A 72,089-nucleotide genomic window follows, 5' to 3' on the forward strand; every position below is an offset into this window, starting at 1 on the left:
TCCCCTGCAGACTAACCCTAACCTCCCCCTGCATTTCAGCCCTAACCACCCCCCTGCAGCCTAGCCCTAACCTCCCCCCTGCAGACTAACCCTAACCTCCCCCCTGCAGCCTAGCCCTAACATCTCCCCCCGCAGACTAACCCTAACCTCCTCCTGCAGCCTAGCAATAACCTCTCCCCCCTGCAGACTAACCCTAACCTCCTCCTGCAGCCTAGCAATAACCTCTCCCCCCGCAGACTAACCCTAACCTCCCCCCTGCAGCCTAGCCCTATCATCTCCCCCCGCAGACTAACCCTAACCTCCTCCTGCAGCCTAGCCATAACCTCTCCCCCCACAGACTAACCCTAACCTCCTCCTGCAGCCTAGCCATAACCTCTCCCCCTGCAGACTAACCCTAACATCCCCCCATGGCCTAACCCTAACCTCCCCCTGCAGCCTAGCCCTAACTCTGCTGCTCACAGCCTTTCCCCTTACATCCCCCCATGGCCTAACCCTAATCCCCCCCACACCGTAACCCTAACACCCCCACAGCCTATCCCTAACCTCCCCCTGCAGCCTAACCCTAAACTCCCCCCTACATCGTAACCCTAAACTCTTTCTGCAGCCTAACTTCTTCTCTTCTCCCCTACACCTTGACAAAGGAACGTATTGGTGTGGTGACTGCTGACCGTTCTTGACTGCTTGGATTGGGTGTACATCTGGAGTATCCAGTTTGCTTTTCTCCACTTCCCAGGTGTGAGAAAAGTGCTGGTACTGGATCATTATCCAGCCCTATTTGGGTATTTGATTTAGATCAAAAGCCATTTCAGGATACTTTCCATGGATGTGCATTGTCTGTTATGTAAGTGTGTGGTGCATATTTGTGAGCACCTTAATACATTTTATGGTAATGCACTATTGCTGTGCTTATCTATTCTATCTATTGAGGTATATCCGACAACAGGAGTTATCTTTTTGATTTCTGCTCTGGAGTGCAGTGTACTAGATTTGTGAATCTGAAGACTTTTTCGAGGGATCGTCCCCTGATTATAAAATGGAGAGCTGAACTTTGAAACTGTATCAGATTTCCTACCAATATAATTTACCAGAATGTAATGGTTGCACTTGAACATCTGAATTTGCATAAGTATAGCGCTATCTGGACCCCCCTATTTTGTTTGCTGTAGCTCCTTCATTCATTTCTATCACAGAACCACTAGCAGTAAGTATTCTTTCTCTCTCTCTCTCATTTTCAGGCTATAGCATGGGTGCAGCTGGTTACTTATACTAGGGAGAGCACTTTCTTTTAAATGTATTCTATTTTCTAAACAGAAAGGATGTCGGCTAAAAATGTCATCATAATCAGCTCGTTTCTTTACACCAGATCGTTATACCAAGCCTCCCAAATGGTTTGTCTGAATATGTACCCTAGTGTACTTTTCCAGGGTGTGTGCTCTATTTACACCTACACACACCCCGTTCCATTTCTTTAGACCGCAAATACAAATGATGTTTAACTTAAAATCCATCCGCATTTAACTATGCAATGGGGAGATGTACCAAGCAATGGGGAGATATACCAAGCAATGGGGAGATGTACCAAGCCTTGGAGAGAGATAAAGTGAAGAAATTACACAAAGCAACCAATCCGCTTCTGAATGTCATCTATCTAGCACAATCTTTGAAATTACAGTTAGAAGCTGATTGGTTGCTCTGGGCAACTACTCCTCTTTATCTCTCTCCAAGGCTTGATACATCACTCCAAATAGACTGTAAAGCATATTACGTATGTAGTGTTCCTTCTAGCTCCGGCGGGAGGCAGGGCGCCGGAGCTAGAGAGGGCATGCACGCGCGCGCGACCAAGAAGGGGGCGTGGTCATCGGGAAAGGGGGCGTGTCTATAAGATGCGTCCCCTTTTCGTCACTCTTGGGGGCGTGCCCGGCACTTACGGACACGCCGGGCAGCCCCCAAGCCCTGCAGACAGGGAGAATAGAGGCCGGGCGCATGCGCCCGGCCTCTATTCTCCGGCGGTGACAGGGTCACCGCATGTTTCTCCACCCGCGGGACACTGCGTCCCGCGGGTGAGAACGGCTCCCGCAGGCTGTGAGGGCAGGGCGCTTTTTGCCCTCCTCCTGGAGGGCAGGGTGCTTTTTGCCCTCCAGAAGGAGGGCAGGGCGCCGCGCCGCGCTAAAACAGCCTAGCGGGAACGCTACGCATGCTGCAGTTAGCTGATACAAATCAAGCCCTTAATGTGCATAATACTATAATTAAATGAAATGATAGTGGTAGTTACAGTGCAGGATTGATCTACACATTATTGAATGGGTTAAGGTTACATTATCCGTAAGGGACTGGGAGGCCCCGGGTGTTTCTGCTGATCATTCACTTTCCCTGCTATAGGAACCTGCCCAACAGGAAGCTACGTGCAGCTGGCGACTCTATCCAGCTTCTGGCCAGCACATTATTACCTTGGCAGCCGCATCTCCGGCTCAGGTGTCTTCCTGGACTGCTTGGCCTGGTGGCCTATGACTGTGGCACCACCAGAATGGGTTGGGTTAGTTTCCTTTGATATCATTAAGATATTTTAATATTTCCTTAGGCAGCCAGATTATGGTTAGGAAAATTAGAACATGGTAGCACTGTGATTAAACTGTACTATTAACAACATAATAATCAAACTGCCTAGCAGTGTCTGTACTATATACTCTTATATATGCTCAGTGATTTATTATTACCAGTTATTTATATAGCGCACAAATATTCCGCAGAGCTTTACAGAGAATATTTGCCCATTCACATCAGTCCCTGCCCCAGTGGAGCTTACAATCTATATTCCCTACCACATGCTTGTTGGGAGCCAATTAGCCTTCCAGTATGTTTTTGGAGTGTGGGAGGAAACTGGAGTACCCAGAGGAAACCCACGCAAGCACAGGGAGAATATACAAACTCCACACAGTTTAGGGTCGAGGTGGGAATTGAACCCATAACCTCAGTTGTTGTGAGGCAGTAATGCTAACCATTACACTGTCTGTGCTGACTTAATAAGTAATGATTCTATTTTGCAGGGGGGGGGGAATAAAGGTGACAGAATAAGTTAAAAATAAACTCAATGGAGAGAAATGGAATATTTATTGCTGATAGATGAGAATTAGTTACTATCACCCACCATTGATCTGATTTGACTCTTATGCACAGTCATTAGTTAATCATATACCAAAAATACAGTATATGTTATTGACATTTTGATGTCTATATCTATTTCGACGGGATACAGTCAAAATGCCAATGGCCGGGAGGCCGTCTGTCTAAATCCCGGCGTCTAAATACCGACGCCGGACTAAAGACAGGCGGCAAAATCCCAACGCCCGTCTAAATCCCAACGCCTAAATCTAGACAGACGGCTTCCCGAATGAAGGTAAGCCGGGCAGTGTTAGCGCTTATCCGCAGGGGGTGAGGATTAGGTTTAGGGACCCCCGGGGGGACCTAGGGTTAGGCACCACCCCATTAGGGTTAGAGTGTGAAGAACGGGGGTTAGGTTTAGGCACCCCAAGGGGAGTTTTGGGTTAGGCACCACCCCGGGAGGGTTAGGGTGCGGAGAAGGGGGGTTAGGTTTAGGCACCCCAAGGGGAGGTTAGGGTTAGGCACCACCCCGGGAGGGTTAGGTTTAGGGTGCGGGGAGGGGGGGTTAGGTTTAGGCACCACAGGGGGGAGGTTAGGGTTAGGGGGGGAGAGGGGAGGGTTAGGGTACTTACCAGCCACAGTCAGGATTTTCAGCGTTCGGGCTTGCGGCGTCAGGATTTTGTCAGACGGCTTCCGGCCATTGTCATTTCATACCCAAGCCATTTCAACATGCTTGGCATGTTGACATTGACCACGTTGACATTCATTTCATCATGCCGACACTAATGCAATGAAGACATGATTAGAATGTTGACAAAACATCCCTGGTGGTGACTTACCTGGTACGGCAGCGACGTTCTGATGACTTCTGGTGTATCTTGCTGCTCTTCTTGAAGGTAAGTATGACTATCCTCTAATCATAGCCCTCCCCCTAGTGCTTAACGTCCCCTACTGTGGCCCAACTCTCCCCTCCTGTAGCCTAACCCTAACCACCCTTCCACAGCCTAACCCTAACACTCCCCATAGTGCCTGACCCCAACCTCCCCTCCCATAGTCTAAGGCTGGGTACACACTGGAGCGATATTGGCCTGATATGTCACTTCCAGCCAAATCGGAACGACATATCGGCTGGATCGTTCCTGCATGCTCCTGTGGTCATTAGCGATATCTTTCGGTCAGCTATGCTGTACGTCCAACCAGATGATATCGCATGTGTTGCTGTGCAAGGTAATGAAGGACGAAATTAGGGATCGTTATGATGTATACAGCAGATACGATATGTCGGCCTGTCAGCTGCCATATCGCTCAGGTACACATCGTCTACTGTGTACCCAGCATAACCCTCCCCTTCAGTAGCCTAACTCTTATACTCCAGTGCCTGTCCATGCAGAACGTTGGCATCTCACATGTCGATATTTCACATGTCGACACTGCGAACATGTCTATATTTTGCAGATGCCGACATGCTCAATGTCAACATCGTAATTGTCAGGAATGCGGTGCTGACATTATGAATGTTGACATTTTAAATGTCGACATTACGACTACATCACCAAACATAAATTACATTATAAATCTGCCCCACCTGCAGTGGAACATGGTTGCCAAGGTACAAGGTTGCTTGCAAATTTTTTGCTTTGCTCCCAACTGAATCTGCCCTATTCCCTTTAAAATGAATTTCTCTCTTATCTGTCCTATCTGTAGCCCTCTGATTAGTAACTCCATATCAGCAAATACCGTCTCCCTCAGTAGCTTTTCCAGGCATTTTTTTTTTCTGGCCTGTGAACTGAGAATATCATTGCATCTTTTGCTCATCCCTCTTCTTATCTCTCCCTTCATTTTGTCTAAGGGAATCTGTCTGCAAACATGGGATTATCTGATGGTAACTAAACTCCCACTCGTCTTATCACAGCCACTAAATCATTCCCAATACAGTTGCTGTAATAGGACCCTGGGAATCTTGCTTATTAATGGTAAAACTAAGATCGCTGTTGTATAGAATAAGGTCAGGAAACTAATTGTTTTACAGTATATTTAAGTTCCATTTGGAAAATGTGGGGTTAATGGAGCATTGTCCATTAACTGACTTTAGAGTTCCTTCCTCAACCCTCTTCCTGTAGGACGGCCGCTTTCCCTGTGAAAACAAGTAACTCATAACTTTCTGTCACATCACTCCTCCCAAAGTTATTGTGCATTTCTATTCTTCCCTGGAAACCTACACAATCTTTCGGCTGGTCACACTGAAGGGTGTAAATGCCAGTAGCGCTGTCAACTCTTATAGACCTATTTTGTGCTACAGGCACCATGCATTGGAGATCAATGCAGCCTTAACAAGCATACCAATGTAGCAGGATAAAGAAAGGTTTGTGGACAGCCTCACTACTCTTTTTTTTGTGGGGACAAAGTTTCAAATAATCTGTTTGCTGTGTGTTGGACTACATGTGAGGAGCCATGGATAGGATTCCTAAGGTGTTCAGCCAATTCTATACTCTTCTACTTACTTGTTCAATCTACAGAAGTCATTGCCAAAATTCAGCATCCTTAATGGTGAGGTTCCGCATTCAAGAGGAAGTACCCGTTGGTACACTCATTGGGCACATATCTGATGTACCTGGCTGGACAGAGGATGTAAATGAGGAATACCAGCTCATAAAGGAGTCCAACTTACTTCCAGTTCAAGTGGGTTCAAGAAATGGATCTATAACAGCTACAGGACGTCTGGACAGAGAAAAGCTATGTAAGATTCATGGACATTGCATTCTGTCTTTCAATGTCCTGGCAACCAAGGTCTTGTCCTTAGTCCATGTGGAAATAGAGGTTCTGGACATCAATGACAATGAACCAATGTTTCCGAAACTTGAACAAGAACTAGAGATTTCAGAGAGTGCTTCTCTAGGCACAAGGATCCCCCTGGATAGAGCTTGGGATTCTGATAGTGGCAGCAATGGAGTGAAGCTATATACCCTCTCTCCCAATGAGCACTTCACTTTGGATATTACCTCTGGTTCTGATGGTATCAAACATCCAGAACTGGTTGTGGTAAAGGAACTGGATAGAGAATTGCAATCTTCTTTCCATCTAGTCTTAACAGCATTGGATGGCGGTATTCCACAAAAATCAAGTACCACCCAGGTTAGGATTAATGTTTTGGACTCTAATGACAATAGCCCAACATTTGGAGAAAGTTCTGTTATTCTAGAAGTCTCTGAAGACACTTCACCAGGTACACTTCTTATAAATCTGACAGCCACTGACCCAGATCAAGGTCCAAATGGAGAAATAGAATTTTCATTCAGTAAACACACTCCACATCATGTACTCAGCATGTTCAGTCTTGACCCAAAATTAGGTGGGATCATTCTGAGACAGTCACTTGACCATGAAGATAGGAGCTCTTATGAATTGGATGTGCAAGCAAAGGATTTAGGTCCTAATCCTATCCCTACTCACTGCAAGGTAGTCATTAAGGTTCTAGACATTAATGACAATGCACCTGATATCAAAGTCACCTGGGCTTCTCAAGATTCTCCAGAGATTGTGGTTTCCGAAGCTGTTCCATTGGGCAGTTTTGTAGCTCTGGTTATGGCCAATGATCCTGATTCAGGTACAAATGGACAGGTACATTGTCATTTAATTCAAGACCATGGACATTTTAGGTTACAGAAGGCTAATGGCAATAGCTACATTTTGATAACCAATGCCATACTAGACAGGGAGAAGTTGGAGCAATACGACTTAACCATCCAAGCTAAAGATCAAGGTGAGCCTTCTTTCTCAGTTAAAAAATCATTGAAAATTCGTGTCAGTGATGCCAATGACAATCCACCCATTTTTGAAAAGCTAAACTATGATGTCTCCTTATTGGAAAACAGTGGTCCTCTTAGTCATCTCCTTACTGTAAGTGCTCAAGATGTTGATCTAGGAGACAATGCTGAAGTCACATATAGAATTATTGACTCTATCATCTCAGGAACACCAATATCAACATTTGTATCTATCAATGCCAGGACTGGTGAGATTGTTGTACTTAAAACCATAGATTATGAGGAAATTAAAGAAATTACATTTTTGGTCCAAGCAGAAGACAATGGTGATCCTAGGCTTAGTAGTAATACTTCAGTCAAGGTACTTGTGAAGGACCAAAATGACAACAGTCCATTAATTGTGCAACCACAACTTAAAAGAGGTTGTGCAAGTATTACTGTCCTAGTGAATGCAGAGACTGGTTACTTTCTTTCAACCATGGAAGTTACCCATTCAGAAGCTTTGGGATATACGTCAGATGAGATATTATCAGAGACTGCAAAACTTAACAAACACCCAATATTTCAAATGGTAGCGACTGATGCAGACTCAGGTGACAATGCCAAACTTCTCTACCACTTGACAGATGACCATCTGGGTTTATTTGCTATGGATGAACATCTTGGGCATATATACATAAATGCTAGCAATGCCAGCTATCTTATTGGTACTACACTGGACTTGAAGGTAACTGTTGGAGATGGTGGAATACCTCATCGGGAATCAAAGGCTCTTCTTCAAGTTATGTTCAGTAGCCACTTGGACCACCTAAGAAATTCAGCAAGTGAAACAAATGGAAAGCTTAGCTTGTCCATGGTAATTGTTATCTGTCTGGCCACTCTTCTGGCTGTATGTCTTTTAATTTTGGCACTTATTATGTCTTTTTGTCGAGTGGATAGGAAGGAAAACAGAGCTTATAACTGTAGGGAGGAGGAATCATCTTATAGAAAGCAGCCTAGGAGGCCTCAAAGGCAAATCCAAAAGGCAGATATCCATGTGGTCCCTGTACTTAGAGGTCGGCTTCAACAACCGGCAACACCAGTTGAAGAGGCCAAGCCATTTCCTGTGCCAGCTGAAGGCCAAGAGACATTAGAGGACACATCTCTCCATACTCCTTTCCATCTTACACCGACTCTTTATCGCACACTAAGGAACCAGCATAATCATGAAGCATTTCTTGATGATATTTCAGATTTAGAGCAACCTTTCTCTCTACCCTCCTCTGTTTGCCGAACTTTGCAGTACCAGAGACAGAGAAGTTGCTCAAGAGAAAATCTCCAAGACCCATATGGAACTCTTCTTGCAAGTAATAAAACATTAAAGAATCCCGGAAGCCCTCAAATAAGAGTCCCAGATGATATCACCATTTCATCTGAACCTATGATCTACAACGGAGAAGATTTCTCACCAGCCACTTCCCCAACATTGAGACGTCAAAGGAATATAGAGCAGTCTTCCAAAGAGCAGATCCTTAGAAGTCTGGTGCGTTTATCTATGGTAGCACTGGCGGAGAAGGAAGCAGTGGAACTCACCATGCAGTCACCACACGTACAGGTAGAGTATAGTTATTAACATTATCATTTGGTTTTAGTCTCCGTTGAAAAATTTTTCTTTTTACCTTTAATTTCTTTATCTCATCATATTATTATTTGCTTCATTTTTAATTCGAATGGGTAACCATTGTATGTAGCATTACTCCTTTACTCTTTATCATGTAGTGTGTGTGTGTGTGTGTGTATATATATATATATATATATATATATATATGTATATATATGTATATATACGGTATTGTGCAAAAGTTTTAGGCAGGTGAGGAAAAAATGCTGCAAAGTAAGAATTCTTCCAAAAATAGAAGTGCTCATAGTTTATTTTTATCAATTAACAAAGTGCACAGTGTATGAACAGTAAATAAATCTAAATCAAATCAATATTTGGTGTGACCACCTTTTGCCTTCAAAACAGCATCAATTCTTCTAGGTACACTTGCACACAGTCAGGGATTTTGTTAACCAATCATACCAAACCGGTATGGATGGAATTTACCATATTTTTTAATATATAGATTGTATAAAATAGAATTGAATTAAGAATGTTCTACAATGATGCAATATGAAAGCATTGTGGTCCTGTTGTCAGGTAAGACCCCAAAACTAGCTATATGCAGACTGTGAGTGTGATGTGTATCTATGCAACTGCCATGTAGTAAAGCATCCCTGTAAATAGATTTGTTATGTTGGCATGTATTATGAGTTATGTTATGCACTGGTTTTTTTAAATAGTTAATGTTAATTGCATTTTGGTTTTATCTAGAGGTTATCAAGTTGCAGATCTCCAGATATCATGGCACAAACCAGTTCTAGCAATCCCTATGATGATTCTCAGTTGCACTACAAATCCCATCATGACCCACTTACATTGGCATTGTCCGCTGAGACTCGTAGTGCCAGTTAAACGTGTTGTCTCAGCCTGCTTATTGTTCTGTGGACCAGTGTTGTTAGATCATTAGCAGACTAGAATGAAAGGGATATAGGCAGCATGTCTGGTTTACTGGTTAGCATTTCTGCCTCAAAGTATTAAATCCAGAGTATGATCCCCAGTACAGCATTGTGTGGAGTTTGTATATTCTTCCTATGCTTACATGGGTTTCCTCTGGTTTCCCCACACAATCCAAAATATGCTGGTAGGTTAAATGGCTCCTGACAAAATGAACCCTAGTGTGCATGTGTGTGTGCTTGTGGTAGGGAATATTGGGCCTGATTCAGACCCGGTCGCAAGCGCTGAGCGCTCCCAAACAAGTCGATGGTGGCCCACAGCACATGCACACAACGGAGCCGTCTCCATCATGCGCATGCGCGAGACCCGGCTAGCGACGGGCACTCCATCGCTCCGGGTCTTGCACCAAAGGGGGCGAGCTGTCGATGTTGAGTGTCAGCTCGCCCCCTTTGGTGGGTGGGTCGGGGAGGTGGCTGCCCAAACAGAGGCGTTCCCGAGGGAAAGCTTGCCGTTTGGGGGCGGCCCCACTGACATCACGAGTGATGTCAGTGGAGAGAGGGGCCTGATTCAGAGCCGGGCGTTTTTTTTTTGGATCGGCCTCTTGGCCGCTCGCATAGCTGAGGGTGACCACCCACAGCTATTGCGAGCGGCCATGATGATCGTCATCACTCGTGATGTCAGTGGGGCTGCCCCCAAACGGCAGGCATTCTCATGGGAACGCCTCCGTTTTGGCAGCCACCCCCCCAGCCCGCCCACCAAAGGGGGCGAGCTGTCACTCAACATCGACAGCTCACCCCCTTTGGTGCGAGACCCGGAGCAACGGATTGCCCGTCGCTAGCCAGGTCTCGCGCATGCGCTGTGGGCCACCATCGACCCGGTTGCGAGCGCTCATCGCTTGCGACCGGGTCTGAATCAGGCCCAGATTCCGGCTCTGTTAGAGCCGAAATCTCTCTGGGACTTGCGGCCACGAGACCCTACCACAAGGGTCTCATCGCAAGCCCGATGTTCACGATGGTCTTGACTATCGCGACCATCATCATGGGCGCTCGCAATAGCTGTGGGTGGTCACCCACAGCTATGCAAGCGGCCCAGAGGCCTATCCAAAAAAAAAAAAAAGCCTGGCCCTGATTCAGAGCGGCTCTGAATCAGGCCCATAGATTGTAAGCTCCACTGGTATCATGATGTGACTGGTGACTGATGTGAATAAGCAAATATCCTCTGCGGAATATGGCCCTCATTCAGAGCCACTCGCTAGCGGCAGTACGCTCGTTCCGAGCGATGTTCGCACATCTGCGGTTTTTAGTACGCATGCGCGAACCAGTCAGTGCGGCTGAAAATCGTTTGTACGCAATATAGCGAGTGCCTGCTATTTTGAGTGACAGAATGAGGCGTATGTGGGTGGTAACAGGGGAAGGTGCTTGAAAACGGGGAGTGGAGATCCGAACGCAGGCGTGCTTGAAGGTCAAAATGGGCGTTTTATGGGTGTGCATAATTAATCCAGCAGCGTCATTGACCACGTCACTTGTTTTTTTTTAAATCAGAACTGCTCGCAAAATAGCGGTTGAAAAAACCAACCACAAGAATAGCGAGCAGTTCATACCCTGTTCGATGTACTCGATTAATCTAATAAATAGCGGACATGACGTATGGTGCGAGCGGCCAGGGGGCGTTTTTAACAAATAAACGAGCGTATGTTTTGCTCGCTCGTTCAGACTTAGAGGTGTGAACAGACTGCAATGTGCGAACGGATCATTTGAATAGCCACCCCTTGTTTTTGAACGAACGACCGCAAATAGCGAACGACTCTGAATGAGGGCCAATGTGTGCACTATGGAAATATCTGGTAATAATAGGAGAAACCTGCTGTATTCTAGAGTGCAAATATTAAATCAAAGCAAAAAGAACCATACAGTCAGGGAAATCTCATGCATATTAAATACAGATAATACATATATAATATATATGCATCTGCCTAATTGCTGTCATATTGAGGCGTATTGGAATATGTGGAACGTCCACAATGGCTGTACTTGTATTATATGTAGCAGGTGCCAAGCATCTCTTATATTCAGTTCTAGAGCACCAGTGACAGCCATAGTTGCATTTCGGAAGTCAATGCTTAATCTGTAATAACAAACTCTGTGGTTACCATCTGTAGCAAAATACAAAAAAAAAATAGTCATTCAGTTATCATTGGCTAGTGACTGATGTAACACCTGCTGGGGATACTTGTATTACTTGGAGCCCATTCACATCCTGCCATACAATGTCTGCTTCCAGGTGCCGAGGCTGATTCCATATTATATCCAGACATATCACACATTTCCTAATGGTATCTGTCCCACCTTCTACCACAGAGTTTGTTTAATTATTTATCATTTTACTGTGACTATGCTGCTGTGGTCTTTGCTATAGAACATAGGGGGTGATTCAGTAGTGGACGGAATTGCAAAGCAGCACACAAGCACTGTGCAATTCCATCCTTGCAATTATGTTAATACAGCAGGAGGCGACGTACCAACCTCCTTCATGCATTCATGATGCGAGCTGTGTCCATGGACACACCATCGGATCATTTGTATGATCCCTGGCTGGCTGAGTGACCATGGGGTCATGTTGACCGACCATCGCAGACAAGCAAAAGAGTCCAGGAAACGTTCGTCAGCCGATGGAGATCCTGGTCTCTTCCCACCCAATGGCGGCCACATGCCTCCGATTTTTGAAACGGAGGCCGTCACCTCCGCCCCTAAACGGCAGCAGACTGCTCTGTGTGCAATCACACAGGGCCCTTACTGCACATGCACAATATAGGTCAGACACCTTCACGATTATCGTGCATTGCTGTATGAGGCCCATAATGAGGCTGATACTGAGCATACACTAGTCTGCAGTGTGCTGATGTCCTAATGCAGGTCTGCAATGTGCCAACTACCGCACGCAGGTTTGCCATGTGCCAACTACCGCAAGCAGGTCTGCCATGTGCCAACTACCGCAAGCAGGTCTGCCATGTGCCGACGTCCATACGCAGGTCTGCAGCGTGCCTACGGTCATAGGCAGGTCTGCAAAGTGGCTATATCTGTACGCAGGTGTGCAATGTGCCAACATCAATATGCAAGTCTGAAGTGTGCCGACATCCATACGCAGGTCTGCAATGTGGCTTCTGTAACCAGTTGTGCAATGTGCCGACTCCCTGTCATGCGCAGAGTTTTGATATAAAAACTGTGTTTTTATACATGAGTGCCCCCCCAGCCATTGGCCTTACCGCATGTGACTGATCTGTACTCAGGTGTGCAATGTGTGAAGTTTGTATACAAGTCTTATACTTGAACCTCCTTACATAAAAGGGGAGGGAAGGGGCGGGCACTGGCAGTCGGAGTATAGTAAAAAAGTGCTTGCGTAATTGTGACTGAGGCAGACCCACACACTGATGCAGATACGCTTGTCAGTAGCCATATTACTTGCGGATGACCAAGGGCCGGTTTGACTAGAGGTGTGCTAGGATCGCTGCTGCTGTTCCGCCTGGAGTTTTCTTTGGATGCTCCAGGCAGACACCCTGCAGTCTGTTAAACAGAAACAACTAATGATTTTAATTAGCACCAACTCAGACCAGGGGCTTGTAATAAACAGAAACAGGTCTGCAGCAATCCTAAAAAGGGTTTCTGTGACACCCTCAGTTAAGAGTCTAGATAGAATAAAAGGTATAGATTGCGCTGACCTGTCTCTGTACAGGAATGGGTATGTAATACCGGCAGTCCGGATGCCTCCTGTCAAAATACTAGGTGGCTTACTGATAGTATCCCGACAGGGGTCAAGTAAGTATACTTACCCTCCCCCCTTCTCCCCCTAAACCTCCTTTTCTTCTTCAGGGTCCATATGGCTCCACAGGAGAGACAATGGGGGTGTGGGTGGGACTTGGAGGACCGGACACCAACAGCAAAGCTTTTCAATCCCAGGATGCTCCGGTCCTTCACCCTATACCCCGACCACAGGGCAACTCAGTTTCGTTGGTGTCCGGCAGTTTCTGGATCACCATTTTAACAGTGGGGCTGCTGTTAAGCCCATGCTTGATTTACTTTTACTTTAATTTATTTTATTACTGAGCAGCAGCGCGAGACAGTCCTTTGGACGTCTGTACAGCTGCTCCATCACCCCTCCGCAGCGCCGTGATACCAGCCCTCGGCTAGGTACTCCCAGCAGGGCTCTGAGGGGACCTAGCTAGCAAGGCTCCCTGGACCCTAGACTGCAGCCTGGACTCAAGGGGACAGGTAAAGTGGATCTCTGCTGGCGGGGACCCACTTCTATGCGCAGTCTTGCCTCCGGTCTCAGGAGCCGGCCCTGATCTATCCATACTGCAACCTATTTGAGGGAGACTACGGATAAAAGGATGTAAGCTTGTCTAAAATCTATATACTCTCTTAAGCCGTGTACACACTACACGATGTGTGTATGCAGCAATATTGTACTCGGTGGGCCAGGCAGGGGGTGCCGGCATCGGCAAGTTTATACAAACTTGCCAATGCCGACCAGCAATGGACGATGGCGGGGGGGGGCGATTGGGGCCTTGCGTTATTCAGCAGCATGGCATCGCCCATGATAACCCCAGATTTGGCTGCATGTACAGCCAACTGGGGTTATCATAAATGACCAATTGGAGCGCAAATCGCTGGTCGTTTTTAGAATAAACACTAGCCGATATTTTGAATGATTAAACGATGACAATATCATTATCGCTCAATCATTCAAAATATCGGCTAGTTTGTACGTGGCTTAACAGGAGCTATTACTCGTCCTACTAGGGCTACAGTCTGGGTGGCAAAAGCCATTGAGAGTTGGGCAGAGGCCCTAGAAGAGACATTTCCCTCTGATGCTTCGAGGGAACAGCTGTCCTACATATCTCACATTAGCGATTCAGCCTCCTATTTTGGTGAAGCAGCTATGGATATGGCTCTCCTAGCCTCCAGGGCATCTGCCACTTCTGTAGTAGCCCGCTGTATTGTTTGGCACTGCTAATGGAAGGCAGATTCAGACTCTAAAAAGGCTTTGGAGTCTCTACCTTATTCTGGGAATATCCTGTTTGGCGCACTACCTTGGCAGCTTACAAGACCGCGTTCCTGCCCTCTGCATATAATGCGAAGCCTCGGATGTCATCCTTTCGTCCTCAAGGAACAACTAAAGGTAGGTCCTTTCCAAGGCATCAGGCATCAACTAAAGGCCTCGAAGCCTAGGAGCAAACAGACCTGGGCTACTTGATGTCCACCTACCAAATCTCCCAGGTTGGAAGGCTGACTTCTTCAATTCGCCCCAGTTCTAGCATGAGACCACATCAGACGCCTAGCTAAGAGAAGTGGTCTCCCATGGATATGCTCTATTTTTCCTGAGGTGACCCCCCCAGCAATTCTTTTGCACAGGACCTTCATCGGACCCAAGCAAGACCCTGCTGCTGCAAAAGGCCATTCATAATAATTCCGGTCCCCTCCTCACAGCAATGAAAGGGCTATTATTCTACCCTTTTCTTAGTTCAGAAGCCCAACGGGTCTCACTGGCCTATCCTCAACCTCAAGTCTCTGAACAAGTTTATCAGGATGCCCAGGTTTCGTATGGAAATCCTCCACTCTATTATCCTTGCTATGGAGCCTAGGGACTTTATGGTGTCTCTGAACATTCAGGACGCTTACCTACATGTACTTATAGCGCCTTCTCATCAACAATATCTCCGGTTTGCTATATTACAGCAACATTACCGATTTCAGACTCTGCCTTTTGGCCTTTCAACGGCTCCTCAGGTCTTTACCAAGATCATGGCAGTTATGGCGGCCCTATCTTCATTGTCAAGGGATCAGACTGCTCCCATACTTAGATGATCTCTTGCTGTTGGTCAGCACCCCAGAAATTCTTCACCGCCATCTACAGGTAACCATTGCCTTTCTACAAACACATGGTTGGCTGATCAACTGGAAAAAGTCTTCCTTGACACCTTTTCAAAGAATGGTACGTCTGGGAGCCCTCCTGGACTCTCAGGTGCAGAGAATCTTCCTAACCGCAGACAAAATCTTGGTATTAGAGCACCGGGTGCGCAGACTACTACACAGTCACCGAGTGTTAATTCACTCTGAAATGCAGACCCTGGGATTCATGGTGTCCACCTTCGACATGGTGGAGTTTGCTCAGTTTCACTCCAGACCCCTACAACACCTGATCCTCTCCAGGTGGAACAGGCTGCCCCATCTGCTCAGATCCCAGACGATGTGCCTCTCCCCGGAGGTTCGCCTGTCCATAGCCTGGTGGCTACAGACATCTCACTTAGACAAGGGACGCCCCTTTTGGATCCCGGACTGGGCACTCTTCACCACAGATGCCAGCCTCTGCGGGTGGGGCGCAGTGACCGGCCAGCACTCCTTCCAAGGTCCTCTGTGGACCCTATGGACTTTGAAGAGGGTAAGTTTAACATAACTCTCCTTTTTTTGTAGCCGAACCCTTACCCTCCCCTCCTCATCCCGCACCATAACCCTCCCCATTAGTGCCTAAACCTAAGTTCCTCCCCCTTTGTGCCTAAACCTAACCCTCCCCCTTAGTGCCTAACCCTATCCCCCCCAGTGGTGCCTAACACTAACTCTCCCTAGGGGTGCCTCACCCTAACCCCCCCCACCAAAACCTAAAGCTAACCCCACTGTGCTGCCTAAACCTAACACTCTCCCCCCCCCCCCTTTAGCTAACAGCTAAGACGCTCCCGACTAAACTCATTCAGGCTGGCGTCTGTCTGTATTCTGGTGTCAGGATTAAGATAGGTGTTGGTATTTCAACGCTTATCTTAAGTCCCGTGTCAGGCTTCCACCATCAGGGTTCAGACTGGTGGCATGCCATCCACCGGTCTGCTAACTACATCCCCTCTGTACAGAGTTATGAGTCAAGATTCAAGAGCATACAATGAATACAATAAGATAAACATTTATTATTCCAAACAAATGAATATGAAGCATATAATATCCACATAAAAAGCATATGCTACCACTGTAGTGGACAAACTTGACACAATGTAACTATAAGCACTCCTCATGAGACAAAATAGTAAAAATGTATCGCCTTGTGTACAATAACAAGCACAGACAGGTATATTTATACCTATTTCAGATCACAATTGGCGTCTCGCACTCGGGATTTGTGCACGCATCCATCCCGGGTGCCAGTGGCGTCACAACGGGGGTGCGGCCAGCACCTGGGTGTCACCCGCCGAGGGGAGACACCAAGGTGCAGGCTCCCCCTCAGTGACAGGAGCCAGGTGCTGCACTTTAGTATTAAGTGCAGCACTCGGCTTCTGACATTGTGAGGGAGCCGGCACTTCCCCTCCTGCACACCCGACTTCCCCCACCGGTAAGAAGAACAGGACCACGGGGGTTTGGCCGTGAGGCCATGTCCCTGTCCCATGAGGCCACATGAGGCCACACCACTTTTACAGCGTCCTGCCCCGGGTGTCACCACAGGGAGGGATGCCACTGCCGGGTGAGACCCCTTTCAGACTTGTGGCCCAACCTAGCATTACCGCCCTCGCTTGTGAGCCAGTGCTTTGAAATTAGATCATCTCCAAGCGATGGCTCTCCGTATGAAGTAAACAGGACATGGGTCGCCTCGACCCGTTACCCATTCACACCGTACTGCGAACCAGGTTGAACTCGTGTTCAACCCTGCTCGTTACCCAGGTTGAAATGCCGGGTAATTCGAACCGGGTTGTTTTCAACTGGGCCCTTTCACACTGCGAAGTAACCTGGGTTGCTGCGCGTTCATGTGCAAATTATTTGATGGCAGTGTGAAAGGGGTAGTTACTAAGATGCAGGGTTTAAGAAGTGGAGATGTTACCCATAGCATCCAATTAGATTCTACCTATTATCTTCTAGAAGGTGCTAGATACATGTTAAGTAGAATCTTAGTAAATATAACCCAGAGTCTTTGAAACCATGTAGCTCTCCTGTTGTTAATTGTTAATGAGGGACTTCATTGAAACGTTAGTATCCAGTTAACAGTACCAAGGCTGTCACTTAGCATATAATAGAATTGGTTACGGATAGTCATCCACAGAAAGCATGTAGCTGGCATGTAAATTCAAGGACATTCATTCAGCAGACCTTTTCACTTATTTCATGTGTCCGTCGGTTGTCCGGACAACATAAATACCTCCCGGCTTTTTAACGGTCTGCAGAACACCTTCACGTCACTCACAAGTTACCCGTTCGTTGCACAATGGAAGTAGCGGTGATGATCAGTGTGAGCAGTGCTATTATATTCCAGGCGCTGGGTAGGAGGTCTTCTCAAACTACCTCTAAGAGCAGCTGTGTGAGTTCCAATACATATACTCCCCACTGGTCACCAGATAATGGGGGAGATGTATTATAGTGTAACTTACCATGCCGATATAACGCTTCCTGCTTCGCCTCTTTACTGAGGAGAAGCAGAAAGCACTAACGATGAGATGCAAGAACATCTCATCGGCCGGAGCGGGGGAGCGTTAAATCCCCCCTCCGGCGATCCCCGCTAGAGACCACAGCGCATCAGCCTAGTCCGGGCCGGCTCCACTGAGCATGCTCAGGATCTCGCAAGTATCGCAAGATCCCACCACCAGATAATGGGGGAGATGTATTATAGCGGCACATTAAGTGCCACTATATCGCTTCCTGCTTCGCCTCTTTACCGAGTACACAGCGCATCAGCCTCATGTTCATGCGCTGTGTCTTAAGTCCCAGCCGGCTCCACTGAGCATGTGCGGGATCTTGCGTGCAGCCCTGGAGCCTGCAGTCACCACAGCAGGGACAGCAGTGGGATGCAGCTGATGCCAACATATTGGGTGGTCAGGCACCGGATCATGTAATGTGTACCAGCCGCCTGATATGTTGCCCCTTTACCCATTCAGTCCTCCGTGGCATCACTGGGTACACACATCGTTTAGTGTGTACCCCAGTTGAAGGTTTATTTATTTACTAATTTGCAAACAAATCAACATTACAAATAAAATGATTGCTGGAAATAAGAAAACTGAAAAGTAAAAGAACAAAAATATATACATTTTAATAAAATTGTACATCACCTAAAGCAGCATTTCTCACACTCAGGCCCTGATTCAGAGCCGGACGCTCTGACAGAGTACTCGCTCTGAATCAGGGCCATCCCTCCTACCTTTTGGAGTGGCCTCCTGGCTGCTCGCATAGCTGTGGGTGACCATCCACAGCTATAGCGAGCGGCCAAAATGATGGTCGCGATGGCCAAGACCATCGCGACCATCGGGCTTGCGGCGAGACCCTTGCGGTTGGGTCTCGCTGCCGCAAGCCCTGGAGTGCTTTTGGCTCTATCAGAGCCAAAAGCACTCCCACTGACATCACTAGTGATGTCAGTGGGGCTGGCCCCAGATGGTAGGCGTTCCCATAGGAACGCCTCTGTCTGGGCAGCCATGCCCACCAAAGGGGGCGTGCTGTCAATCACCATCGACAGCACGCCCCCTTTGGTGCGAGACCCATAACGACGGCTTGGCCATCGTTATTCGGGTCTCGCGCATGCGCACGGTGGAGCCGCCTCCGTCGTGCGTATGCGCACTTGGGCAACATCGACCCACTTGCGAACACTCAGCGCTCGCGAGCGGGTCTGAATTAGGCCCTCAGTCCTCATGGAACCCTAATAGTGCATGTTTTAATGGTATCATAGAGAATAATAAGTAGCACCTATAGATCTATAGTGTTCGTCAATTAACACACCCTTGCTCCAGCTAGATGACCTGGAAAACATGCACTGTTAGGGTTCCATGAGGAGTGGGTTTGAGAAATACTGGCCGAAAGGCACATGGGGCACATCAGATTAAACGGGTCAAGGGAGCCCGTAAGATATGAGGCCCTCACTTATTACAATCAGATGGTGAAATTAGAGGCAGCCATTTTCAGCTGTTGCCCCAGATACACGAGATGATAGATTTTCTCTTGACGGTTAATGTGCAAAATCACACTAAGGGCCTGATTCAGACCCACTCGCGAGCGGCTGTCCGCTCGCAAGTGGGTCGATGTTCTGGACTGAGCATGCGCACGACGGAGGGAGCTCCATCGTGCGCATGCGCCAGACGCGACGAGCGAAGGAAAGTCCTTCGCTCGTTGTGTCTGATCAAAGGGGGCGTGCTGTCGATGTTGATTGACAGCACGCCCCCTTTGGTAGGCGTGCCGGGGGCGTACCACCATGACGGGGGCGTTCCCACGGGAACGCCTCCCGTCAGAAGCCGGCCCACTGACATCACTAGTGATGTCAGTGGGAGTGATTTTGGCTCTGATAGAGCCAAAATCACTCCGGAGCTTGCGGTTGAAAACCTCAACCGCAGGCTCCGGCTGCAAGTTTCGATGGTCGCGATGGTCACGACCATCGCGGCCATCAAAATGCACGCTCGTATAGGCTGTGGGTGGTGACCCACAGCTATACGAGCGTCCAGGAGGACGCTCCATTTTCATGGAGGCAGGCCCTCATTCAGAGCGTGCGCTCTGCTCAGAGCGTACGGCTCTGAATGAGGGCCTAAAGCTGGGTACACACCTGGCCGGACCGCCAAACTATCTAAAGATTGGTAAGTGCATATACACTTACCAATTGTTCGTGCGATATACCTTTCTGCAGAGCTATATGAATATAACCGCCCACTGGTGACGTCATATTCAATGTCTTCTGCTGCAGACCTAATGGGCTGTCAGCGGGTCAGCCATACAGACAGCCAGATGAAACGACATATCTGCTAGATATATTGTCATCGGCTGTGCTGCAGGGCCAATCAGATATGTCTGTGAACGACGTCAATCACAGACATAGCGGGTGTACCCACCCGCAGTTGCACTACAGATATATTGCCTGTTCAATGGAAATGTAGCTTTGTTACCAGACAGAGACATTGGGCTGGTTATTATCTTACTCCCTGCAGATCTAAGGGGCTTATTTATTTCTTGTTTTGTCTTTACAGCAAATTTCACAGCTTCTATCTCTGCTTCACCAAGGCCAGGTTCATCCTAAGACACTACACAGAGGGAACAAGTACTCGTCTAAGGCTGGCAGGTAACACAATGTAATTAACCATTGAATAGAAGAAGTAATTTGCTTCCAATTAGAAGACAGCGCCATGTTCTCTTATGCTCCTCCTCAGAGAATTTCTGGACTCCGGGCCATTCAGAGGTGGACGTTAGTGGCAGTGACGCTGCGTCTTTGTACCCAGCATCTGTGCGAAAATATGTAAAAGCCGCAGGTGGCGTTGTTGTGTAAAAAGAGGCCAAATGCCGGCTTCTCTGACCTGAAGCAGCAGCCGAAGCTTTGGATCAACTGCGTGAACATCGCTGGGCCATCGGGAATCTGAGGAACCCTCAGGTTACTCAGGATGTCCTGCTAAACTAAGCTGCCTGGGCCAGAGAAACTGTCCAAGGATGCAGCCATTGCCTTCGTCATGCCCAAAAAATGGTGCCGCCACGCCACCATTTCCTGAAATGCTCCCAGTCGCTGCCCCCAAATGCCAATCATACTGTGGCTGTCGGAGCACTGTGACAGACATTGCAGGGTCAGATTTTCACATACGCAGGGCGGCTCCTGCGCATACACAGATCCAAAACCATCGGAGAATAGCAAGTTAATCAAAGTAGCCCCCATTACCCAGACACTCGCAGGTACCTTCTGAGACTGTTTAGAGGGAACGTTTTTGGAAGATTGACACTTTCATTAAAACAGTAAAACATCACGACTTCAGACCTTTACTAATTTTCATTGTTATAGTCGACTTAAACTGTAAGCCATAGTTGCTTATTCCCAGTGAAATCCAGGAGTCTACGGGGGAGGGGCGGGGGCGTGGTTCTGAGATTTGCATAATCATAGCCCTCATTGTGATGTAATGCAGGGAAGGCCTTCGGTGGGCTGTCCATTGATGGTTCCATTGGTGATTATCATCAATGGCACTAAACACCATGAATGGTTTGCACCACTCGACAGCCACTGCTGCTAGGGGGCACGGAGGGCCGCGAGGCAATCAAAATTGAGGGCAGGGCTGAGCAGCCGCTGGGGACAAGGCTAAGCTCTGTGGCGACGAAAAAATAAAACCATTGTACCTCTGCCATCAATGGCAAACCATCGTCCATCGGTAGTTAACCATCAATGTTTGATAACTATCTATGGTTGATGGCCACCTTTACTTGCTCCATTGCAAGATACTAGCTTTGGACCCCTTTTCGCCTCTCCATTTGTTATAAATCCCCAAACAAAAAGAATGTTATCCAGGCCACTCAGTGCTTACAGGGTCTTATGTGGCAGATTATGTTATATATATATATATATATATATATATATATATATATATTGCACTAAATATGATCATAATCATAGTATTTTCCAGAGTACACTCTGTCTGAGCAAATGATCACATCTTTGAGAGTGTGCACGAACGTTCCTTAAATATATAAACTGATGTTTTGCTTGTTTCCTTATTTAGATCTGCTGGGCAGGACATGGACTGGCAGAGCACAAAGGACAGCGGGCATGGTGAGAGTGAGGCAGGGGACCTGGACTCAGAGTCAGGAGGCGACCTCACTGCCAGCCACCAGCTACTGGAGGACAATCTGGAGTCTATCCTGGGACCCTGTGTGGGTGAGTGACAGTCATTCAGCAGAAAACACACAGGGCCTGATCCAGAGGTGGGCGCTATTGCAGATGCAACTGCGGCTTTTTGTGCTGCGCAACTGCGTCTTTATGCTAATGCGGCAGTCATTGGGCTTCCTACTGAGATTCCCACGTTTTGTGTACAAAGAATCACCATCGAGCGAATATTGGTCACACCATCGGATGCAGCAGCCCCTATGGAGGTGTATGAGGTCCATCAGAACATGGCCACCTGTACCAGTGCAACTGAGGCAAAAGCCACAGTCGCTGGTGGTGACATGCCCGCATCTGGCTAGCCACCCCTGTTGCCTTCCAGGAACATCAACCAAAATTGCCTCTCTCTGCATCCCAATTCTTTCCTCATCCCCCGGCGGTAACCATTGGAACGCATGCACCGACTTAACGCATTGGCCACTTGCATCCAACATCCACACTGTGCCCACCTCTGTATCAGGTCCATAATAGTTCTCCAAGAAAATGCAAAAGATAACTCCTATCTCCTAGCACCATGACTGGATCTGCATATTTTAGCACATTAAGTAACGGATACATACAAATGCAAACAAGGAATGATTTGGTTCTGCATGACATTATCTCTGATTAGTTAGTATAATTCTGGGCACATATGCTGCGATATCGCTGCAGATTATGGCCCAATGTCACTTACATAAGTATTAAACTGTCGGCCTGCAATTTAGGTGCAGACTGATTGTACCGGTGCAGATCCTGAAGCTGGAATGTGAACCTTGGTTTCTCTATGCATAAGGTACACAATTTGGTGCGATCGCACAAAATTAAATTATCTGTACCCCCCACAAGGTTTGCAGCTCGAATATGACCTTTTATGGGTGATAAATGTAACAGTTTTTTTAAAATGATGTAAATAGTTTAATAAATCCAAGTTAATGTACCGTAGATCTCTACACAATGTTTATTTATGTAAATATTTTTATTGAAACACCATTACATTATAGGGAGACACAAGGTGTCAAATGATAAATAAATGAATAGATAAACAAATAAGGTTAGAATGAAACAGCCATTAATCATATTCAGGATTGTATATAGTGTAAAACAACAAACAGAATTATAAAAGTTTTTTTTTTTTTTTTATGCCAGGTATAGAGACCAACCGCTTTAGTGACTTAGACCCAGGATGGATAGCTCGTCTCTCTTTGCCTTTAGCCAACAGCTACAAGGAGAACATCTTTACTCCAAACACGCAAATCGCACCGGAGCCCCCGTTAAGAGCAGCGGAGAAAGATGATCTTAGAACCTTCCTAACGTTTGGCAAGGCTTCTGAAGGCTCTCAAGAGAACAGACTGGCCAGCACCTTCCTTTCCGAAATGAGTTCTCTCTTTGAGATGCTGTTGACGCAGAAAGCCGAGTCTCATGGGAATACAGCTTCTGAGGTCCTCATGAGGCTTTCTGCCTGCAGCAAGAGTTTGGGAATGGATAGTAAAAAAAGTGATGGCACCAGGAACTAACCAAATGACTGGAAATGAGCGTCAACATAGACAATTGGCCAAGCAGTCCCAGTGTTGACCATCCATTATATTGTATAAATAGGACAGTTAGAAACATTATATTATAGAATGAGGAGATGCGAAGTGGGTGGAGGGATGAGGGGGACAGGATGATACAGAGTCATCACAAGGCCCTTATCCAAATTATGCTATGGGATCCAGCAAAAGTGACAAGAACATGTAAGAGCATGTGATTCCGCTATTGAATTTAGATAATTAGTCATTTTTTGCGAGTGCTCGTTAAGAGTAACTGGAAACTTAGAACTTTTCATTATGCAAATGACAATAGAACTTTGCGATAATTCTTTTCTGTTGGTGCTAATTGTGCATAACTAATCTGCACTACCTACCTACAACTGTATGTATATTTTTTGTTCTGTATGTAATGAGACTAGGAGACAGATGTACTACCCCATAGTTTGTCAAAGCCACCAATGATTGGTGGCTTTGATTGATGGATTTAAAGCAGATTGATTTAAAGCTAGCCTGATCAGTGGTGCCTTTGACAAACTGATGTTTAGTAAATATACCCTTAAGAGTGGCAGGTGGATCAGGCAGCAGACCGGAGGGCCCTGCCAATGTCCTTTCTGCAGAGATTGAAATGGATCATTCCATCATACTGGTAGGTAGTTGCTGGAATGGACAAAGTGCCAATACATTGCTTATATACTATAAACATGTTTATGGGGGTAGAATGGATACTACCAGGTCGGTGTTTTGCTGAGAGGACGGCTACTTCTACACTGATGCTTTTATCTGATGTGCAGGCAGTGCTGGGGCATTAGGAATACAAACAATGATGCAAATATCATTATTCATGTTCCTATCTGCTCCGAGCTGTAGCACATCCATGAGAATAGTGTATGATGGAATTTACCTTTTCAGTTGCCATCCCATAAAGCATCTCATTGACACCCGCCAGTGGCGGAACTTCCAGGGGGTTTGGCTGCTATATTAGTGTAGGTTGCCTAGATAAGAGGGGTCCTGGCAATGCCCTATCACGTGGATGTAACTCTTTGCACACACGTGTATACATGTACCTGTATACGTACGTGCCATCACTGACTTTGCTAGTGAATTACAGTGCGCCATCACAGGTGCGTTCCACAGCATATTTTGGAAAGTTCATGAAGAAATTATGGTCATAGGTGCCATCCAGTAAGGTCCCTTCTTTAGCAATCATATTTCTGTAATAAGTACAAGCAGATGAGATATATATACAGTATATAAATATTATATGTCATTATCTAACATCAACCCAACACATCTCACTAATAATACATCAGCAGCCTCTGTGTATATTTGCCGCTTACTAAATATCCATTTTCTAGACATCCTTAACTCTGTTTTGCAGGAAATGTACAGGATTCCTTTGTCACCCAGAGGAGGGTTCATTGTACTAAGACTGCGTCACCTGACATGTTTACATTTTATGGGCAGTCAACAATTTTCAGTAGGTGCTAAGGAGAAGCATTTCTGCACTAGGGTTAGCCATCGGAAACAGATGTTTAGTGACCATTGATATCTCCAATCCGATTGAGAGGTTTCCTGCTTCTGATGCTGGAATTTCGATGGCTGCCACCATTACAATTCTGATGCTGGTTTCCAATGGCTGCTTTCTGTAGGCTGACACCAGAAAGGGTCTGATTCACTACCGTACTTGTGCAATAGCGACTACCGTATTTGTGCAATAGCGATTACGCACGCAGTTCAACTGCGATAGTATGCGATACATTGCGATCGCTAAGCCCTCGCAGCACTGCACAAGGACGCCCACTTTACGCAGCACACATACGTACGGTTTAGCAAGACTGCGGAACCATCGGTACAATCGAGTACCATCGCAGCCTCACGCACACTTGCATTCACAACAGAGCGCAGCCTCGTCCCACTAGTGCTGGGGCATGAAAATCCTTCCACCACCCCTGATTTTTGTAGTGGAGAAGTTGCCCATAGCAACCAATCAGCATCTATGTATCATTTTATAGAATGTAAATGATAGCTAGATGCTGATTGGTTGTTATGGGAACTTCTCCACTTCCCCTCTTTAGAAGGTTTGGCACATCTCCACCAGTTTTTCTATATGATTTTAGTGATTATATTCTCACAAACAAGCTTGCTACATGACCACAGCTGCCCTCACAGGATGTTTAGCACCGTACTGCCATTTTGTATGCTTAAACATTATCCATGAGAATGCAGCGGATTTTCTATGACATATCTGAGGCCAGTGTTCTATTAGATGTCATAAAACACATGTTTAAGGTGGGATACAGTCGTATCCCGGTGGTCTCGATGCCAGCCCTAATATTACCGGCGCCTCTCACAATACTGATGCCGGCATCCTGACCACCGGGTTACCGAAGTTAAATAGTGGGGTGGGGGGTTAGGTATAGGGGTTAGGCACTTGGGGGAGGGTTAGGGTTAGGCACTAAGGGGGGAGGGTTAGGTTTAGGGTGCAGGGAGGGGGAGGGGGAGGTTAGAGTCAGGCACTAGGGTGGGAGTTTAGGGTTAGTCACCAAACAGGGAGGGTTAGGGTAGGGAGAGGTGGAGGATTAGCATACCGAACAACAAGTGTCGGCATGCTAGCCCTGTCGAGATGCAAGTGTCGGGGTTCTGACTGCCGGCATTCCATATCCAACCGGATTAGGCTGTAGGAGACATTTACCACAAGGAGCACTTACTGTAGTGTAATTGGAAACACCGCATTGCACATTTTAAATTATAAACTATGTGCAGCAGAATCTAACCACAGCACAATTTCACATTTAAACACTTTCGGCTTGTAGAAAATGGTGACTAAAAAGATTCACACAGAGCTGACTCACTAGAGTCCCTAAACCTGCAAGGTCCGCCAATATACATTTAATTAATCTGGTAGTTTTCTACCAAATTGGGTCAACATTGTGGTCCCACTAACCACTACGTGATGGCACAGACCACTATATTCGGCAGTAGGTGGTGGGGCATGATAACACAAATCACGGTGCCATACTCCATGGCACCCTTTCACACACACCCTAAATACCTTGGTATTTGCCGGTGCACATGCATCAACCCGGATCTAGACTGTGTGAAAGGGGCCTACCTTGGTCGCAGTCCCGGATCCATGACCCTGCTCTTTACCATGGTTGGGGTGAGAGACCCTGGAATTTTCCAGGTTGATAGACCCGAGAAATTGTCTTAAGTCTGAAAGGGATAGAGTTTGTTTGAGGTTAAAAATGGAGAAGGGAGTACTATACCCTTTCTCTCCAGTAGTTTGGACTGACCCCGAAAACAACAGATAGTGGGGGATCAGGCTTGCCGTGGAGAAGTAACCACGGCCGAAACCAAGATGGAATAACTAAATTACCTTTGGCATGCATAGCATTATGCAAATATTAAACAATGAGGTAAATCTTGCCTTTAGCAACACATCTGTTTTATGGCCATTAATCACGGGTCATTAGACTACTTTCCATTACTTAAGATGTAATTTTGCATTTGTCCTGATAAGTCATTCTATATCTCTAGCTCTTTCAGAACTACTGATAACCAGGTCATGACGAGGGTTGGCTGTTTGCTATATAGGCTTGTTATATAAACATTCTGTTGATCAGAATTCATCATTCCAGAATGGGCGGCTTGCTGGGTTCAAAAACTATGTATAAGTTGTAACATACTTCTTTATTTATGTTATTTATCATTTTATAACTGTTTCTGAGTTGGCTATTTTATTTGCGGTTTTCAATGTGTTGTCTAAAGTGCATTGGGTTCAATTAAATAAAAATGATAAAACTATATTGCACTGGGAATTCTTGCAGTACTGTGACACAACAAGATCACAGACATCTAGGTAGGGCATGGAAAAGCAATGCAGTTTTATATAGCATATACAGTCAGGTGCATAAATATTGGGACATTGACAGAATTTTCATATTTTGGCCTCTATTCACCACCACAATGGCTTTAAAATGAAACAAACAAGATGTGCTTTAACTGCAGACTTTCAGATTTAATTTGAGGGTAATTACATCCAAATCAGGTGAACGGTGTAGGAATTACAACGGTTTCTATATGTGCCTCCCACTTTTTAAGGGGCCAAAAGTAATGGGACTATCAACTCAAAAGCTATTTCATGGACAGGTGAGGGCTATTCCCTCGTTATTTCATTATCAATTAAGCAGGTAAAAGGTCTGGAGTTGATTCTAGATGTGACATTTGCATTTGGAATCAGTTGCTGTCAACTCTCAATATGAGATCCAAAGAGCTGTCACTATCAGTGAAGCAAGCCATCATTAGGCTGAAAAATCAAAACAAACCCATCAGAGAGATAGCAAAAGTATTAGGTGTGGCCAAATCAACTGTTTGGAACATTCTTAAAAAGAAAGAACGCACCGGAGAGCTCAGCAACACCAAAAGACCCGGAAGACCACGGAAAACAACTGTGGTGGATTTCCCTGGTGAAGAAAAACCCCTTCACAACAGTTGGCCCAATCAAGAACACTCTCCAGGAGGTAGGTGTATATGTGTCAAAGTCAACAATCAAGAGAATACTTCAGAGTGAATATAGTGGGTTCACCACAAGATGTAAACCATTGATGAGCCACAAAAACAGGAAGACCAGATTAGAGTTTGCCAAACAACATCTAAAAAAGCCATTACAGTTCTGGAACAACATCCTATGGACAGATGAGACAAAGATCAACTTGTACCAGAGTGATGGGAAGAGAAGAGTATGGCGAAGGAAAGGAACTGTTCATGATCCAAACATACCACCTCATCAGTGAAGCATGGTTGTGGTAGTGTCATGGCGTGGGCATGTATGGCTGCCAATGGAACTGATTCCCTTGTATTTATTGATGATGTGACTGCTGACAAAAGCAGCAGAATGAATTCTGAAATATTTGGGGCAATATTATATGCTCATATTCAGTCAAATGCTTGAGAACTCATTGGACGGCGCTTCACAGTGCAGATGGACAATGACCTGAAGCATACTGCAAAAGCAACCAAAGAGTTTTTTAAGGCTAAAAAGTGGAATGTTATGCAATGACCAAGTCAATCCCCTGACCTGAATCCGATTGAGCATGCATTTCACTTGATGAAGACAAAACTGAAGGGAAAATGCCCCAAGAACAAGCAGGAACTGAAGACATTTTCAGTAGAGGCTTGGCAGAGCATCACCAGGGATGAAACCCAGCGTCTGGTGATGTCTATGCGTTCCAGACTTCAGGCTGTAATTGCCTGCAAAGGATTTGCAACAAAGTATTAAAAAGTGAAAGTTAGATTTAGGATTGTTTAGTTTGTCCCATTACTTTTGGCCCCTTAAAAAGTGGGAGGCACATATAGAAACCGTTGTAATTCCTACACCGTTCACCTGATTTGGATGTAATTACCCTCAAATGAAATCTGAAAGTCTGCAGTTAAAGCACATCTTGTTTGTTTCATTTCAAAGCCATTGTGGTAGTGAATAGAGGCCAAAATATGAAAATTCTGTCAATGTCCCAATATTTATGCACCTGACTGTATACAAGCACCGCACAGTTATGCATTGTAAATCATGTGATCAAGGCCTGCCCCACCCACTTCTCATAAAAGAATCTGGGAGGGTGCCCTGTGCTCATGGGAGTCCGGGAGGAATCCCCATTACTCAGGACAGTAGGTAAGTACTACTGGAGAGTGGTGTAAGCTCAGAGGGGCTGCCAACCTGATCGTGTCTCAGAGATCACTCCTGTATCCTGTTTTGTTTAAAGTATTCATTAGATATATATATATCATATATTACTTGTGATCCACATGGGATGGTAAATGTTACTGAAGGTGATACAAAGAATTCTAATAGGGTTAATACCCCTGAAGGGGTAAAACAAATGCCTAGTGATTTAGCAATAGACTAAAGTGTGGAATCGTACATATAATACACCAAAATGTAATATAATTTAAGTGGGGCCCAAAAATTCAAATACAGACTAAATAGTGCTGTAATGTAAGCAATAATAGAGGTAAGGGAGTATGGATTTCAGATCTTATGACGGTAAATGGCTCTGGTACAAGAATATTTAGTTGTGTTGGTGAGAAGTGCTAGTACAGGTTGAGTCTCCCATATCCAAATATTCCAAAATATGGAATATTCCGAAATACGGATTTTATTTTACCATGACTGAGATAGTGACATCTTTGTTTTTTGATGGTTTAATATACACAAACTGTGTTTAAAGAACAAAATTATTAAAAATATTGTATAAAATTACCTTCAGGCTGTGTGTATATAAAACATAAATGCATTCTGTGTGTAGATTTGGGTCCCATTCCCAATATATTTCATTATGGTATGCAATTATTCCAAAATACGGAATATTCCAATATCCAAAATACCCCTGGTCCCGAGCATTTTGGATATGGGAGACTCAACCTGTACCAGCATAGTTGCTGACTTTGTGGTACTCCCCTCGGGAAGACCCTGGAGGGTGAGGTCCCAGGGGCAACCTTGGGGTGAACAGCACAGTGAATCTTATCATCGTGAATCTGCCCCACAGTGGAGGGTTATCTACTCTCCCAGTGGAGCTCCCTGAAAGTTAGGAGTCTCCTGGGCATGCCAGTAGGTAATTGTAATCTGCAGGTACTATAGGGTTATATTGCCACTTTATAGGCCACTGGTAAGACTTCCGACTACTGTGTATAATTTTGAAGGCCTGATTTAAAAAAAGAAAACATTAATAAAAATGAAAGAAAATCTGAGAATGGCGACTAAAATAGTGTATCAAGAAAGAACAGAACATGTACAGCTTAAAGAAGAAAGGGATAGAATTTGCAAACAAAAACCGCAAAAACAAACACACACAAAACAAGAACACACACAGAAAAGCAAACAGCCACAAAAATACCCACACACAAAAACATGAAAACATGCACAAAAAAACACATATAAAACACACACAGATACAAAACCAAACACAAATGATAGGCCAAAAATAAACACACAAAAAGCACACACACAAAAAAATCCACAAACACACACAGAAACAAAAACAAACACACTAAAAGAGGGCAGACAGACCTGTATGTACTGTACATTTCTGCCATCAAAGTCTTTATCAAAAGTAAAAAGCAAGCCATCACATGCATGCACTGAATGACAGAGACTGGCCAGGTTACTGTTACCGCTCAGGGCCAGCATAGTAACGCTTCCTAAATGTGGGTGATATGTCATTTATGATCACTAATAAAATGTAAAGCTGCTGACGTTACTATCTGGTCAGGAAGTGTTCTAAAATCATACATTCATTCATAAATCCATGCACCTTGGCTTAATGTCCTGTAAGAAATGACTGATGAGTGATAACTGTACTCTCCCAGTGACCTAACGCTTCCTATGACCAGAGAACAGACACTGTTAGGAGGGACTTCCTATACAATCCCCGTTGATATGAGCAAGGCATTGCTGGCACACATTGTACTCTGTAGTCCGACACGTCAGGCAGAGAACATAGCTGATGCTGCCATCTACACTGCCATATGTTCCTTTAGAGATGACAAAAAAAAAAATAACTTATGTGCCACATAACTCGTGTTATCTATTTAATTGTACTAGCAATTAAATTTGCTGTTATCAGTAATAATTGAAATATGTGACTTCACTTGTGTTACTTTAAAAAATTAAACCTGCTGGATCATATTACTGCTCTGTTATAATGGGGTCTACAAGCAGCAGCGTAAATCATGGTATCCTGTTAGAAAGTTGACACTCCAATGTCGACAGTCGGAATAACGACTTGGCCTGTAGATCGACAAGCAATATGTTGACTTTCAAAAATGTCTAAATGGTTAAAATGTCAACATGTCCATATACAGTATTTTGCTTATTTTTAGGGTTAGGCTTAGTCTTTACGTCAACCTCCTGGCTTCGACATGTTAAATGACGACATTATGAACGTGTCAATTTATCACAGTTTAGATTGATTAAAAATGAGCTAAATTTGATCAGTTCAAAATGACTGATTGTGTTTGAGCCTGCTTCATCACATTGGTGCTTAACTTCAAATCATTTTAATGGGGAATGCATAGGAATTGGAAACTGTGAAATTCCAAAAATGTAAATGATTGTTGTTTGAATATAAAAAATGTTAACATACTTTGGGCTCGATCCAATTAGAAGCGAGTCCCTCGCAGCGTGAATAAGGACTGCTGTATGTCGCACTTATGGTACCGCCAGACTCGTGCACTTCTGTCCACAGCCCCATAGGTCTGCAAACGAAAATGTGCGAGTCCAGGGTGAGATCGGGCTGCAAGGCCTTTGAAATTATTTCAAATAACATTTAAATAGGTTTTAAAAAATAAAAATATTTTAAAATGTTCATTTTAATGAGAAATCGAATGGCAAACCTAGAATGTAAGGTGTGAACACAAAGGTGAAGACAAATCGCAAAAGTGAGCTGCAAATTGAGAACCTGCCAATGTGAATCGGTGTCTATTGTCTTTTTGTAACACGAATCGTGAACTTCAAAGCGGTGACATTTTAAAACTTTTCAAAAATTCCCTGTTTTCTCCATTCCATGCCTGTAAAGTAACTACTAGAACCTCAGTCAGGGTGATTGTTACCTCAAAGGATGCTCAAATTATGTGTAGCTCACATTTTACACCCTAATGGGCCTTATTCAGAGATGTACACAAACCAATGTGTATGTAGTATGTACATATCTGATAGTGTGAGATCTGAGCATTTGCAGATGTTGCACTGTGCATGTGTAATTCTCATGCTGTGTCATTCACCGCCCAGGAATGTCCAGCACTTTCCCAAGACATTTCTGATACTGTATGTCTCGGGATGTACTGTAGTTAATAGACCGGCGGACGAAATGCCGCCGGTCTATATCACGACACCAGAAGACCGGTGTCAGAGGCTGTGTTTGTTGTGGACCCGGAGTGGTAACAGGAGTAGACACCGGAACAGGTTTAAACTGAAAGGTGGGTTGTTTAATGTTGGTAGACATGAGCAATAAGATCAACTAAAGTCCAGGAATAACAAACTAATATATGTGGCAGGAGGGAACTGTAGTGAGTGGGAATAAACAAATGTCCAGATCAGTGACAGAGATGAATGAGGTGAATCCAGATAGACTGCAAGAGTATAGTGGATATCCTGGTATGCTGAATAGTGGCTGAGAGGAATATACGGAAATGCACAAGTCTAAGGTACAGGAGCGCAGAGAACTCTCTCACAGCTGACGCTGTGAACACATTGCACTGGCAACTACAGGCCAGCTCCCCCACCAGAAGGACTGCGCCACAGCGCCCTCACCGGTAAGGACCACAAACCTCCACGCCGTGAAATCCTGGTAGATAAGCGTTGAAATACCGACGGCTATCTTCATCCCAACGCCAGAGTGCCAAAGGGCGCCGGACAGATCGAGGTGAGTACGGACATCCCTAGCAAACAGCCGTGGTGGGGGGGTGTTTAGGCAACCCCGGGGAACTTAGGCTTATGCAGGGTTAGGTTTAGGGTGTGGGGGAGGAGGGATTGGGTTTAGGCACCCCCGAGGGGGACTTAGAGTTAAGCACCCCGGGAGTTTAGGGTTAGGCACCCCTAAAGGAGGGTAGGGATGAGCGCTGTGTAAATAAATTAAGCATAATAAACATGTATCATAAAACATAACATTGATGTTTATAGTCTTTGTGACTAATTTGGGAGGAAGGTCAGAGCCCAGTCCAGATGATAGTCCGCCTGTGCCCGTACTAACTGTCCCTACCTTACCACCGATCTTCTTCGGAGTTGCCTCCATCAGGGGCTTCCCTCTACTTCTCTGGCGGGGACTTGTTGCGGGCAGTCAGCTGTGCCGCAGCGCGGGTTGATGACGTCTGGTGCCCGGCGCCGGATGTTGTACTCAGGTGCTGTCAGGCGCTGTCGGAATTGACTTGGCTGCTTCCTCCTTCTGCCTTACTTCTACGCGTTTCAGACCATCTAGGTCCTTCTCAAGAATGGGAGAAACAACTCCCACAGCTCTTTAAATAGGCAAAACTTTATTGTTAATTGATTTAAAAACCGGATGTTGTTACCGGATGTGCCTCATGTTTTGGCACCAAGCACATGTTCCTGGGCCAAATAAATAAAGTAAACAAAAAATTTTGAGAATTTTTTAAAAAAATGTTTTAAATTATTTAAAAATGTTAAAACGTTTATTATGCTTAAAAATATGTGTATTTATTAAGCTATGTGTATTATAAAAAAAATTAAGTTCTATGTCTATGTTTAGACCATTTGGTTCCAATGTATTTAAAAGAAAGATCCATTTTGTTTCTGTTCTCTTCAAGAGATGTACAACATCTTCTCCTCTCCAATGGGGTAGAAAATGGGCTGATAGGCTATGAGTAGTGAGGCCCCTTCTTATGTTGTAGATATGTTCTGATATCCTTACTTTCAGTTTACGTTTTGTTTGTCCTACGTACTGAATCCCACAGGGGCACTGGAGTAAGTAGATGACTCCTTCGCTTTCACATGATTTCGTTTCTTTTATCTTGTACTCTTTTTTGGTTCTTGAAGATGCAAAATTCTGTGTTGGTTTTGTGCTTGAATTTTGGTTCTTACATCCCATGCATCTGGTACAGAAGTGGAAACCTTTTTTCCCTATATTTCCTGCCGTTTCAGATTTTGGTAGGAAACTTTGTGTCAAATGGTGTTTTAAATTCTTTGCTTTTTTGTATATTATTCGTGGTTTCTCTGTTATTATTGTTTTAATGTCATTGTCCAGGGACAGTATATTCCAGTGCTTCTAGAGAATGTTTTCTATTATTGCATGGTTTCCATTAAATTGGGTGATGAAGGAAATTGGTCCGTAGTCTTCTTTGTTCTTTTTGTGCGTATGTAGTTAGTTCTCTTCTTTCTAATTTAGATATTTTTTCTATTTCCTGTTTAAGAAAGCTCTCTTTATATCCTTTTTGTACGAATCTTTCTTTCATCTCTGTAGTCTGATGTTGGTAAGAAGAAATCTCGGTACAATTCCTTTTTATACGTCTGAATTGTCCTCCTGGAATGTTATGGATCCATTTCCTATGATGGTTACTTTGGATTGGTAGGATGTTATTCCCATTAACTTCTTTTATGTGATTACGAGTCTGAATTTGTTTATCTGTATCTTTAATAAAAATTTCCAAATCCAAATAAATAACTAAATCTTTGCTTTGTGTAGTTGTGAACTCCCGATTATATTTATTGTTTCCCATATGTAGAATGAATTGTTGTAATTCCTCATTCGAACCATTCCAAATAAAAAACAAATCATCTATGTACCTATGCCAACAAATCAATTTGTCTAAAAAAGGGTTATTTGTCCATATGTTGTTGTCTTCCCAGTACGCTACAAACAGATTAGCGTAACTGGGTTACCTGCCGCTGTCGGGATTTCCTCCTGTCAGGCTGAATGAGGCCCTGATTCAGAGCCGGACGCTCTGACCAGAGCGCTCGCTCTGAATCAGGGCCCTCCTCCATTAAAATGGAGCGTCCTCCTGGACGCTCGTATAGCTGTGGGTGACCACCCACAGCATATACGAGCGTCCAAAAAGATGGTCGCGATGGTCTTGACCATCGCGACCATCGGACTTGCGACGGAAACCCTGCGGTAGGGTTTCCCAGCCACAAGTCCTGGAGTGATTTTGGCTCTATCAGAGCCAAAATCACTCCCACTGACATCACTAGTGATGTCAGTGGGGCCGACTTCAGACGGTAGGCGTTCCCATGGGACTGTCACTGTCACTCACCATCGACAGCACGCCCCCTTTGGTGCGAGACCCGGAGCGACAGCTTGGCTGTCGCAGTCCGGGTCTCGCGCATGCGCATGATGGAGCTCCCTCCGTCGTGCGCATGCGCAGTGGGGAACATCGACCCACTTGCGAGCGTACTGCCGCTTGCGAGTAGGTCTGAATGACCCCGAGTCAGGATTTGAACCGGCGGCTAAACAGCTGCCGGCATTTCAATCCGATTTCGTATATGTCTCAATTGCAACAGTGGCTTTGTACATATGTACTGTGAATGCATTTGCCGCAGGTGACGGTGGTGATTTACTGTCACGGAGCATGTCAGGCTGCGGCATGGCATGTGTACCCGGCATAATGGTAGGGCCGGCCCTGCATATGATAAACAGGTAACGACTCGGCAGTGCCAGTGAAGCCGCTTCGGGGAAACAGCTGATTTTTGGATCAGCTGTCTCTGCGCTGGAGCAATGATGAATTGCTTCGGTGCTCGCCGTGAGTTAGTATGTTAATTATCCGCTTGTACCCCGATAATTAAAGAATTAATAGACCCCTTAAAGTGAAAAAATCCTATAATAACATAAAATTTGATGATAATGATCACAAAAAGAAAATAAGGATGTTTTTTTTCTTTATTGCGACTGAGATAGTGACACCTTTGCTATCTGATTGTTCAATGCAGTTGCTAATATCAGCAGTGCTATCTAAATGTTTGCATACACATTGCGATCACAGCCTAACATAAAGACACCCACTTCCCCTTACTCACATTCGTATATTAGGGCAACATAGCGAAACAATCGGTAACATCGGACCCAGACGCACAGCTAAGGAAGCCCAGACCTCACTCAGGAATTGCTAATTTCTGTACACGCTATGAGTACTCAGGAGGCATCTGGTATCGCTGTGGCTAATTTATGCACATCCATGCAACGGCGTCGGAATGCACTGGCACGTCGGCGTTCGCATGGCCACCCCCCGTCACCGCCCACAAACGGCACATCCTGTCAATCACTCTGTCATGCATCTGTGTAGCCTCTGCGTATGCAGATCTGACTGCAGCATCTGGCTCACGCACTTCCATTGCACACACATGCACAGTGCGAATTAATCGACCAATTGCGTGCGTATTAGCAACTGCGTTCCTTGCTGAATCAGGCTCTTTGTTTCATGCACAAAATTATTTAACTTATTGTATAAAATGACCTTTAGGCTATGTGTATAAGGTGTATATGTAACATACATGCATTTTGTGTTTATACTAGGGTCCCGTCCCCATGATATCTCATTATGGTATGGAAATATTCCAAAATACGGAATAATCCAAAATACTTCTGGTCCCAAGCATTGATATGGGAGACTCAACCTGTATAAATCTTATATCAACTTGTAACTTAAGTGAAGGACTGGCATATTTTTTCATAGGAGTGCACTGCATATATGATAATACATGAATGAAATGAATAAATGTACTTGCTCACCCATAGTTAGACATGTCCTGCATTTAATGATACAGCCTTGCGCCAACCTCCTTTACTTCCTAATGATCGCCGAGTCGAGCTTATATTGAAGCCTTTGCCCTGGCAACTCAGACATAATACATTCAGGCAAACAAAGATTCCTTATTGCAGTTGATTAGGGTGATAAGGAAGCTTCACTTTTAGGGGAAGACTTTAAATGGCAACAATAACGTCTAAGCTATTATTCCTGCACCCCATGCAGATATGTTACACATTCTGACTGGAGATTCATATCACTGGTGTTACCCACCTTTCTAATACCTACATTTCTGTTACCTACAGTATGCTCTAAATATTAACACTATATGCATAGAGAACAATGGACCACGACATCCCAGCAGTTTCCTATTAGGAAGCCGTGTCTAAGCCAATCCCTCCTCTCCATTGGTTCCCCTTAAATGCTTGGGGACTAATTTCATCCAAGGGCTCACAATGACAGGATGCTGCTTCTTAACCCCTGGTTGTCTGAGTTTCCTTTACAGCTGGACCCTGCTTGCCCTTCATGATTAAAAGCGTTTAAGTCAAAAGATCTGGAGGGAACTGGGTTGGTAATTTGGACCTTAAACACCCAGGGCGTAAAAGCCGTGCATGGGACTATGTTATTGTCCTAAACCTATCACCTACCGTCTCAGCTTCTGATGTTATGGCAATAACTCTTTAAGAGCAGATGGGTCTTTTCCTTATACACAATGACGCACACTTGTGTTTTCTCTTCCTGTTTTCATGTCACTCTGCGCTGCAATTCTTCAACTGTTTTTGACAAAAATAGTCCCAAGTAAATATTTTTGTGAGAACTTATCCGACATTCAAACATGATAAGTCACAGTTATTTGCTAATAGTCATGGGGCTAAATGTAATAGAATGCGAGCCGCCACCGCTGCGGGAATACATGCGAGCATGGCCGTATTTTTAAAGCAGAAAGCATGTTAAAGGCTAAACCACCACTGGTTTAGCCTTTAACATGCTTGCTGCTTTAAAAATATGGCAATGCTTGCATGTATTACCGCAGCGGTGCTGGCTCGCAGTCTATTACATTTAGCCCATGGTGTTTTCTCATGTATTTCCCTATTAAGCAGGTTAATGGTGTACAGTTTATATTCACAATAACATTTCTGTCATTGAGATGCTACATATGGAGCCAACACAATGACTACGCAGAGTATACCCTGCACACCTGCTGGCAGCCATTTTGTGGCCATTGCAGTATAGTCAATCAATTAACTAGAAACCAATGAGGCACCAAATCTAGGGGTCTATTTACTAAGCCTTGGATGGAGATAAAATTAACAGAGATAAAGTTCCAGCCAATCAACACCTAACTATCACTTTATAGGCTGTGTTTGAAAAATTACATTTAGGAGCTGATTGGTTGGTACTTTATCTCGGTCCACTTTATTTACATCCAAGGCTTAGTACTGTAAATAGACCCCTTAGTTTCTAGGCAATAGTCTCATGCCTGATATATATAGGTATCATGTGTGCTTTAAAAAGATTGTAAGCAAACAAGTATAGTACGTACATATTATTATATAATAAATATTTCACATGAGATATGTTTTATATTATTCTGTACATATAAAGTGGTTTTATAAATGAATAAGGGGGAAATGGGGATATGTAGGTACAACATAAATCCCCAGTTTTCATGTAAAAGGATAAATATAGTCAGGCTTCTCTACTCTCCTGCTTTCAGGAGGAGGCTCCTGATTTCTAACATAGCCTCCCGCTGCCCCGCAAATCATATTGCTACTCCCGGGTTCCCACTGACCCTCTGTGAAAATCTGTATTGCGCATGTGCGAGTCTGGAAATGCCGGGGACGGTGCCTGCACGGGAGACGTCACAACTGCTGATGTCATGTTACTTAAAGGCCGGCCACCGTGGGGTTGCGGGTAGCGGTGGCCGTCTAGCAGTGCACAATCGGACATTGTGCCTGGCAGCAGAGGCAGCATTAGCGGCAGAGGTGGCATTAGCGACAGGTATGGCCTCTTCTCCCCCCACTGTGGCCTGCTAACATGTAAGGGAATTAAACAAAGTATATAGGAAAGGGTCCTAGTCTGCACACCCTGAATATATATATAATGGGAGGTGCTACCTGTTGAGACTATTATTGCAGGCACAGAAACAGACAGATCACAGGTGCACAACTCCAAATTACTAATTATATATAAATACATTATGCAATAAAATTTAGCAATAAATAAATAGAGGTTTTTAGCATAATCATGGCCAAGGTTATGGGCCTACCCACCATATCCAGGTAACCTCTGTAGGGTAGGTCCCTAACATACTAGGGTTCAAATCAAGAGTGCAGGACACCCCCAAACCAGCTCAGCCGAGCCACCCCAGGGCATCACTCTAATGAGAAAGGTGAAGTGTAAAGTAAGATAGGTAAGTGCAGTTACAGCTGCATATATAGGATAGAGAAGTTAAAATACAAACATAATAAAGACAAACTGTAAAAGTGTTAAAATGTGCAAAAAAGGAAACGTGTTATAATGCGATGCCCTGAAGCAGACCAACCAAAGCAATCCACAGGACCCACACCCCAAAAATCAACCCAAAGTTGCACTACAGTATATAATTTGTAGGATTTACCTAAATTGTGCCTATTACTAGTGTGCATTCACAATACCAAACTCCATTCTTTAAACCAATAAGGGAGGGGTGCTAGTCCAGTTTGAAGGTGTCTCAGCCTTCAGGTGTGCAATGAAGCACACTAAATGGAGTATATAGGAAAGGGTCCTAGTCTGCACACCTTGAATATATATAATCCGAGGTGCTACCTGTTGAGACTATTAATGCAGGCATTATAAATTAAGTGTCAGGGCCATTCATCAAGTTCCGAAAAAACATAACTTTGTGCTGTTGCCGTACAGCCCCTGATAGTCTACACAGGCTGTGAAGATTTACATGCTGAATGCGGGACAGTTGGGAGGTATGCATATATGTGTGTGTGTATATGTATATATAATTCCAAATGATATATTATTGTATGTTACACGGAAGGCATTGGAGATCTCTGACATTTTCACACACACACTGGTGGGCAAAATTGTGGACACATTTTGAAATTAGAATGTTTTTCAACTTTGAATGCCAATAAAAACTGTTTCACTTCACGCAGTGCAATGATTCATGTATCAAATGAAAGGAAATTTAATGCTGAATTCAACACAATAAAAAGAGGTCAAAATATGTGAGACGTCGCATCGGGGAAGAGGTACATCCAGATTTTATTCAAGCGACAACAAAGAATCCTACAAGTGTCATGATCTGGGCATGTATGACAGCAGATGCTGTAGGCCACCTTTATGTCATAGATGGCACACTGAACAGCAGAAAGTACATTGACAGCATCCTACAACCAAAACTTCTACCTTCTATCAGGGAACTTTTTCCAGATAATGCCCCATTTTTTTTCCAGCAGGATTCAGCTCCCTGCCACACTGCACGGACATGCAAACAGTGGTTCACAGAGAATGACATACAGGTGCTGGGATGGCCAGGAAACAGCCAAGACCTGAACCCCATAGAACATTTGTGGTTCCGTTTGAAAAAACTGGTACATTTGAGGCGTCTATCCAATAAAAGACAAATAATTTAGGCTATAATTGTCTCATGGCACCACATAATAAAGAAGGAAGAGCTCCAAACATTGGTTGGCTCAATGACACGTCGCTGTGCTGCTGTCTTGAAAAATAAAGGATACCCAACGAAATACTGATAGGACAGTAACATCATAAGTACACCTCTGTTTATTGTGTTGAATTCAGCATTAAATTTCCTTTCATTTGATATATGAATCATTGCACTGCGTGAAGTGAAAGTTTTTATAAGCATTCGAAGTTGATAAACATTCAAATTTCAAAATGTGTCCGCAATTTTGGCCACCAGTGTATATATACAGTATATACTATAAACCCCCCCCTTAAAAATCCTGCATTTGCCCCTGGGGGGATCTATGCAGATCCCTCCCTGCTGTAACTGCACTGCAGATCTCCGGGAGCTGAGAGTTCTGGGGCACCGCAGACCTGTCCGGCTGACCGGCATAAGACAGTCAGAAGGCTCCCGCCCAGGCTCCTGGTGGAGGAGACAGGTGAGACGGAGCGAGGGCAAGGGGATGGGAGGGATAGAGGACAGGAGGGGGGCAGTGTGGACACCACACCTGGGAAAGTATATGGTGCACGTAAGACAGCAGCAGCAGGAGAAGGAGAGAGGACACAGGGGGGACAGAGAGGACACCAGAGCAAGGATGGGGGGGGGTACACACAGCAGCGGGGTTTAGGGGTAAAGGTGGGCGGTGGAGAAATCCATAGGAACCCTGCAGGTGAAGGGGGAAAAGTATCACTTTTCCAAAAAAGCTGACTCCGCAGGCATGATGAATGCGAGTTTAAAACATAACTTATTTTAACAAGTGATCATTATGTAATGATGAATAGACCCCTTAAAAGGAATAAATCGTGTATAAGTTACCAGGTAGGTACAGGTGGGAGCAAACGGTCTAAGGTGATTTTTAAATTAAAATAACTTGACCTCACCTTGCCCACAACTTTCCATATTACTGGTACTCCCTGCACAGGGAACCACACAGATACTGAATCCAGCAGCTCAAGAAATGATTACTGGGGACCTCTGCTGGTCATCATCTGTAAATACACCGCCTAGTAACATATTGGGCCTGATTCAGAGCCGCTCGTTCGCTGCGAGCGATGTTTGCCCAACTGCGCATGCGTACGGATCGTTATATGCATGCGCGAACCAGTCAGTGCGGTCGAAATTCATGTGCTCGCAAAATAGCGAATGCCTGATAATTTGAGTGACAGAAAGAGGCGTATGTGGGTGGTAACAGGGGAAGGTGCTTGAAAACGGGGAGTGGAGATCCGATCGCAGGCATGTTTAAAGGTCAAAACGGGTGTTTTATGGGTGTGCATAATTAATACAGCAGCGTCATTGACCACGTCACTGGGTTATTTTATACCCAGAACTGCTCGCAAAATTGTGGTAGCAAAAACCAACCATAAGAATAGCGAGCAGCTCATACCCTGGACGATTTACTCGATTAATCTAATAAATAGCGGACATGACGTAGGATGCGAGCGGCCAGAGGGCGTAGTTTCCCGAAAAACGACCGCAAGTTTTGTTCGCTCGTTCAGACCTAGAGGCGTGAACAGGCCGCAAAGAGCGAACGGTTCATTTGAATAGCTACCCCTATTTTCTGGACGAGCGAGCGCTAATTGCGTCTGGCTCTGAATCAGGCCCATTATTCAATGAGGAACCAGCTGTTATTCCTGTACAATGTCTTGCATCCCTCATTAATAACATAACAACAAAAAGCAGACTACTATATGTAAAGCAGCAGTATATTTATTCCGAAAAGCAGTATATTTATTCCAGGGGGCAGAATATTTATCTCAGGAGCAGTATGTTTCAGGGGGCAGTATATTTATTTCAGGAGCAGTATGTTTCAGGGGGCAGTATATTTATTTCAGGAGCAGTATGTTTCAGGGGGCAGTATATTTATTTCAGGAGCAGTATGTTTCAGGGGGCAGTGTGTTTATCTCAGGAACAGTATGTTTCAGGGGGTAGTATATTTATTTCAGGAGCAGTATGTTTCAGGGGGCAGTATATTTATTTCAGGAACAGTATGTTTCAGGGGGCAGTATACTTATTTCAAAAGCAGCATGTTTCAGTTGGTAGTTTGTTTATCTCAGGAGCAGTATGTTTCAGGGGGCAGTATATTTATTTCAGGAGCAGTACATTTATTTTAGGAGCAGTATGTTTCAGGGGGCAGTATATTTATTTCAGGAGCAGTATGTTATCTCAGGAGCAATGTTTCAGGGGGCACTATATATTTATCTCAGGAGCAGTATGTTTCAGGGGGCAGTATATTTATTTCAGGAGCAGCATGTGTCAGTGGTCAGTATGTTTATCTCAGGAGCAGTATGTTTCAGGGGGTAGTATATTTATGTCAGGAGCAGTATGTTTCAGGGGATAGTATATTTATTTCAGGAGTAGTATGTTTCAGGGGGCAGTATATTTATTTCAGGAGCAGTATGTTTCAGGGGCCAGTGTGTTTATCTCAGGAGCAGTATGTTTCAGGGGGCAGTATACTTATATCAGGAGCAGCATGTTTCAGTTGGTAGTATGTTTATCTCAGGAGCAGTATGTTTCAGGGGGTAGTATATTTATTTCAGGAGCAGTATGTTTCAGGGGGCAGTATTTTTATTTCAGGAGCAGTATGTTTCAGGGGGCAGTATATTTATTTCAGGAGCAGCCTGTGTCAGTGGGCAGTATATTTATCTCAGGAGCAGTATGTTTCAGGGGGTAGTATATTTATTTCAGGAGCAGTATGTTTCAGGGGGCAGTATATTTATTTCAGGAGCAGTATGTTTCAGGGGGCAGTATTTTTATTTCAGGAGCAGTATGTTTCAGGGGGCAGTATATTTATTTCAGGAGCAGCATGTGTCAGTGGGCAGTATATTTATTTCAGGAGCAGCATGTGTCAGTGGGCAGTATGTTTATCTCAGGTGCAGTATGTTTCAGGGGGTAGTATATTTATTTCAGGAGCAGTATGTTTCAGGGGGCAGTATATTTATTTCAGGAGCAGCATGTTTCAGGGAGCAGTATATTTATATCAGGAGCAGTATATTTATTTCAGGAGCAGTATGTTTCAGGGGGCAGTATATTTATTTCAGGAGCAGTATGTTTCAGGGGTCAGTTTATTTATTTCAGGAGCAGTATGTTTCAGGGGTTAGTTTATTTATTTCAGGAGCAGTATGTTTCAGGGGGCAGTATATTTATTTCAGGAGCAGTATGTTTGTCATTCAGGGCCTCCCTGGTGGTCTCACCTCACTCTTCAGGGAATAGTACATTACAGGCTGGAATCTTGTGGTGTAAGAAAGAATAAAATAAAAGATTAGGGGCCCCATTTACAAATGAAAAATAACCCCTTTAGCACTCGTTAAAGGGGTGATGCCAGGTTTCTGTATTTAGTAAACAGCGGTAATCTTAGATTACCGCTGTTTTTACAGCATCTTTTAGATGGCGAGAGCGATGCGGGCCCCATTGCCGGCAAAGGAGATCTGGTGGTGCCTTTCCGGCTTCAGCGAAGCCTTCCAGGCACTGCTGGGTCTCCGTGTCATGCACATGCGCAGACGGACCAACGTGCATGCGCATAAAATGGGAGGCCCGTCGCTGGCAGCGTTAGGCTGCTAGCAGCCCAGCGGAAGACCTCACCGAGGACTTCGACTTGGTGGGACCTCGCCGGAGGGGTAAGTATTACTAAATCCTGTGGTTGGACTTAACAACACGGTCAGTTGAATAGCTCTGGAAACTCCTTCCCGTGGCTATTCAGCATCACGCTGCATTGATCTGCCCCCTATGTGTGAGAAGGACCTTCAGTCCAACTCACCAAAACAGCAATTCAGTAGAACATTCACTTCAAGCAGTAATGGTGTCTCTCTGCAAGCCAGCGGCTTGCTCTCCAGGTAATGAGACACTTCCTGTCCAGACTTAAAGCCTTTTAACACACCCATGCATGTGTAAGCAATGATTAGCCTTCTCTAAAGCTGGCCATACACGCTACAATTATCGGGGCTATCCGCCCGATATCTGCGGATCGCTCCGATAATTGTAGCGTGTGTGCGGCCGACCGAGGGTTGTATATTGCTCGGTCGGGCATGCCGGATTGTGCAGCATGCCCGTCCGATACGATATTTAGGTGGTAGCGGCCAACATTTCCTGTGTTCCTTCCCATGTCTCCTCCCCCGGGGGTGGAGCGCAGATGTCGGGCAAATGCATGTCTCCTCCCCCGGGGGTGGAGCGCAGATGTCGGGCAAATACACTGTGAGAAATCTCACAGTGTATGCCGCGTACATCTGCGGCTGGCAGCCTGCCAGATAAAATGTCTGTCGGTCTGACAGACATTCTGTCTGGACGTGTATGCCCAGCTTAAAGCTAAGACCTTAGAGACCTGTACTGCATCTAATGGATGGAGCCAGCCCTCACTCCCCATCCATAACCCCAGGAACCCTTAATTTGCTGAAGCCCAGAAGCTCTTTAGTAAGTAAAAACAAAAAAACTTTAAACAAAAAGTTTATTTAAAAAAAAAAAACACATACAGTGCCTTGCAAAAGTATTCACCGCCCTATGCATTTTTTTAGGTTTTGTTGCCTCACAACCTGGAATTAAAATGGATTGTTTGAAGGTGTGCATCATTTCATTCACAGAACATGCCTACAACTGTGAATTTGTGTTTTTTTTATATTGTGAATCAAACAACATTTAGGACAACATAACAGAAGACTTCAGTGTGCATAACTATTCACCCCCCTAAAGTCAGTACTTTTATCGAGCCACCTTTTGCGGCAATTACAGCTGCAAGTTGCTTTGGATAAGTCTCTATGAGCTTGCCACACTTTGCCCCTGGGATTTTTCCCATTCCTCAAGGCAAAACTGCTTCAGCTCCTTCATGTTGGATGGTTTCCGCTTGTGAACAGCAATATTCATGTCTGAGCACATATTCTCAATTGGATTGAGATCTGGGCTTTGACTAGGCCATTCCAACACATTTAAATGTTTCCCCTTAAACCACTAGTGTTGCTTTAGCAGTATGCTTCGGGTCATTGTCCTGCTGGAAGGTGAACCTCCGTCCCAGTCTCAAATCACAGGCAGACTGAAACAGGTTTTGCTCAAGAATATCCCTGTATTTAGCACCATCCATCTTTTCCTTGACTCAAATCAGTTTCCCAGTCCCCGCTGCTGAAAAACATCCCCACAGCATGATGCTGCCACCACCATGTTTCACTGTGGGGATGGTGTTCTTCGGGTGATGGGATGTTGGGTTTGTGCCAGACATAGTGTTTTCCTTGGTAGCCAAAAAGTTCAATTTTAGTCTCATATGACCGGAGCACCTTCCACCATACATTTGGGGAGTCGCCCACATGCCTTTTGGCAAACTCAAATCGTGTCTTCTCATTTTTATCACTAATACCCCTTTTACACCGGAGCTAAAACCCGGGTTTTTGAAGGGTTAACCCGGGCAGCTCCCTGGTGTAAAAGGGCAGAGAGTTGGATCGCCAGGTCAAGTGACCCGGCAATCAAACCCAGGTAACTAGCAGGGTTTAACACGGGCATAGCCCGTGAAACCCTGCTGTGAGAAGAGCGCAGTCCGGGTCACGATGACCTGGAGTGCGCTGCTAGCCGGCCGATTGGTCCGGCTTCAGTGGCGCTTGGAGATGACATCATCTCCAAGTGACCACTTTCACTCCGCAAAAGCCGGGTCTATGCAGACCCGACTGCGGTGTGAGCGGAGCTGACTCGGGAATATCCCGGGTCGGCGCCGGCAAAATTCCGGGTCTGATCCGGATAGGAACTTTGTTCCAACTCCGGGTCAGACCCGGAATTTAGGTGGAAAAGGGGTATAAGTAATGGCTTTTTTCCGGTCACTCTTCCATAAAGCCCAGCTCTATTGAGTGTACGGCTTATTGTGGTCAAATGCACAGATACACCAGTCTCTGCTGTGGAACTCTGCAGCTCCTTCAGGGTTACCTTTGGTCTCTGTGCTGCCTCTCTGATTAATGCCCTCCTTGCCCGGTCTGTGAGTTTTGGTGGGTTTGTTGTGGTACCATGCCTGCAAACCTGCCTCTCTTGGCAGGTTTGTTGTGGTACCATGTTCTTTCTATTTGATGATGATGGATTTGCTGGTGCTACGGGGGATCATCAAAGATTTGGATATTTTTTTATAACCCAACCCAGAATTGTACTTCTCAACAACTTTGTCCCTGACTTGTTTGGAGAGCTCCTTGGTCTTCATGGTGTGATGCATGTTCAGGGGCGGATTGGGATGAAAAACCAGCCCGGGGAATTTCTGGAAGCAGCCCTAATTGGGGCGTGGTCTGATGAGGGGGTTGGTACTATCGAGGGGGGCGGGATTCCTCCTCATACAGCCTGATTCTGAGTTGGACGCAACTATTATATATTCTAAAATCAAAGCACAAGACGGGGGCTCCACATTGTGCATCAAAGAGTCAAATAATTTATTGCAATCGTAAAACACTGAAAAACGGCATGCATACCAATATTAACTAGTATAGTAAATTCACACAGAGGGGATGTAGTAGACATCCCAGGGGGTCATGATGCCGGCGCTCATAAAACCACCACAATCCCGATGGTTTTAGGTTTAGTGGGAGGGACAGTTTTAAGGTTAGGCACTGGGGAAAGTTAGTGTTAGGCTGCAGGGGGGAGGGTTAAGATTAGGCTGTGGGGGGGAGGCTGGTATTCAGTTGGGTACACACTAGACAATATCTAAAGTGATTTGGCTGATTCCACCTCATCGGAACAACAAACCATTCATATCGTCCAGTGTGAACGCACAATGCCAAAGGACTTAACCTGAAAAGCAAGGGGCTGGTATTACTTCTTTTGCATATATATATATATATATATATATATATAATACTGCGCTTCCTAACCCCAACCCAATCCCACACTGTGCTCCCTAACCCCAATCCAATACTGTGCCCCCTAACCCCAACCCCACACTGTTCTCCCTATCTCACACTATGCTCCCTAACACAAACCCCACACTGTGCTCCCTATCTCACACTGTGCTCCCTAACACAAACCCCACACTGTGCTCCCTATCTCACACTGTGCTCCCTAACACAAACCGCACACTGTGCTCCCTATCTCACACTATGCTCCCTAACACAAACCCCACACGGTGCTCCCTAACACAAACCCCACACTGTACTCCCTATCTCACACTATGCTCCCTATCTCACACTATGCTCCCTAACACAAACCCCACACTGTGCTCCCTATCTCACACTGTGCTCCCTAACACAAACCCCACACTGTGCTCCCTAACACAAACCCCACACTGTACTCCCTATCTCACACTATGCTCCCTAACACAAACCCCACACTGTGCTCCCTATCTCACACTATGCTCCCTAACACAAACCCCACACTGTGCTCCCTATCTCACACTGTGCTCCCTAACACAAACCCCACACTGTGCTCCCTATCTCACACTGTGCTCCCTAACACAAACCGCACACTGTGCTCCCTAACACAAACCGCACACTGTGCTCCCTAACACAAACCCCACACTGTACTCCCTATCTCACACTGTGCTCCCTATCTCACACTATGCTGCCTAACACAAACCCCACACTGTGCTCCCTATCTCACACTGTGCTCCCTAACACAAACCCCACACTGTGCTCCCTAACACAAACCCCACACTGTGCTCCCTAACACAAACCCCACACTGTACTCCCTATCTCACACTATGCTCCCTAACACAAACCCCACACTGTGCTCCCTATCTCACACTATGCTCCCTAACACAAACCCCACACTGTGCTCCCTAACACAAACCCCACACTGTACTCCCTATCTCACACTATGCTCCCTAACACAAACCCCACACTATGCTCCCTAACACAAACCCCACACTGTGCTCCCTATCTCACACTATGCTCCCTAACACAAACCCCACACTGTACTCCCTATTTCACACTGTGCTCCCTATCTCACACTATGCTCCCTATCTCACACTATGCTCCCTAACACAAACCCCACACTGTACTCCCTATCTCACACTGTGCTTCCTATCTCACACTATGCTCCTTAACACAAACCCCACACTGTGCTCCCTATCTCACACTGTGCTCCCTAACACAAACCCCACACTGTACTCCCTATCTCACACTGTGCTCCCTAACACAAACCCCACACTATGCTCCCTAACACAAACCCCACACTGTACTCCCTATTTCACACTGTGCTCCCTATCTCACACTATGCTCCCTAACACAAACCCCACACTGTACTCCCTATCTCACATTGTGCTCCCTATCTCACACTATGCTCCCTAACACAAACCCCACACTGTGCTCCCTATCTCACACTGTGCTCCCTAACACAAACCCCACACTGTACTCCCTATCTCACACTGTGCTCCCTAACACAAACCCCACACTGTGCTCCCTATCCTCAACCCCACTGTGCTCCCTATCCTCAACCCCACACTGTGCTCCCTAACCCACACTATGCTCCCTAACCCCAACCTTATTCCACATTTTGTAACCCTCTATCACACACATGGAAAGCCCAGGACCACCTTTTTCAAGTTTACCTGGCTCCTCTGAGTCTGATGACTGCGGTGCTGCTGCCTGTGTCACTCTTCTTCACTGCAGCGCAGTACAGGGCCAGGCAGCTGCTGCTGGGCGGGAGTCGATGAGAGGATGAGCAGCAGTGAGCAGTGCACTGGGGTGGGGGCGGGGCTGCTGTCTGACGACTCCTCGGAAGTCTCAGACAGTGATCTGAGGAGTCTGTGCTCATCAGACAGCAGCCCTGCCCCCACCCCCACTGCACAGCCTCTCCTGTCCCTGGGAGCAGTTAAGGTATGCTGATGCTGGCCGGTTTCAGAGGTCACTTATGCCCAGGGCCAGCCCTGCATGTTCATGCAGCGTGCGGACCCCCAGTGCTTCAATTGTAACAGCCCGGTGGGCAGATGGCTGTGGGGAGCTGCTGCGGCTCGGCATACACAGCAGCCCTCCCACAGCCAATTCATTGCTGAATGAGCTTCTGCGCATGCGCAGAAGCTCATTCATTACCGCTGTCCTTTCGGAGCTTAGCTCCAATCATGGTAGCGGCCGTTAGAGCCGTCAGCTGCTCAGTCTGAGTAAAGCAGCCCAGCAGGTGGGGAGAGGGGACCGGCCCAGCGGGAACCTTCCCGCAGTCCCGGCGGCCCAATCCGCCCCTGTGCATGTTGCTTAGTGGTGTTGCAGCCTCTGGGGCCTTTCAGAAAAGGTGTTTATACTGACAGATCATGTGACACTTAGATTTCACACAGGTGGACTTTATTTCACTAATTATGTGACTTGTGAAGGTAATTGGTAGCACCAGAACTTTTGAGGGGCTTTATAGCAAAGGGGGTGATTACATATGCACATGCCAATTTTCAGAATTTTATTTATAAAGATTATTTTTTAAATATATTTTTCTCATTTCACTTCACCAAATTAGACTATTTTGTGCAGATCCATCACATAAAATTCAGATTAAAAAGGTAAAAAGCCAAGGGGGTGAATACTTTTGCAAGACACTGTATCTCCTATCATGCCTCATAATAATCTAAATAGTTTAATTTAAAATCAGCATTGTGTGAGGCCAAACATATATGTCCAGTTGTCCTTCATACAGTATATAAAAGCTCTCATGGGCAGGGCCGTTACTCTCTTTCATCCCCTAGTGTGATCCATGGGACAGTGCTCATTTGTCTCCATTTTTCTGCTTCAGCGACTCTGACATTGTTACTCACCCATACTCACTGTCGGACTGAGGCATGAGGGGCCCACCAGGGAATGCAGTGGTAGGGGCCCAAGCTTAAGGGGTATGGTCAGCCACCAGAGGGGTGTGGCCAGCAACCACAGACGGACTTGGCCAACCATTACAGAGGACAAGCAAAGAGCAGGGCCCCTTTATAAAGGAGAGAACAGGAGTGTGTCAGGGCCACCCACTTTGATCGACAGAAGGGGTAATCTTGGTGTAGTTTCCATAGAAACAATTAAAGCACTCAAGTTCATCCGTGATCCTGCTCCACCTCTAGAGGAGGGGGTGGGGCCCTCAGGCAGTAGGGCCCACCAGGGATTTCCCCTGTACACAAGTGGGCCAGTCCGACCCTGCCCATACATTGGGTACAGGATCATCAGTTGCTGAACTGACTCCCCCCCTCCCACACACATAAACCTCCCATTACTCACCACTGCATGCTCTTTCTAGCAACAGCGGACCGCCCAACCATTTTTCCTTTTACTTGTTTTATTGTTCTTATAATAATCTTTTGTGTTTAAGCTATGTGCTTACTATTTGCTATTGTTACCTATTGTATATTATACATATGCTGTGTTATTTAGCAATGTTTTTAACTTTTCACCTTGTACGGTGCTGTGGACACTTTGTGGTGCCTTATAAGTAAAAAAACATTAACAATACTGATAATACCGCAGTGTATTTTGTCAGCATAACCTCATGACACTGCCCTTCCCAGGTGGCCTCGACCTAGATAACATTTTCATAAGAGGACAAGTCACAGACACCCACAAGATCAGCTCACTCATCTTGCTCATCTCCTGAAATACGATGTGATGCTTAGAGAATCTCCATTATACGGTTGTTCGATGCTTGTTTATCAAAGCTTGATAATTTGGAATAAGCAGGAGATGATGCCGATTATACAAATGTGATCCTATCCTAGGTAAACGCACCTTCCAAATGTGTTTAAATTAGGTTGGGAATATTACAGTTAGCACGAAACATTATCCCAATATAGTTATGAATCAGTTTCATGATTGTGGGTTTGTGTCCGACAAATAGCCAATTTAAGAGGTGACTTAAAGACTGACAATATTTGAACGGTCATGCATTTGACACAGGATTTCTCTCTTCCAGGGTGAAGCGTGTTGCAAGGTGGAGCCTCCTATCTGTTGCTAATGATGAGGACATCCTGCAGGTGGAGAGGAAGGAATCTATAATGAATGACTGGTGGACGGAATGGCGGTGGTCAGAAGACCAACAGCGGCATCCCGATGTGCAAAATCCCGACGGGCCGGTAAGCAGACTATCCCCTTCTCTTCTAACCCTAACCCCCCTCCGGTGGTGCCAAACCCAAACTCCCCCTCCCCGTAGCCTAACCCTAATCCTCCCTGGTCATTGCCTAACCCATCCTGGGAAGTCCCTAAATCTAACCCCCCCATCCCCGAGTTAACCCCAACGCTTTGAGATAGTGGCATTCTGCATTCTCACGGGCGTTGGGATTCCGGCATCAGTATCCTAACGTCCGGCATCCCGTCCATCAGCATCTTGACTGGATCCTGAGAGGAAGACGGTCACTGATTTCGCTACTTACTGGATAAATCTAAGCAGCTCTACAATGGCCTGAGTTTGGTTTCATGCGAGCAGCCAAAAATGCTCAGAGCTGGTTGTAGTTTTAATTGGGAATTGAGTACCGTGGCTCACACAGGCTTAGGTTATCTTGCCCCAAGCAGCCAGTAATTTTCCTGTCCTGGTAGATATATCCTGTGATTCACAAAAGCGACTTTCCCACAGATGTTGGTTATGTGATCACAGCTTTCTATGACCGGCACAGAGGGAAACTACTCTTTGAATTGAATTAAACACAATCTTTGAAAATTTTTTATTTCATACAGTAATTACACGTTGCTGGTTGGGAGGCTGCATTATTTGCAAGTATTATTCAGCTAAAATGTGCTTCTCTCCCTCATGGCCAGGCTTTCATTTACAATTTTTTGTGATTGAGGGGCCTATTCATCATAATTAAAGTTTCTCAGGAGGTAATTAGGTTTAGAACTTGCATGGAGTTCTACCTAATTACCGAAAGAATTCATCATTCCTCCTCCCCACAACTATCTATTCCGAAAAGCTGTCATTTTTGCGATGACAGCTTTTCAGGAAATAGCTATCTCTATCTACACTAACTTACCGCATCTGTAATCTGTGCTGCGCATGCGCTGTTACATCTGTAAAACCAGCGCATGCGCAGCACTGCCTACAGATGCGGTAAGTTTGTGTTCCCCCCTCCCGCTCACTTCCCCCCCGTCCAGCACTTACCTGCCCGCGCAGCAGCCTCTGGCTCCGTCTGCTATGCTGTCATGTGGTCTCCCAACAGCACACAGTACTGTTTAGAAAAAAAAAAAAAGTTTTTTTTTTCTAAACTTTATTGTGTTCTGCTGGGAGAACACATGACAGCATAGCAGACGGAGCCAGAAGAGAGACCAGTGCGCCAGAGGAAGACTGCGGGGGATATGCCCACGCTGACACATGTAAGTGTTACCTACTATACACCACCTCACAGTGGCGAATAGTAACTCCATCAAATTCCAAAAATACATAATTTTCGGAATTTGATGAATACCATAATTTCCATATCCCCGTACTAATGTATGGAGAGTGTGGAAATTAACGCAGGGGGACTTAGCAAGGAGATATCAGTGTTATCTCCTGTGCTAAGTATCTTCATGAATACTAAAATAACGTTATTTAAGGAAAATGTCCTTAAAAACGTTATTTTAGTCTTGATGAATAGGCCCCTGAATGCTGGATAAGTCTTTGTGTTGAGCTGGTCACGTGCGTGTATTTTACAAATAAATAATTTTATTTTGGTGTATTCACATCATTCTATAATTAAAGCACACTCTTTGCTAGCACACTGTTAGCAAGACAAGAATATTCAATTAGATTAGCATCAAACAACCAATTGCTTGGCACATGTTACAATGTACATGTGATCTTACAGTTGACTCCCTTTTAATCTAATCACTATTGAAAACTGTCCATCAATGATCTGTTTATCAAGTGATTTAGCCACCCTCATGTACAGTATGTCCCACAGCAACCCATTAAAAACAATAATTGTATTTCATGAGTAGGTTGGTATGTGGCCAGCTTTAATTTGTAATGATCTAATCCATTCCGTAGGTTCTCAAACGCGGCCCTCAGGACCTCAAACAGTGCTTGTTTTCCAGGTCTCCTCACAGAATCACAAGTGAGATAATTAGCTCCACTTGTGGATCTTTTAAAATGTGTCAGTGAGTAATGACTACACCTGTGCTCCTGCTTGGTGACCTGTGTGGCTCCCTTTCTTCCACCTCCCTCCCTCAGAGCAGTGTGCTGGGCTGCAGTGGGACACTGATCGCGCCCACCTGGCATTGCGCCATGCTGAGGGGCTGACAGCGCCCCCCTCCCCAGTGCGCATAAGTGGGATTTTTTCTCTCAAGGGGGCGTGGCTACACCTCCTGCGATTAGGCCACGCCTCCTCTTCACCTGAGCCCGGCAGGGCTCTCTACGCCCCTGGGTAGGTCTGCAATGGAGGGGCTCCATCATTTTCTGCTGCCCTTTCGTGCTGGGGGCGGGGCTAATAGGCAAACTGCCAATCAGCATTGGTGGCTTCGCCCACACCATGCCGCCTTCCTGAAGGCAGCAATGTAAACTTGCTTCAGGGGTTCCCTCCCACACCATGCCCCAGCCCATCCCGGTGCTGTACAGCTGCTCTGCACTGCCTTATTAATTAAAAATAAATCCTTTTTTTTACATAAATTACTGGCAGGGAAAGGCAGCCTGCAGCACTGAAAGCAGCAGTTCCTCACTTTATTGTGTGCTGGGGCTTGGCTGGCTAAGCCTGGGCTTGTCTGCACTCACAGGCTTGCTGGGACTCAGGGCCTGAATCAGAGCCTGACGCTATTTTTGCGGATGGTCGTTCTAAAAAAGGGGCCGGATATTTAAATTGAGCGCTCGCTCTTTGCGGTGTGTTGACGCCTCTATGTCTGAGCGAGCATTCGAAAAATGCGCTCGCTATTTGTAAAGATGCCCCTTTGCCGTTCGCATCACACGTCATCTCCGGTATTTATTAGATTAATCGGTAACATCGAAAGGCATCTGAACTGCTCGCAGTGGTTGTGGTAGGATTTTTTTTTACCGCTATCACTGCGAGCAGTTCAGGCTAAAAGACAACCAAGTGACGTGGTCAATGACGCTCCTTTACTAATTATGCACTCCCATTAAACGCCCTTTTGACCGTTAGGCACGCCTGCGTTCGGATCTCCGGGAAGCAATCGGGAAGCCGACTGCCTAAACACTGGCAGCCGGCTTCCCGACTGTCTTATCCCGGGTGAAATGCCGGGCGTCTAGATGTAGATGCCCGCATTTCCCCGACGCCGGGAGACCGGCGCCCGGCATCACGATCGTAGTGATGTCGGGCGCCGCGAGCGGACAGCCGTGGGGGTTGGGGGGGGGAGGAGGTTTAGGGCTCCCGGGGGGGACTTAGGGTCAGGCACCCCCTGGGAGGGTTAGGCTAGGGGGAGGGAGGGTTAGGCACTCCCGAGGGGGACTTAGGGTTAGGCACCCCCCCGGGGGACTTAGGTTTAGGCAGCGGGGAAGGGGGTGGTTAGGCACTTAGAGGGGGGATTAGGTTTAGGCACTTGGGGGGGAAGTTAGGGTTAGGCACCCCTAAGGAGGTTTAGGTTAGGTTAGCAGATACTTACCTAGCCACGATCGGGATTTCCAGCGCTGTCGGGCTTCCGCTGCTTCGCACTCTGCTCCTGTCGGGCTGCCACTGACGGGAATCATGCGGCCGGCGGTATATCATACCCATTCCGGATCTCCACTCCCCCGTTTTCAAGCACCTTCCCCTGTTACCACCCACAAATGGTACATTCTGTCAATAAAATTAGCAGCCCCTCGCTGTTTTACGAGCGCACGATTTCCGACCGTAATGAATGGTTTGCGCATGCGCATTACGACCCATACGCATGCGCAGTTGTGCGAACATCGCTCAGAGCGAACGAGCGGCCCCTTACGAGCGGCTCTGAATCAGGCCCTCAGTGAGGGTGCATGTGGTGGAGCCACGTGATGTCACGCTATGCTCTGCTGGGAGATGTTTTGCAGAGACTCAGTAACGGAGCCCAGAGCCAATATTAGTGGTATTACTGGCCTGAGCCTCGAATGAAGACCTCTGTAAAACAATATTACACCAACAAGAGAAGCCTGCCTGTCTAATGGTCTGAGCTCGATTTCGGGGCGGCCCAGCCATGGTCATCTGGTTTTTGCCGGGCCCTAGGCGGGTGCTTAGGTTGCACGGACGTATTAAGAAAGGAGGGGGCCTGTGTGCATTCCCTGTCTGCGGCCTCATCTCTCACCGGCAGCCACCAGCAAACTGGCAGCAGCAGACTCCGGGCACTAGCCTGCCATTTTCCGGGCGATTTTCCTACTACGCATGCGCAAAACGCTGGGAAAATGGCGGAAGCCATTTTCCAGGTGTTTTGTGTAGCGCTACTCCAGCAGATGTGGGACTTCAGAGAGGTAAGTATAAAAAAGTATGGGTGCAGAGTGTGCGGTGTGGGCCCCCCTGGACCCAGGGGCCAGTGTGCATGAACACCCTGCACCCATTATAAATACGCCCCTGCCAGGTTACCTAGCGGAAAATCCGGCCCTGCCTGGCCCGACTCTACATCCTTCAGGGTGTTTTCATGCTGGACTCTGCCTTAGTGCAGATCTACATCCAGAGTTCAGAGCCTACCTCATCGCCTCCACTGTACTAGCAGAGATGGCAGGGCATGGCAACCCCGGAGCGGGCAGAGAACCCCCTGGGGGCTGGGAGTAGGGGTCCAGGGGATGTGCCTCTGACATCAGGCAGTAGTCACCGATGAGTCTCCCTTGGTTTGTGCACAATGTACTCAGGCGAGGACAAAGGGGGGATAACAAATTTGGGGGATGGACTGTTGGACTGATTTGAGTTACAGCAATGTGTAAAAAAATCTATCAGATCTTCGTTGCCCATTGCTTAAACGGCAGTGCTCAGTGCATTATGGACAATGCCTGAACAGGGGGTTGAGCGACTGGTGAGGAGGTAGGTGATTGGCCAGCTGTCAGTGTAGGGGGAGGGCAGAACAGGGAGAAGGCAGGGAGACAGGAGTATTCGCTGCTCTTCTCCCCTCAGGAGGCTCATTACGCCATCCTGAGATGGTGACGTTTTTTTTGCCAAGCGAAACAGAAAGCGGAGCATACTAGCATATGGGAAAGCGATATCTGCACTAGTCAGAAGTACCACTTCTGTGAATAGAAGAAAGCAGTGAAAAGACCTGTTATTGCTGATAAAGTCCTTTTCACTGCTCCATGAATAGACCCCACTATTTGGTAACCAATGCACTTGAACTACTTAGCAGCTAGGTTTGTCACATGACCTGCTGATTAGGATGATGTCACATTGTGCACTATGACATCACTGAGACCTGCATTCTGTGTATATAGCCCAGTGCCCTTGTTCTCTGCCCCAGTCTGCTGCAGTACAAACAACCCCTGTCTGCTCCAGATTTTAGATAATGTCCAGCAAGGTATTTAAATACTGACTTAATAGACAGAGGAATAGCTGGGGTGTTGTTTTCTTTTTTAATTGATCTGTGGCTCTAAAGCTGCCCACACACATAGCGACATTTTACCCAGTGCCGGATTAAGGGTTGAGGGGGCCTTGGGGCAACAACTTTGTAGGGGCCTCTGTCAATATAATTGTATATATTTATATATACACATATACATGCACATACATCACAGACATATATGTATATACTTACACACACATACATTCACACAGAAAAACACATACATACACCACACATGCATGTGTCACACATACATTACACACAAACATACATACACACACACACACTTAAGCTGGCCACACACTAGACCAACTTACATCCAACCAGCCAACTTGTTGATTGGTTGGAATGAAAATCTGGTAAGGAATGAAAGCAAATGACTATCAGCAATTTGCTCCCAAACACCGGAAAATTAACAAAAACTGTTGTTTGTTAAATGTTTGATCTAAACAAGCTTTGGCCGCGATTCGCAGGTCAATCGGAAAAGGGGCGGAGCCAAATGACACAATTGTAATGGAATTGCATCATGCTGGCTCCGTCTCCAGCCGATTGACCCGCCAATCGCGGCATTTTGCCGCGAGGTGGGCGGGGCTTAATAACGGTGCCTGCTCTTGGGCCCGTTAGGTGTGGGGGTCCCGGGACGACCGCCCCTGTCGCCCCCCCATTAATCCGGACTTGATTTGACCCGATCTGGCCGATTCCGACACATTGGAACGACAGATCGTGTAAAATATGGCCAAATCGTGAGTAAATCATGAGTCCCCACTCAAAATCACGATGCGCGTCCCCGCTGGTCGCAGATCGCATCATCAGATCTGCCGTGCCGTAGGGCAGATCTGACAATCTAGGACACGATGCACTGTGAAAGTCTGGCTGCAGGAGAGATCTATGAAGATTGGACCCAAATCGTGTGCAGCGCTGCCGGGGAGAGTTTCAAGGGAAATTGAACACATCGGCTGATCGTGAGCGCATCGCTATGTCTGTGGGCACCTTAAAGCTGCTACCCAAATACCTTAAGAATAGTTACATATGTATGCTTTTACAGGTGACTGCAACGGTAGCCAGATACAATTTCAAACAAATTAGTCACTGCACAATGTACTCAGGCGAGGACAAAGGGGGGACACAGATAACAAATTTGGGGGATGGGGTTCTTGGACTGATTTGAGTTACAGCAATGTGCAAAAAAAAATCTATGGTGTAACCCCTTCTGTGACTAGGAGGAAGCAGTGAAAAGACCTGTTATCGCTGATAAAGGGCTTTTCACTGCTCCATGAATAGACCCCACTATTTGGTAATCAATGCACTTGAGCTACTCAGCAGCTAGGCTTGTCACATGACCTGCTGATCAGGATGTCACATTGTGCACTATGACATCACTGAGCCCTGCATTCTGTGTACGTAGGCCAGTGTCCTGCCCCAGCCTGCTCCAGATATCAGATAATGTGCAGCAAGGTATTTAAATACTGACTTAATAGAGTAATAGCTGGGGGTTTTGTTTTTATTTTAATTGATCTGTGGCTCTAAAGCTGCTACCCAAATATCTTCACATTAGTTACAAATGCTGCTTTTACTGGTGACTGCAATGGTAGTCAGATACAATAATAATAATAAAAATAATTTCTACATTTAAAGCAGGCACTACATATGTAAAATAGCTTTGCCACATACATATATACATATTTTTTGCTATTTTATTTGTAGTTTATCTCTTTTTTTTCCTAACTGATCAAGTTCAATGATTCTAACAGCGTTCGTAGTTTCACAAAAATAAGAGTTGGGTTCTGATAGGCAGGATGTCAGGGAGTTGAAAAGGGAAAAGTGACAGCATGCGCTGACAGGCAATGACACTACAAGCACCAGCAAGTCAGTACCCTACTGCCGCAATAGAATTGCTCCTCGCGCTGTGCACTGCACGCCCGGGGCTGGTTGTGGCTGCCCGTTGGACTGGCATGTCCCCGTGGACACAGACAGCTGTCACCTGGCCGGCTGGAGCGGCGTATCAGCGTTTCCCCCGCGGCTGCGCTCTGCCAAATCTCCTGACCCTCTTCATATTGCAGACTGTTCAGGCTTTGGATGGGGCTGCCTGCCGCTTCTCTGCAGGTATGGAGTGCTGCACTGCCATCTAGTGGTCACAGCATTATACTGTCACTCTTTCACCTGTGTCTTTTTATGTAAAATAATTGTCTGATAGTTGCCATGTATCCCTGATGCCATTGGCATATCTATAATGGTTGCACAGGGCCCTGGGGGCCCCCACCACACACCCTGCACCCATAATTATACCTCCCTCGAAGTCCCACGTCGTGGAGGGCATAGCTGGCGCCTTCCTTCACCCACTTTATAGTGGAGCTATGACAAGAAAAAGTATTCTTTTTCTTTGGGAAAGGGTGAGAACTGTATTGTCTGCCTTTCCAGGGGGGAGATGTACTAAGCGCTAGAAACTGATACATTGGAAAGTGATACAGTACCAGCCAATCAGCTCCCAACTGCCATGTTACAGGCTGTGTTTGAAAAATGACAAATGAAAAATGAGTGGCTGGTCGTTCATCACTCTCCAATGTATCACTTTCCAATGCTTAGTACATCTGCCCGCCTGGTGTGCTAGAATAGTTTAGAATAAGAATAAAAATAGAAATCCAAAATGTACTGATTATATTGGCAGATTTCTATGAGTGTTCATTCCACATCCCTAACCACAGCAGTGAATTAATAAATGAACCACATTCCCAACTGCTGTGTGTTTTGTTTTTAAAACAAACTAAATAGCTGCAAAGGCAATACTGGACCAGGAGAGGGGTAAGGGCACTTGTCTGCTCTTTTTAAACTGACAGTTTTGCAGATATGCATGTATGAGCTGGTTTGAACGATCAGTTCTACATTTTTTTTTAAATAAACTTATATAAATTAAGGGGTCTGTGTACTAAGACTTGGAAAGCGGATGGAGATAAAGTACCAGCCAATTAGCTCCTAACTGTAATTTTTCAAACACAGCCTGTAAAGTGACAGGAGCTGATAGGTTGGTACTTTATCTCCATCCACTTGATCTCTTTTCAAGGCTTAATACATAGATCCCCCTAAGGCCCAGATTTTACCATGAGTGATATTTGTGTTATCACTCGTTACTAATCTACAATTGTGCTCCAACCAATCAGCTCCTAACTGTCATGTGTTTTAAAAATGACAGGAGCTGATTGGTTGGAGCACCATTTAAGATTGGCAACGAGTGGTAACAAGAAAATCACTCTTTGATAAAACCTGGGCCTAAGTTTAAAATAAAATATATTTAAAATGATAAAAGAAAAATCTCAAAAAAGTCTATGCAAGTACCACTACAGTACTTTTTAAATAGGCTTCCCATGCAAAGACTTTTGGAAACCTTCACCAGATAGCAGTGTTGTCACTTAAAAGTTACCACTGGTTACTTTATAGAAAAAGTTACGGACCAGGATTTTTGTGTATATTATTATTATTATTTTTACTGGATTTAGCTAAAACATTTTTTTAGTTACCTTTTATGTTTATGGCCAAGCAAAAGTGTGCCTTTGAAAAAACAATGTTGTGTGACTTAAAATCGTGTTCTATGAAAATGTTAACTTTCAACATTTTGATGATGAAATGTTTAGTATATAACCCACATATCAAACTTCTTTTTCTGTATTGGCTCAAACACAACATAGCACCCCCTTCACTTTTAATGGCATATTTATTAAAGAATATTTGCAGAAAATCCCCTAAACACCTGTTTTTTGGGGGGTCCCCGGAACATCCCTAGGATTTAAGAAGGAGGAACTGCAGCAGCAATATCTGCCGCGGTTCCTCCATTTCTGAATGCAAAGCAGCCAACATACGTTTCTAAGGGGGCTGCTATGTTGTCAGATTTATCACGCTCCATCCAGGAAAGCCTATAGTAGCCGCCATCTGCCCCTGATGACACGTGCCACGTGCAGGCCAATGGGCACGCATACGTGTTACGCACATGGACAGAGGTAAGCCACCGCGGCGGGTACCTGGTGAAGTGACCGCCTGGTCCTTTCCACCAGTGTCGGCGATAAAGTGGCAGCAGGAGAAGCTTGGCTCAGGGCGTTTATGTTCCTCTGTGGTTTCCCTTTCAGCGTCCAGGTACTTCTGGAGGGGAAGATGGTTTGTCTTTGTGAGCCAGATGATCAAGATCTATTCTGCGAGACCTTGGACATTCAGAAAATATAATTGTTATATGGGCCTGTGGCCAGGGACCTAGCCCATGTGGCTAAGATGGCGGCCATGGCACTGAGGGGGTTAATGCCTCGTGGTGCAGCACTTCTTATGTATGAGTGAAACACAGCCCCGGATTAGCTACGGCGGCTGCAAAGTTCAGTAGGTTAACCCCCATGCACCCAAAAAAATACATTTTTACTTTGTGGTTGCTGGAACATTGGAGTTGGTCAGAGATAAAGTTGATGGTCTTTAGGCAAACATTAAGCCCAGGTTGTGCTACAGGTACCTGTTAGAATCTTTAGTGATTGTCATGATGGTTGTATGGGACTTCTAGTTGGTTTATCTTTTAGTTGGTTTATGATTTATCTTTTCCCCTCACTTCTCAAGAAGGCCAAGAGGGAAGGGATTCCAGTGATCCTCATTGCCCCAGATTTACAAAAAAGAGCTTGTAGTCTGATGTGCTAAGCATGGCAGCAGGTCCTGAATTGCATCTTCCTCTGCGGGAAGATCTGCGGTCTCAGGGTCCCTCAGAGACCCCTGGGAATCTGCATGAGAAATGTGTAATACAGGTACTTTGCAAACAGCCATCAAGGCCTCCACACCATGTTTGTCAGCAGAATCTTCCTCTGTTACAGAGGAGACTGAGAAACAGCAATCTTGTAAACTAATACAGTGAATGGCCCGTATGCATCGGGCAGAGAAATAGAATACGTCCAAATATACGTGCGGAGGCAGACTACACACGTATATTTGGACGGATCCGTCTACCTCACTGGTATTGCTGCAACCTTCCAGGCACAGCTCAAGCAGGTCTCTGACACATATTTCAGGTGGCCAGCTACCTTTCTATCTCCACCTCAACCGATCAGCTGACCATCCACAGCACTACCGTCTGCAAAACCTGCACAGTATTTCTCTGCCCGATGCATAAGGGCCATTCACTGCATTAGTTTACAAGATTGCTGTTTCTCAGGACTACTGCGGTCAACCACTCAATTGTTCAGCTGATTCTACATACTAGAGACACTGGATGAAGTTGGCCTATCATTGTGAGACAGACTTATCTTCAACCTACCCTCAGGTCAGGCATCCAATTTTTATTCCATTATTTTTTCCTGCTTAGTCCAACTATATGTTTTTATCTTTTCTAAGGACTAACATTTTTCATATTTATTTTTTCTACAAGAGATTTATTCATATACTCCATTATATTTTTCTTATTCATCTGTTTTCATGAACATTTCAATATTTTTTTATTTTTCAAACATCATCCTTATTGCCACTTTTCCTATCCACCTCTTTTTATTCCGACAGATTTTTCAGTTCAATATATATTTTTTCATCATATATCATAATTCTTCAATATCACACTTTCTATGTATTCATGTTGTTATTTCATTTATTGTGATTTTTAACCTTGTCTTTGATATATTAACCATTGTCCATTACTTTTTTATTTCATATTTATGCACTATTGTTATAAAGATTTTTTGCATACCAAAAATTCATCATAAGTTGCGCTATCTGCTTCTTACCCCTTTTAACTGCGCTAACCGAAGTCTCTGCAACACGACTCACAGACCGTCCCTCAGTCAGACTGTGCATTAGGAAAGTTTGTGTTACATTTTGACAAAGCACAAACCTTTTGAGTAGCTCCGCTTTCCTTTGGGAGTGAACCCGCAGTACTGCCCTTCCCAGACATATTGTAGGAAAAAGGGGGAAGCAGTATTCAAAACAATATCCACAGTGTGAAATGAATATCGGAGCAAGTAAAAGTGCAGCAATAAACACAGATATGAGAAATGCGCTAGCTGCAATGTGACCAAATGATATTGCTCCCCCCAATTGGCCACATATTAATTTTTATCCCCACTGGACCTTGGGGTCTAAGGGATTCCCTCTTACCATTAGTAACCGCCTCTTACTGACTTCGCCCACTGCACCGTGGGCATGTAACGTTGCTGCCACCACCACACTCCTAAATCGGTTTTGGAACCGCTTATGTACACCCAGGCTCCTACCACTGGCACCTGGATCTGCTTACTTCTGGGTATGTGTGGGCACACTGCTGCAACACTTCCTGGATAGTGTCAGCTAATTTCCACTAGTCCCTCACCATGGAGAAGTCTCTGCAGGGTAGCTGGCAGAGGGTGTTAGCTTGGAGACACTGGGCTCAATCCAGAACAGCCAGAGAACGGCGGTTCTTCAGCTGTTCTCTGGTGGTCCCAGGATTCACACACAGTCGGCTTAAAGACAAGATGTTTATTGCTCAATGTCTTGAAAAAGACAATTCCCTTTGCTGAAGGTGCTCAGGGTAAAATCACAGCATACAGATGTTACAGAAGTACAATTCTTCTTGATGTTCAAAAAGATACACACAAACCAGACTCGTAGGCCTTCTTTTATCTTACTCCAAAACACATTACCACAGGGAGTAAGTCCGCCTTGTGATTTTTACTCAATCACATTAAGTGCATGTGCCTTGCATGCCCAAGGCCTGCTCACCTTTAACATTGTCCCTGATGGACAGTGGGGAGTGGTTACTCCTCTGTGCCTGAGCCCACTTGCAGGGCTCATTCCCGCACAGGTACTGTCACATCTGGGATGAAAAATCTTCCCTCCAAAACGTACTTCCAGGAATCTGCTGAGGGACGAAGCCTGCCACATCTAGCCTGAATCCGAGCTCCAGAGACGGGCAACCAAGGTCCTCAGGCATGGTTTCTTGGTCACGGAGGGGAAGCTCTTTGGGAGCTCCCTGAAACCACTTAGCTGGCTGTGTTAGGCAGCCTTCCCTCTACCTTCTCATGCCACTCTCTGGCATGAGGCTGCAAAGGAAGGCATTTAATTTACCTGGGATGGAGGCTAGGACCCAGCAGCCCACAAAGAGCTACTGTATGAATCCCCTTGGACACCGAAGGACCAAAGGTAAGTGCATTTTACTTGTAAATTATACTTTTAAAATACATTTAAACCATTATAATTACATGTGGACATTTTTATACACAGTGTCTGTGTGCAGCATCATGCTTTATATGCTACAGCACTGCAGCTTGGGAGCTGCTGTTCCAGCTCAGTGCTGTCCATATCTTTCTAAATATTTTTTTTACCTATTACATACACTTTATTATATATATGGTTTCGTATTACTAGTCCCAGCGCCCAGTGCTGGGACTTTAGCCAAGTTACTGCTGGCGGTACCAGGAGCTACTCTCCCAGACCCCAGCTCACACAATGCACAGCACCCAGCGCCGGGCTCCTCTAGCCCTACAGACTGGGACTGCTGGAGCTCTCCCCCGGCACAGCGCACTGAGAGTTAAACTACTGAGCAGCTGCTGGAGCTGGTCTTGGCTGCGCGGCGTCTGGCCCTCCATACTGTACTGAAGTACCATGTACCCATAGTATGCAGCCACTCATAGTCCTGCAGTTCAGGACACGTCCTGGCTGCAGCGACCTCCTGCCACCCTGGAGTGCCGGGGGGCCGGGAGCTATGCTTCCAGTCTCCAGTGGTAGGCACCAAGCCCTGCAGTCCAGGACCAAGTCCCGACTGCAGTGGCTCCTTCTCCATGGTGCAGCGCACTGGGCATTAACATTCCTCATTGCCGCAGCCGCCACAGATGGCCCGGGACTGCTGTGCTTAGATGCAGTCCCCCGATGCAGCAGTGTGTGTGAGGTTAATATACAGTGCTTCCGCTTACTTCCAGAAACGAGTCCGGGGCCGCAGCACATTTAACAGTTTGGTTTCACATTTTAAAAACACTCACACCAAGCGCCGGTTATACAGTTACAATGGGAGCTTAGCGCCTGTACATTTTAAATATGGTGCCGTAGCACAGGGGTTAACCACTTCAGTGCCGCAGCCGCCAATAACCGCATGGGTGGAGTGGGGGGTTGCCGGCTGTGGGACTGGGACCCGGCCACAAGCAACAATTCAGACACGACAATACCAATGTTATAAATATTCTAACAGCTTGGCTGTCACCACACAAGCCTGCATGCAGTCCACCCACAACAATAATATCATCCCACAGCCCACTAGGTATGGAAGGTTAGGTGGGAAAGCCTGATCCTGACACTGTAACCAGGGTAAGTCTTGAGGTGGCTGACAGACTTATGCTTCGCTGTGGATCCTGGACACTGTACCACTCTGGAGACCAGAGGCACTGCGTATCCTCACAGGATGGCGGCTTCAGAGGCAGAAACGCTGTGATGGTGGGCTTTTCCTGCGGGCATGTGTGTGCTCAGTAGAGGGAAAGGTGCTGCTATCCAACTCCTCAGAAGCCTGGTATTCAGCTGGCTTTGCCTATGGTAGAGAAATCCCCTCAATGAGGCAGCCTATTGAAGTGCAGTGGCTGCTGGGTAGCCACACTGGCCCCGCCTACTACCGGTCCCAGTGCAATGGTGCCCACTGTACCCGGGATACCAGGACACGACCCTGTGGCGGGTCCCTCTAGAGCCAGCCCATGTAAAAGGCAGACTGCCATTGCATGTTGTCTGCCTAGCAATAAAAACTCTTATTTGTCTAAGTACATGGAAAAACAGTCATCATATCATATCATATCACATATGGCTCATCAAGATAGGGTACGCATAAAATGTAGTAACACGTTTCACAGGCACACTGCCCGCTTCCTCAGACTGTTTATGCCAATTTCTGAATTGAGTCCTTTTCAATTAAGCTCAGTCACTCTCTTTTTCAGGGGTAAACTTCTTTAAGACCTGGCCAGATCCTTGCTGAAGTGGCACTCCCTGAGCAGAGTAAAAGCCAAGTAGGATAGAAAAATGTATAGATAGAAAGATATAAAATTGTTTTGATAGAGAAATGTATGGATATAGAGCTAAAGACAAGTATAAATAGAAAGAAAGCAAAATGTATACATAGAGAAATGTATAGCTAGAGAGATAGAGAAATGTTTAGCTACAGAAATGTACAGGTAGAGAGATAAGAGAAATGTATAGAAATTGAGTTAGTGAAATGTACAGCTAGAGAAATAGAGGTAGAAAAATAGAGATAGATATAGAGATTCAGAGATAGTAAAATGTATAGCTAGAGAGATGAAAACAATTTAAAGATAGAGAGAGGGAAATATAAAGAGAAAATAGAAAATATATATAGAGAGAAATATAAAGATAAAAAATTAGAATATATAAAAAGAGAGAGAGAGGGAAATGTCAAGATGAAGATATAGAGAAATGCATAGTGAAAGAGAGCGACAACTGTAAAGATTAAGAGACAGACAACTGCATAGAAAAGGAGAGAGAGAGAGAGAAAGAGAGAGAGAGAGAGAGAACTGTTCAGATAGAGAAATGTATAGATAGGGAGATAGAGAAATAGAAAGACGAGAGATAGAGAACTACATAAAAAGAGAGATAAAAGCAAAAGTGAATACAATGTATAGAAAGAGAAGTGTACAGATGAAGAGATAGAAGAGAAATGTATAGAGAGAGATAAATGTAGAAATAGAGAAATGAAGAGATGAGGAAATGTATATACAGAGAGAAGGAACTATAAAGATGAAGAGATAGAGAAATGCACAGAAAGAGAAATGTAAAGATGAAAAGAAACAGAAATGTATAGAGAATGAGAGAAATGTAAAGATGAAGAGCAGAGCCGTAACTAGAACTTTTGATGCCCTGTGCCAAAAAGAGCATTGGCGCCCCTACCCCAAATTTTTAAATATGGACATAAGACACCTGAAAAATGGCCATTGCCGCATGGGAAAGGGCCAGGGAAAAGACAGAGAAGGCCAGAAGAGGCTGGGGATAAAAGAAAAATAAGATAAAAGTGAGAATGATAATAATCAGGAAAATTGACAGGCCCAAATAGCGCCTCCTACCCTGGGGTTCCCTGTGCGAAGGCACTGGTCGTACAATCCTAGTTACAGCCTTGATGAAGAGATAAAGAAATGTAAAGATAGAGAATGTATAGATAGAGAGAAAAGTAAAGATGAAGAAATAGAGAAATTTGTAGATAAAGAAATCTTTAGATAGGGAGATAGAGAAGCGTGTAGATAGGGAGACAGAGAAATGAGTTGATAGATAAATGTTTAGATAGGAAATTAGAGAAATGTTTAAGGGAGATAGAGCAATGTTTAGATAAATAAATTTATAGATAGAGAAATGTTTAGATAGGGTGATAGAGAAATGTTTAGATAGGGGAATAGAGAAATGTTTAGATAGGGTGATAGAGAAATGTTAAGATAGGGTGATAGAGAAATGATTAGATAGGGAGACAGAAATCTCTAGATAGGAAGATAGAGAAATGTTTAGATAGGGAGATAGACAAATGTATAGATAGATACATTTTTAGATAGGGAGATAAAATGTTTAGAAATATAATTGTATATATAGGAAGACAGTGAAATGTTTAGATAGGGAGATAGACAAATGTCTAAATAGAGAAATGTGTAAATAGAGACATGTTTAGATAGGAAGATAGAGAAATGTGTAGATAGAAAAAGGTTTAGAAAGGGATATAGAAAAAGGTTTAGATGAAGCAATATAGAGAATGCACAGAAAGACAGAGATAAAATCAAAGGTAAAGACATAATGTATAGAAAGAGAAAGGTGTACAGATGAAGAGAGAGAAATGTATAGAAAGAGAGAGAGACATGTAAACAAAGACTTGTAAAAGTAAAGAGATAAAGAAATGTAAAGAGAAAAGTATATAAAGAGCGAGAAAAGTAAAAATGAAGAGAATTGTAAAGACTCAGAAATGTATATAAAGAGAAAAAAAAAGAAGAGAGAAAAATGCATAGAAAGAAAAAAAGAGAGAAATGTGAAGAACTGTAAATATAGAGAGAAATGTAAAGATGAAGAGACAGAGAAAAGCATATAAGAGAAAAATGTACAGAAGAAGCGATAATATGAGATATGGTAAGAACTTACCCTTGTTATCTCTATTTCTACGAAGTCCATAGGGTTCCACAGGATACCTTGGGGTATAGGCGATGGCGGCAGACATCCAGGCACCACAGAGTTAAATTTTCAGCCTCCCAGGATGCACTGGGGTCCCTCTCCTATACCCCGCCCCCGAGCCTCAGGCCACTCAGTTTCGTAACAAGCCATAGGCCGAAGCAGGAGCAAAAAAGAGAGAGAAGAAAGTCTGGAACACACAAGAATCACATTCTCACCAGAAGGAGACGGAGAAACCGGTGACCAGATCAAAGCCCATCTGCAGTACAGGTGCGACAGGGCGGGAGTCCTATGGAACCCTATGGACTTCGTAGAAATAGAGATAACAAGGGTAAGTTCTTACCATATCTCATATTTTCTACTTCAGGGTCCATAGGGTATCCACAGGATACCTTGGGGATGTCCCAAAGCAGTATCCTTTAAGGGTGGGGACGCTCCTGTGCTGTAAGGAGAATCCGCCGCCCGAAGGAAGCATCCTGAGAGGCGAAGGTATCAAAAACATAATACCTTACAAAAATATGGACAGATGACCACGTGGCTGCCAATCACCGCTGAACCGCCACGTCGAGCTGCCCATGAAGGACCCACAGACCTAGTGGAAGAGCTTTAAAAGAGGATGGAACAGGAAGACCTGTGAATCCATCCTGCCAAAGTTAGCGCAGTGGCAGGCCAACCTATTTTATGGAAACCAGAAAGGACAAAACCGAGAGTCTGATTTCTTAAATGGACTGGTACGGTCAACTTAAATTCTTAGAGCCCGTACCACATCCAAAGAGGCCTCACCAGCAGAAAGGACTGGGGAAGTAAAGGCAGGTACTATAATTTCCTCATTGATGTGGAAACTAGACACCACCGCAGGTACAAAACCAGGGCAAGTGCGAAGCACTGCCCTGTTCCTAGGAAAGATGAGAAAGAGGGAGGTCTACATGACAGAGCCCCCCATTCTGAGATCCTACCGGCCAAATCAATGGCCAAAAGGAATACATTCCTAGCCATAAGCCATTTGAAGTCCACTGAGCCCAGTGGATCAAATAGCGGTCCTCAGAGAGCCCTAAAGACCACAGCCAAATCCCAAGGAGCCACAGGAGAAACAAAGGGATGCTGAATATAATGTATACCCTGCACAAAGGTGCGGACATCAGGGAGAGTAGCAATCCTACGATGAAACCAACAGGGCAGAAACCTGCACCTTCAGGTAAGCAAGGCGAAGACCGTTATCTAAGCCCACCTGTAGGAAAGCCAACACTCTGGATATCCGGAATACCCAAGGAGCAGAGCCTGTAGGGCGACACAACTGAAAGAAAATATGCCATACCTGATGGTAAATTCTTGCAGATAAAATCTTCCGAGCTCTTAGCATGGACATAGGCCCTGTTAACTATAGAGCTGGAAAAACTCCTAGACCTTAAGAGGGCAGTCTCCACTGCCACACCGGCAAGGACAGACAACCCAGGTCTGGGTATCAGCCAGGATCCTGAGACAACAGGTCTGGTCGTAGAGGTAACAGCTTCGGAGTGTTAACTGAAACACTCCAAAGATCTGAGTAATAGTGCCGTCTGGCCCACGCACGAGCTATCAGCAGGAGCGCGCCTCCTTCTTGCTATTACTGGAGGAAGGGATAACGGAGGGATGAGGTACACAACTTAGAAGGTCCACTGGACCAACATACGTCTACCATAAGAGTCTCATCTCTGAAAGGCTCCACTTGTTCACCAGAAGATTGAACACCTCCTGATGAAGAGGACATTTCCCTGAATGCACGTCCTGATGGCTGGGAAAGCCTGCTTTCCATCTGAGGATTTCTGAATGAACACTGCCGATGACGGCAGGGATATAGCCTTCCACCCAAGCCAGAATTTGAGACACCACTGTTAGTGTCGCCCGACTTCGGGAACCACCTAGGTGGTTTACATAAGCCATCATGATGGCGTTGTCAGACCGTACCTGCACGGTATTTCCGTGGAGGACCTGTCCTGCATGCTGGAGAACCATGAATACTGCTCAGAGTTCTCAGATGTTTATGGAAAGCACAAAAACTACTGGAGTCCACCTGCCCTGGAACAAGTGTGGACCCGTCACTGCTTCCCAGCCACGGATACTGGCGTCCGTTGTCAGAAGGACCCGGTGCGCAATCCCAAAGGGGGTGCCCCTTGTTTAGGTAAGCTTTCCGCAGCCACCAGGCCAGAGAGAGACAAACCTTCGGGGAAAGCACTATTGACTTTATCCTATGTGCTTTCGGGGAAAGCACTATTGACTTTATCCTAAGCCATCCCATCCGGAGAGGATCAATTTTTCTAGAGTGACACTGGGTACTCTCCACCATGTCGAACAGCGACACCCTGGAACCCAGGAACCACATTGCCGAGTGAATAGACACTCGGCGACTCTGCAGGCAACTGCGTACCTTTGCCTGTAATGCAGAGATCTTTTCCTCAATCACAAAGATCCTCAGATGTTGGGATATGGAGCATCCTCTGCGAAGAATCAGAGAGAACCATTTCCAGTGTATCAGTCAGCCCTAACGTAGCAACACAGATATTGTCCGTTGCAGATGGCACTGAAGTATCTCTGGAGACTCTGGTAACACCAGGAGGTCGCCCGGATTGGGTAACAAGCGGACCCCCTGCATCTGCAGATGGGCTGCCATAACTGCCATGACCCTGGTAAAACTGGAAATGCTTATCGACCACTGCAAACCTGAGGAAAAACACTGGTGTTCGAAGAAAATAGGGACATTCAGGTAGTATCCCTGATATATATCCAACGACACCACAAAATTCCCAGACTCCATTGAATGATGGAATGCAGGGTCCCCCTCCTGAACCAAGGAACCCTTAAGAAGTTGTTGAAGGATTCGAGGTTGAGGATGTCCAGGTAAGACCCATTGGGTTTCCGTACCAGAAAGAGGATGGAGTAATACCTCGTTCCCCTTTGGGGCAACGGAATAGGTACTATAACTCCTGCCTGTAGCATAGAGTGTAACACCCTCAAAAATTACAGGGCCTTGTCTTAAATTGACAGAAGACCTGTAATGAAAAACCGTCTGAGAGGCTTTTACCGGGAGGAGAGGACATGCATTCAAGAAAATACTTCTCTTACCCCAGTGTCCGTGGAGGTCAGACACCAGCACTGGGTGAACTGGAGAAGCCGGCCTCCAACTCTGGGGTCCCCCGAGAGCCAGGCCCGTCCCGTGAGGCTGAAGGCTTATAGTCCAACTTGGGAGTAGGACGTCTTGTAATCCAAGCCTGTTCTTATGGCTGAGCAGATTTCCTGGCTACTGACTGTCTTGGAAAGCTATATTTTAGACTTACCCTGGCCGAAAAGACAAAACCCCAGACCCCGATGGGACTGTAGCCGATGGCAGACAGGTAGACGTAGCTGCTGCCTGCGGGGCCACAATTGTGTCCAGATGAGGGCCAAACAGGACCTGTCCCGTAAAAGGCAAAGCATTCCAAATGGAATCTGTGTCCGCTTTCCAAGAGCGCAACCACAGGGAGCAGCGAATTGCTACTGCTGCCGAGCCGCTACTGCTGCCGAGGAGATTCTGGAAAGGAGTAGGCTATATGTAAGACTGTCTCATTATGAACGTGGCTAAGTCTCTGAGAATTTGCCACTATCCACCTGCTCTGCTGGAGAGTCAGTGTGCAGAGATCCAGTTACCTACCCAGCGCTCCATGGCTCTGGCCCCCCAGCACACGGCCATAGCCGGCCTGGAAGCCCCTCCAGCAAGGGAATAATTGGATTTTAGATATATTTGCACCTTGCAATGTGTAACCTCCTTCAAGGAGGACCTGGAGGGCATGGGCCACGTAACACTCCTCACTAGGCGAGCAGAAGAACAGGGATAAAAAGGCTGACAGTCAGAAATGAAAGTACAGGCAAACAGCGCTAGCATTTAAGTCACATACAATGCACAGATAACATCCTGCATTACAAGCACTGCGATCAACTACACAGACCAGAGCCTGGTAGGAAACAGTGCTGCATATACTGACCTTATTGAAGGAGAGGTATGCGGGGGACCCGGACCGCAATGGCACCTGTAACAGCTTCCAGCAGCGTTTGTCATTCCCAGCACATGTAGTGAGAAAATGGCCACCGAGGAGCAGAGAGGAGGCGGGCCCGGGGGAGGAGCGCTGACACAGCCCGCTCAGACCGCTGTGGAATGGCACTGTGCAGCGGGGGAGAAGCCAGCTGTGAGAC

General features: G+C 45.6%; 1 protein-coding gene across 1 annotated transcript; it reads left to right on the forward strand.

Annotated features, from left to right (window-relative positions):
• Positions 1 to 5,545: 5,545 nt before the first annotated feature.
• PCDH12 (protocadherin 12) lies at positions 5,546 to 25,921 on the forward strand. The gene is made up of 4 exons (XM_088454735.1): positions 5,546 to 8,457; positions 20,366 to 20,457; positions 21,872 to 22,026; positions 23,158 to 25,921. Exons 1-4 carry the CDS (start codon positions 5,551 to 5,553, stop codon positions 23,523 to 23,525), a joined length of 3,522 nt encoding a protein of 1,173 aa, XP_088310861.1. The 5' UTR covers positions 5,546 to 5,550; the 3' UTR covers positions 23,526 to 25,921.
• Positions 25,922 to 72,089: the final 46,168 nt, after the last annotated feature.

The sequence above is a fragment of the Taudactylus pleione genome, unplaced genomic scaffold, assembly GCF_031769625.1.
Source record: "Taudactylus pleione unplaced genomic scaffold, aTauple2 ptg000629l, whole genome shotgun sequence".
NCBI classification, from domain to species: domain Eukaryota; kingdom Metazoa; phylum Chordata; class Amphibia; order Anura; family Myobatrachidae; genus Taudactylus; species Taudactylus pleione.

Excerpts from the sequence above, each read along its gene's own strand:
- PCDH12 (XM_088454735.1), top strand. The coding sequence starts at position 5,551 with ATGGATAGGATTCCTAAGGTGTTCAGCCAATTCTATACTCTTCTACTT. Across the intron at positions 20,458-21,871 it reads TACTCGTCTAAGGCTGGCAG|ATCTGCTGGGCAGGACATGG; the intron begins GTAACACAATGT and ends TTCCTTATTTAG. Across the intron at positions 22,027-23,157 it reads TATCCTGGGACCCTGTGTGG|GTATAGAGACCAACCGCTTT; the intron begins GTGAGTGACAGT and ends TTTTTATGCCAG.